General features: G+C 62.6%; 1 protein-coding gene across 1 annotated transcript; it reads left to right on the top strand.

Moving 5' to 3' along the window:
- Window positions 1-35,116: 35,116 nt before the first annotated feature.
- Window positions 35,117-68,455, top strand: Muc12 (mucin 12, cell surface associated). The gene is made up of 17 exons (XM_060368595.1): window positions 35,117-35,204; window positions 47,924-48,574; window positions 53,768-54,684; window positions 58,296-58,384; window positions 58,485-58,555; window positions 58,807-58,905; window positions 59,715-59,842; window positions 59,947-60,021; window positions 60,531-60,595; window positions 63,083-63,234; window positions 63,613-63,681; window positions 63,761-63,923; window positions 64,514-64,675; window positions 66,158-66,234; window positions 66,694-66,783; window positions 67,334-67,689; window positions 67,832-68,455. The coding sequence occupies exons 1-17, from the start codon at window positions 35,117-35,119 to the stop codon at window positions 68,453-68,455; spliced, it is 3,876 nt and encodes a 1,291-aa protein (XP_060224578.1).
- The last annotated feature ends 2,005 nt before the right edge of the window (window positions 68,456-70,460 follow it).

The raw sequence follows: 70,460 nt of genomic DNA, 5'->3' as shown, positions 1-70,460 counted from the left end.
GCGGGAGAACAGTAGCCATCTGCTGAAAGCTGGGACACCTCCGCTGCCTCTGCCTCCTGGGTGTCAGCCACCCCCCGGGATCTTCGGATGGTAAAGAGGCCCCTGGGCTTTCGCAGAAGCCTCAAGTTCGGAACCCGTGCGCGGTGGGGCCACTGGAGGGCGCTGGCGGGGCTTTGGCGGCTATGAGAGAAGGAGCCTCCAGAGGGCGCTTCAGAGCCGAGAGTGTAGGCCAGCCGTCCTCAACAGGAGTTCCCTCTGCGCTCTGCGTCCTTCCAGGGCAGGGTAGGAGGGGTGGGCTCCGTCCCTGTTGTTTGCTGGAGGCTGGTGGGGTCCGAAGCAGCCTCTGAGAGACTCCAGAGAATATCAGTGTGGCTGATGCAGTGGGCAGCCTGAGGCCCAACAAGGACATGCCCTTCTCTGTCCATTGTTTCCTGTGCCCCTTACTTCAGGTTCTGTTAAAATTCGAGGCTAGGGGCTCATATCAGGAGAGCCCTGTCTAGACTCCCCAGTGAGGGGTTGGGGTGTGGCTCAGTGGTGTAGCCCCTGCCTAGAATCCCCCAGTGAGGGCTGGGGTGTGGCTCAGTGGTAGAGCTCCTGTCTAGAGTCCCCCAGTGAGGGGCTGGGGTGTGGCTCAGTGGTGTAGCCCCTGCCTAGAATCCCCCAGTGAGGGCTGGGGTGTGGCTCAGTGGTAGAGCCCCTGCCTAGAGTCCCCCAGTGAGGGCTGGGGTGTGGCTCAGTGGTCACCTGCCTAGAGTCCCCCAGTGAGGGGCTGGGGTGTGGCTCAGTGGTAGAGCCCCTGCCTAGAATCCCCCAGTGAGGGCTGGGGTGTGGCTCAGTGGTAGATACCTGCCTAGAAACCCCCAGTGAGGGGCTGGGGTGTGGCTCAGTGGTAGAGCCCCTGCCTAGAGTCCCCCAGTGAGGGGTGGGGTGTGGCTCAGTGGTAGAGCCCCTGCCTAGAATCCCCCAGTGAGGGGCTGGGTGTGGCTCAGTGGTAGAGCCCCTGCCTAGAATCCTCCAGTGAGGGGCTGGGTGTGGCTCAGTGGTAGAGCCCCTGCCTAGAGTCCCCCAGTGAGGGGCTGGGGTGTGGCTCAGTGGTCACCTGCCTAGAACCCCCAGTGAGGGGCTGGGTGTGGCTCAGTGGTAGAGCCCCTGCCTAGAATTCTCCAGTGAGGGGCTGGGGTGTGGCTCAGTGGTAGAGCCCCTGCCTAGAATTCTCCAGTGAGGGGCTGGGGTGTGGCTCAGTGGTAGAGCCCCTGCCTAGAATTCTCCAGTGAGGGGCTGGGTGTGGCTCAGTGGTAGAGCCCCTGCCTAGAATTCTCCAGTGAGGGGCTGGGTGTGGCTCAGTGGTAGAGCCCCTGCCTAGAATCCCCCAGTGAGGGGCTGGGGTGTGGCTCAGTGGTCACCTGCCTAGAATCCCTCAGTGAGGGGCTGGGGTGTGGCTCAGTGGTCACCTGCCTAGAATCCCCCAGTGAGGGGTGGGGTGTGGCTCAGTGGTAAGAATGCTGGCTTTAGCCGACGATGTGGAAAGTCCTGGTTTTACCCTGCCCAGCCCTTGGGGCGAGGAAGAAGTCCTGCCCACTCCTCCAGGGGACCCTTACCCTCACATGTTGGAAGCCCGGGTGACTAAAAGGACTTTCTTTCATACATTTGTGAGAGTATCACGTTGGAATATCTTTTTATTTTATTTAAAATATTTTATCATGGCACGGCGGTGCAGGCCTTTAATCCCAGCACTGGAAAGGCAGAGGCAGGAGAATCTCTGAGTTCGAGGCCAGCCTGGTCTACAAAATGAGTCCAGGACAGCCAGGGCTACACAGAGAAACCCTGTATCAAACAACCAAAAAAATTTTTTTAACTTTGACATTTATTTTCTAATCACCCCTCCCCGCCTGTGTGTGTGTGTGTGTGTGTGTTCACAAGCACGCCGTGTCACACTTGTGGCGGTCAGATGCTAAGCTTTGGGGGTGCTCCTCTTTCTTCCGTTCGGGTTCAGGGGCTCTGCACGCTGGGCAGGTGCTTTCCTGTGAGCTCTAACTCCCGTGACCGTGAGCGTCTGTGGTGTGCCCAGGAAGGGCGCTGCCGCCCGCCCGGCAGCTGCCCCTGGTCCCCGACCCCCCTGGCCGCACCCTCCCCAGGCCCCGGCGCTGCCCCTGGTCCCTGACCCCCGGCCACACCCTCCCCTTCCCTGCGGGGCCTGTGTGAAATGCCCGGGGATCACGCTCACGGGATCACGCTCACGGGATCACGCTCACGGTCGCCCCGTGGGTGGGAAGGGGGTGGGCAGGCTGGGGTGTCGGAGAGGGGGTGCTGCTGGGCTCCTGCCCTCCCCGCCCGCCGCCTCCTCCAGGAAGGACGCCGAAGGAGGGCTTGCTGGGAGCCTCGGCCTTCGGGAGCTGCGGGGCGCCTTTTCTGCGGTGATAGGACAGCTGAGGAGAGACGCCCGGGACGGAGGCTCCAGACCGCAGCGGGGCTTCTTCCCCTGACCGGACACCGGCAGACACCCGCGGGCACGGCGTCCGGGTCCAGAGCTCGGCGGGGCTGCTCGGCGGGGCTGCCCACCCTCAGGGCTCGCGGGACTCCACCCTGGGGCGCTGCGGCCCGGAGGAGACGGCCGGAGCCCAAGGCAGCTCTGGGGCTGGGGTCCTGTCCCTGCGGACCCTGTGGCACCTGCCGGTGCTCAGCCCACACCTGACCTGCCGGCGCTCAGCCCACACCTGCCGGCGCTCAGCCCACACCTGCCGGCGCTCAGCCCACACCTGACCTGCCGGCGCTCAGCCCACACCTGCCACACCTGCCGGCGCTCAGCCCACACCTGCCACACCTGCAGCCCTGCGAGCGGCCGCGAGCACGGAGGAGAGACAGGGAGCGGAGAGCCAGGAGGAGCCCCACAGGGCTGTCAGCCTGACAGGAGCCCCGCAGCCCTGGGGCGGCCTGGCTGTAAGGAAGCAGGCCGAGGAAGCTGAGAGGAAGGCAGCCAGCACTCTTCCGCTTGTCCGTGCCTCAGTTTCCCCGCCGACGGTAACCTGGGAGCCAGCCTCCCTCACCGTGCGGTGTCAGGGTGTCAGGGTGTGTCTGGTGATCTTTGGGCGCCTGATCTTTAGTTGTTTCTCTCCTTCGATCCTCGGACCCGGCTTGCTGGAGCCCGCTCCTTCCGGGCCCTGCCACGCCCACTCGGCCTCGACGGGGTCTGAGGGCACAAGCCGGGGGCAGGCGGCAGCACCCTCCTCAGCTGCTGCTGGGGCCCGGGGGTCAGTGGGTCACGTTCCCCCAGTCAGGGGCGTTCACGGCGAGCTGGGCCCGGGCACCCGGCACGGTGTGGGGCGTTCACGGCGAGCTGGGCCCGGGCACGGTGTGGGCGTTCACGGCGAGCTGGGCCCGGGCACCCGGCACGGTGTGGGGCGTTCACGGCGAGCTGGGCCCGGGCACCCGGCACGGTGTGGGTGTTCACGGCGAGCTGGGCCCGGGCACGGTGTGGGTGCTCACGGCGAGCTGGGCCCGGCACCCGGGCACGGTGTGGGTGTTCACGGCGAGCTGGGCACGGTGTGGGCGTTCACGGCGAGCTGGGCCCGGGCACGGTGTGGGCGTTCACAGCGAGCTGGGCCCGGGCACGGTGTGGGTGTTCACGGCGAGCTGGGCCGGGCACGGTGTGGGCGTTCACGGCGAGCTGGGCCCGGGCACCCGGCACGGTGTGGGCGTTCACGGCGAGCTGGGCCCGGGCACCCGGCACGGTGTGGGCGTTCACGGCGAGCTGGGCCCGGGCACCCGGCACGGTGTGGGTGTTCACGGTGTGGGTGTTCACGGCGAGCTGGGCCCGGGCACCCGGCACGGTGTGGGTGTTCACGGCGAGCTGGGCCCGGGCACGGTGTGGGCGTTCACGGCGAGCTGGGCCCGGGCACGGTGTGGGGCGTTCACGGCAAGCTGGGCCCGGGCACCGACACGGGGGTGGACCGCCGCCCTCGGCTCTGCTGCCCCCCCCGCCCACGCTCGCGCTTGCTGGGCTCAGCCGCGCTCACGCCTGTCCTGCGGCCTCAGGTGACCTTGAGCACGAGCCGGGCCTGCGCCCGTGGGGGCGGACGCCTGTGTCAGCCCGCCGTCACCGCGCCGCCAGCTCGCGAGCCCCGTGCGCTCAGCCTTCGGCCAGCCGTCCACAGGGACGACCCTGCGCGGCCACGACCCGCCGGTTCCCTCCCTCCCCGCGCGCCCTCCCCACCAGCGGCTCCTCCTGACCCCCACTGCCCCCATCAGCGTGACGGGGACCCTTCCACGCCCTCCACACCGCGCCCTGGGCTGGGCCCGCGCCTTCCCGCAGTCCTCGGGACTCCGTGTTCTTCCCTTACCGGGGAGCCCGGCCTCAGGGCCACCGGGGCCGCCAGGGCCACCACCTCAGGCCACCACCGGGGCCACCAGCCGGGACTTCTCGGCCGAGAACCCTGGGCTCTGCTGCGCAGGGGCCTTCGGTGGCGGCGATCAGGCTGACTCGTGGGCCGGGCAGTGACTCGGGTCACACCAGCAATTACAAAGCTCTCCCCGTGTGTGTACGTGTGCGCGTGCGCGTGCGCGTGCGCGTGTGCGTGTGAGCACCACACCACACCAGCGCGTGAAGGGGGTCCCGGGATCCGCCCGGTCACCGGCCTGGCAGCGGGCTTCACCCCAGGCCTGCGCGATCCCGCCCCTTCAGCGGAGTCCGCCCCTCAGCCGAGCAGCGAGCCCCCGCCCCGTGTTATCGCTCTAAGTGCTGACCTTTGACCTGCTCAATCTCTTAATGCGTTTACAGCCGCTTAATTGGCTGTAATGCGGCTCTCGGGGTGAAAATTCCAGCGTAATCACCCTCTGGCCTCCGGGAACAACCCTGGGGCTGTGCCTGTGCTGTCAGGGTTTAATTACAAAGTTTCAGTTACTCATTCAATTAGCTCGGGGAGGGCACCTGTGTGCCCTAACCCCTGGCCCCGAGACCCCTGGCCCCTGAGACCCCTGACCCCTGAGACCCTGACCCCTGAGACCCCTGACCCCCGAGACCCGAGACCCCTGACCCCTGGACCCCTGACCCCCGAGACCCCTGACCCCGAGACCCATGACCCCTGAGACCCGAGACCTCTGACCCCCGAGACCCCTGACCCCGAGACCCCTGACCCCGAGACCCCGACCCCCGAGACCCCTGACCCCGATACCCCGACCCCTGAGACCCCTGACCCCTGAGACCCCTGACCCCTGAGACCCCTGACCCCCGAGACCCCTGGACCCCTGACCCCGAGACCCATGACCCCTGAGACCCGAGACCCCTGACCCCGAGACCCCTGACCCCCGAGACCCCGACCCCCGAGACCCCGACCCCCGAGACCCCTGACCCCGATACCCCGACCCCTGAGACCCCTGACCTCTGAGACCCCCGCTCAGTCTCTGCGACCCTGGCGCCCAGCCTAGGCCTTTGTGGCTGTGAACCCGCAGACGGCGTCACCCCTCGGCTTTCTTGCGCTGACAGCCCTGAGCCGAAGCTCAGGAGCTTGTTCATTAGCCGGCGAAGCTGGGCCTGGGCTAAAATGCTCGTTCCAGACCAAACACAAGCGACTGGTCTCTAAGATGTTCAAAAAGTATTAAAATTTAAGTGAGACATTTCTGTCTCTCCCGTAGATACATCTGAAAACACAGAATTCCCTGTGTGTGAATCCCGTGAACACGGTCACAAGTAGATACACAGCAGAGATGAGTCTGTCACAGAACGTCACCCGCCGGGGCCTTCAATTCCAGTTCTGCTGGAGTTTTTCCCTAGCTTTTCCTTTATAAATATCTATCTGCTCTGCTACACACACACACACACACACACACACACAGAGAGAGAGAGAGAGAGAGAAGAAAACCAACAAAAAATCAAAGCACGTAACTGGGCCGTGACGTACATCGTCACTGTCGCTTTGTTCCCTGGAGAGAGTCCCCCTGCGTGGCCCCGGCTGTCCTGGAACTCACAGAGACCCACCCACCCCGCCCTTCGAGTGCCGGGACTCAGGCGTGCGCCCCCACACCTGGCCTCTCGAGGCCACTTTAAAGCATCGTTTGCAGATGTTGGGAACGCCGTGCAGGATGGACACACCTTTGATTTCCATGTCAGGAGGCGGAGGCAAACACATGTCTGTGAGTTCGAGGCCAGCCTGGTCACTTAGGGAGTCCAGGACAGCAGGGCTGCGTGGAGACGCTGGTGGGACTGTGGGGAGGAGGGTGAGTATGAGGCCACGGGGGGAGGAGGGTGAGTGTGAGGCCACGGGGGGAGGAGGGTGAGTGTGAGGCCACCGGGAGGAGGGTGACTGGTCCTCCCGGCTCACCTCTGGCAGACGAACAACAAATCTGTGTCACTTCAGAGATGAGGAAAGCCGGGTACAGCGTGGACAGCCACTGTCCTCACACTCAGCACGTGGGCGGGGCAGGACACAGCACGCTCTGGGCCAGCCTGGGCTATAGGAGGCCGCTTCAAAGCTAGAGCCACAAGATGGCTGGCCATGCAGCCTGATGACACGCGTGTGATTCCCGGGACCAGAGTGATGGAGACATTGACTCTCACAAGTTGCCCTCCAGTCTCACACACGAGCTGTGGAAGCATCTACACACACACACACACACACACACAGATGTAAAGCAATCAAATAACAGATTGTGAACCGCATTGATGGCTTTGCTCTTCTGGTCCATCACTTCAGCCCAGTGACCAGGAAGAGGCGGAAGCTGCTCCATCTGTGTTTGCTCACGGCCTGCGCATCACGGGAGCTGTACCGACACACCAGGCCTCCCGTGACGCGCCCACAAGCGCTGTGACAGCCTGGAGTCCAGCGGGGATTGGCTGGCCGTGGGTGTGTCCGAGGACACTGGCGGGGGAGGGGCGGGGACCAGCCCCCTGGGCGCTGCGCCTTGGTGAAGCACAGAGCTGACAGCAGCAGGCACCCTCCTCCCCCCCCACATGAAGTCACATTCTAAAGGTCACAGAAGTTTAGAAACTAGAGTTGGGGGTGGTGCTCGCCTGTGATCCCAGTGCTGGGGAGGCAGAGGCAGGAGGATATCTGTGAGTTCGAGGCCAGCCCGGCCACAGAGCAAGTGCAAGGCCAGCCTGGGCTACACAGTGAGACCCTGTTTCTCAGAAACACAAGTAAGGGGCTGGAGAGGGCTCAGGTCGAGAGCACAGTCTGCTCTTGCATGGAGTCCAGCCGCCGTGCGGAGATCACATCTGGGCATCCTCCTCTGTGTGTAGAGAGCGAGGGTAGGGCCTTTGCGGTGGCTTCCTCAGTCATCACCTTCTTCATGGTCAGAGCATTTGTTCTTGACAAAAGCGGACACGCACGGTGCACGCTGGCACACACAGTGGGTCTCTGTGCGACTGAAACAGCTAACCGGCATGGCAAGGCTCGGGCCATCCAAGGCGACACAGTGGCCCCCTGACTCAAAACAAGACAGAACCCAACATTCTAAGCAGAGCAAATTAGTGAAGATGTATTATTCGTTGTAATTTAATGATGTGCGTGTGTGGACATGCAGACAAGGGACAGGCAGAGTCCCGGGCGGCAGTTACAGGTGGCTGTGAGCTGCCTAACGTGGGAGCTGGGGATTGAGCTTGGGTCCTCTGGAAAACATGGGCACACTCCTAACCACTGAGCCATCTCTCCAGATCCCAGCATGGTTTGAAATATCTTAATTTTCCTGCGTCCTGACGGATTATCTGCGTCACCCTTCCACGCCAGGTGACAGAGTCATGTGCGCTCTCTGAGGACTGAGGTAAACCACCTCTAGGATTCTTTGCCTTCTCCAAGGGGACAACTGGGGGTTGGAGGCCAATCCCTGTGAGGAAGCCGTCTCTCCTGCCTGTGATGAAAACACACCCGGATTAACTGATTCATTCTCTTTCTACTGAGCTGAGCACCGCCCCTCCCTGGGGAATTCTAGGCAGGGGCTCCACCACTGAGCCACACCCCAGCCCCTCACTGGGGATTCTAGGCAGGTGACCACTGAGCCACACCCCAGCCCCTCACTGGGGATTCTAGGCAGGGGCTCTACCACTGAGCAACACCCCAGCCCCTCACTGGGGGATTCTAGGCAGGTGACCACTGAGCCACACCCCAGCCCCTCCCTGGGGAATTCTAGGCAGGGGCTCCACCACTGAGCAACACCCCAGCCCCTCACTAGGGCATTCTAGGCAGGGGCTCTACCACTGAGCCACACCCAACCCCTCACTGGGGGACTCTAGGCAGGTGACCACTGAGCCACACCCCAGCCCCTCACTGGGAGACTCTAGGCAGGGGCTCTACCACTGAGCCACACCTAACCCCTCACTGGGGAACTCTAGGCAGGTGACCACTGAGCCACACCCCAGCCCCTCACTGGGGGATTCTAGGCAGGGGCTCCACCACTGAGCCACACCCAATCCCTCACTGGGGAACTCTAGGCAGGTGACCACTGAGCCACACCCCAGCCCCTCACTGGGGGATTCTAGGCAGGGGCTCTACCACTGAGCCACACCCCAGGCCCTCACTGGGGGATTCTAGGCAGATGCTCTACCACTGAGCCACAGCCCAGCCCCTCACTGGGGGATTCTAGGCAGGGGCTCTACCACTGAGCCACACCCCAGGCCCTCACTGGGGGATTCTAGGCAGATGCTCTACCACTGAGCCACAGCCCAGCCCCTCACTGGGGGAGTCTAGACAGGGGCTCTACCACTGAGCCACAGCCCAGCCCCTCACTGGGGGACTCTAGACAGGGGCTCCACCACTGAGCCACACCCAGCCCCTCACTGGGGGACTCTAGACAGGGGCTCTACCACTGAGCCACACCCCAGCCCCTCACTGGGGGATTCTAGGCAGGGGCTCTACCACTGAGCCACACCCCAGCCCCTCACTGGGGGACTCTAGGCAGGTGACCACTGAGCCACACCCCAGCCCCTCACTGGGGGATTCTAGGCAGGGGCTCTACCACTGAGCCACACCCCAGGCCCTCACTGGGGGATTCTAGGCAGATGCTCTACCACTGAGCCACACCCCAGCCCCTCACTGGGGGACTCTAGGCAGGTGACCACTGAGCCACACCCCAGCCCCTCACTGGGGGATTCTAGGCAGGGGCTCTACCACTGAGCCACACCCCAGCCCCTCACTGGGGGACTCTAGGCAGGTGACCACTGAGCCACACCCCAGCCCCTCACTGGGGGATTCTAGGCAGGGGCTCTACCACTGAGCCACACCCCAGGCCCTCACTGGGGGATTCTAGGCAGATGCTCTACCACTGAGCCACACCCCAGGCCCTCACTGGGGGATTCTAGGCAGGTGCTCTACCAGTGAGCCATACCCCAGCCCCTCACTGGGGGATTCTAGGCAGAGGCTCTACCACTGAGCCACATCCAGCCCCTCACTGGGGGATTCTAGGCAGGGGCTACACCACTGAGCCACACCCCACCCCCTCACTGGGGAACTCTAGGCAGGGGCTCTACCACTGAGCCACACCCCAGCCCCTCACTGGGGGATTCTAGGCAGGTGTTCTACCACTGAGCACAGCCCAGCCCCTCACTGAGCACCTCCAGGCAACGGCTCTACCAACCACTGAGCCCCCACACCAGATGTCAGCCCAGAAATTCTCCTTTCCCGTATGCTTTGGTTAAGTCTTCAGAAATGGTGAAGATGGAGGAGAAGCCCGTGGGTGACAGAGCTGTGGTAATGGCTGACAAGGGCAGAGCTCGGTTTCCGTGACAGCGACGCACGGACTGACGTGGGTGTGGAGGTGTCTGTGGACCAGGAATTCTCTGCAGACCTGGATGACGGTTCCTCCCAGGCCTCCAGAGGTTCCTGCCGGGCCTTCAGGGTCAGTGAGCAGGGAGCATCCGGGGTTCCCTCAGGCCTGAAGCTGCAGGCACACTCCCAGTGGCCGCTGGCATCCCAGACGCGGAAGATTTGCCAGGCTTCCGGGCGTGGAGGTGTGTCCGTCTGCTGGGGGTGCGGAGGGGGAGCGCCGAGGCACCCCCCCGAAATCGGCAGCTTCCAGGAGAGGGGGCAGAGGCGGTGGAGCTGGCCTGCGCCGGCTGTGCCCCTTCTGCTCACGGGAAGGACGGAGGGGGACAGGAGAGAGACGGGTGCATGTGCCTGTGTGCGGAGGTGCGCGCGTGTGTGTAAATGTATACTTATGTACATACACGGTTTTGTTTCACAGTAGTTTTTAAATATTTACTTTTTATTTTATGTGTCTGAGTGTTTGCTGGCATGTGTGTCTGTGAACCACATATGTGTCACAAGTCACAAGAGGGTGTCCCATCCCTGGAACTGGAGTTACAGACGGTTGCGGGAGCTGGGAACCCAGGCTGTCCTCGGCCAGCACCCCCAGCCCCGAGCTGTGTCTGGCGGTGTCTGGGTGAGCAGAGCAGAGCAGGCTACCTTCTCTCCTGGCCTCCCGGGCTGAGCATCCTCCTCCAGAGACGGTGTGGGAAATGCTCAGTCAGTCAGCCCTGCCCTGATGTGTGAAGACCCAGGTTCACACTCCCAGAAGCCATCTGGAAACCTCAGGCTGGGGGCTGGGGGCTGGGGGCTGGGGGCTGGGGACTGGGGAGTGGCTCAGCAGCTTAGAGTGTTTGCAGTGCAGCCTTGAAGACACGTGCTCACACGCCAGCTCTCATGCAGAGCGGGGCCTGGGCATGCATGCCCCTGGGATGGGGATGCTGCCACAGGAGGGTTGCTGGGGACCCATGGCTATTGTCCTCATTCTAGGACCAGATGATAGGCTTTGTCTCTCGGGGACACCACAGAGAGTGACAGTACACATCAGCGTCATCCTGGCCCATGGGCAAACACCCACATGCACACACACCAAAACACACACAGACGCATGATGATGAGATGATGATGGATGATGGCGATGATGATGGTGATAGATGATGATAGATGATGATGGTGTTGATGATGATGATGATGGACAATGATGATGCTGATGGACAATGATGATGGATGATGTTGATGATGGATGATGATGATGGATGATGATGGATGATGGTGATGATGATGGATGACGATGGTGATGGTGGATGATGGTTGTGATGATGGTGTTGATCGTGATGGTGGTGATGGTGATGATGGATGATGATGATGGATAGTGATGGAGATGGATGATGATGGTGGTGATGATGATGTTGATGGTGATGATGATGGAGGATGATGATAGTGTTGATGGTGGTGATGATGGTGACAACAGTGATGACAAGCAGATCCCCAGAGGCTCACAGGCCCTGTATAGACTATGTGGTGACATTCTAGGTCAATTAGAGACTCCTTCTCAAGCAAAGAAAGAAAGACAGTGGAAGGCACCCGAGGACCAAAGCTGGAGGTTGTCCCTGATCATATACATACAGTGTCTTATGTACCAGTGCTCACACATTCGTGTGCAGGACACACTCAAAGGGAATGTGACATTTCACGTCACCGCCTGAGTCCGCCTTTGCTTTCTGGACACTTGACCTCGTGCCCTCTGACCCGGGGACAGCCGGACTGAGCTGAGGCCCGCGGGAGGGGGCTCTCTCCCCAGCCCAGCCTGAGGGGCTCAGGCCACACTGAGGTTCTCACAGGCTCAGAGGACGCTCGGGAGGAGGGAGAGCGGCTCGGGAGTCTTGTTCACCCCTGAGGGGAGCCGTGCTCACACCAGCTCTCCGAGCGTCCTCCCCGGGACAGAGCTGGTCTGGCGCCTGCGCTCCTGGGGAAGGACAGACAGACTCCTGGCCTACGGTGCGACCCCCATTCCTCGGCTGCTGACAGTGACAGCTTCCGTGTCCCTTGGAGAGCGTGGACACCGGGTGGGCATGAGGCCTCTGTGGGGGGCGCTGGGCTCCCCCGACCGGGAACCCTCCGTCCCGGCGCCAGGGTCCCGGCGCCAGGCTGGCCGCGCGGTGAGCATCTTCTCCGGTGTCCCCTCTGCCGCAGGTCCGCACCGGAGGCCTGAAGCCGCCTCAGCATGGCCGAGAGCCCTTGTTCGGCCCCTGTGCGCCTGCCCTGCACAGGGCCTGGGGACTGTGTCTGCTGGGCAGGGCCGGGTGCCAGGCCCTGCACGCCCCAGACCAGACCTACCTGCGCTCCTCACTCCTGCGCGGCGGGCGAGGCTGTGTGGCCTCTGCCTCAGTGTGCTGACCCGAGCAGTGGGTGTGACACGCCCCCGCCTTTACCCTGAAACTCTGCACAATCAGTGCGAACTTCAGGGGCAGCCGACTCTTTGGTCCCTTCTCTGTCCTCCCCGTGTCTTCCAGGGTCTCCCCCGCGCAGCCTCGTCTCCTCCGTCTGGGGCTCAGTCTCCCCTGCTCTTCACGCAGTCTACCCCAGGCTGGCCTTGCCCTTGCCCTGGACTCCTCCCGCCCTTTCCCGGCTGCCGGCTTATGAGATGCTGGGGATTGAACCCCAGACTTCACGAGTGTCAGGCCAGCGCCACCCAGTGAGCCTCACCCCCAGCCTGGCCTTCACTCTTGCCTGTGAATTCTGTGGCCTCCTGAAGAGGCCTGTGCTTTGCCAAGTGCACCTTGGGGACAGTCCGGAACTGCTCGAGGGAAGCGGGGAGCAAGCCAGCTCCCGCCTGTCCTCCCTCAGCTCCCACCGTCCTCCCTCAGCAGCTGGCTCCTCCCTCGGCCTGTCCCGTGTTACCTTGGGCAGGTCGTGAAGCCCAGGCTGGCCTGGAACCAAGGAGCTGAGGGGCGTGGCTTTCTATCCTGCCCCTCCTCCGCCCCCACACCTGGCTGCGCTTGGTCCTCCCAGGGTCCCCGGTGCTCCCTGCTTCCCTCCCGCCTCTTCTTCCCACAGGGCGTGGCGTCCCCTCCCTAACCCCCCCCCGCCCTTCCCCTTTCTGTGCCCCCGCCCGCGCCCACGGTGCCCTGGCCTCTGCAGACAGAACTGGCGCCCGCGGGTGTCTGTTCCCCACTGAACTCAACAAGGTCCGCCGTGAGCGAGCGGCCGTGTCCTCGGCCTCCCCCCTCCCCGGGGAGGGGCTGGCGCGGCTTCTCTCCCGGGGGCCACAGCGTCTCCTGGGCCCGGGCAGGCCCTGCCCCTCGCTCCCTGGCTTTGGTGCTCCCTCTCGCCCTCTCCTGCTGGACCACAGGCGCGGGGCAGCTGGCAGTGGGAGCCCCGGGCGGTGAGGGAGCTAAAGAGCCCGTTTTGATGACTCCTGCCTGCACACGAGTGTGTGTGTGTGTGAGTGTGTGTGCGTGTGTGCGTGTGTGCGTGTGTGTGTGTGCGCGCGTGTGTGCGTGCGTGCGTGCGTGCGTGTGTGCGTGTGTGTGTGTGTTTGAGTGTGTGTGCGTGTGTGCGTGCGTGTGTGCGTGTGTGTGTTTGAGTGTGTGCGTGCGTGCGTGTGTGTGTGTGTGTTTGAGTGTGTGTGTGTGTGTGTGTGTGTGTGTGTGTGTGTTTGAGTGTGATAGCCTGGGCAGCGGATTCTCCTCTTCCACCCCGGGGGGCGGGCGGTGAGCTTGGTCCCGGGCTTGGCGGCCCCGCAGCGTCCACTGCGCCTGCCAGCCTGAGCTCCTGCCCCTTCGGCCGTGGCCAGCCTGAGCAACTCCTGCCTGGGATGGGGGAGGGGAGGCTAGCCTGAGCTCCTGCCCCTTTGGCGGTGGCCAGCCTGGGCTCCTGTCTGGGATGGGGGCTAGCCTGAGCTCCAGTCTGGGATGTGGGGGGTAGCCTCAGCTTCTGCTCAGGATGAGGTGGCTTAGTCCCGCAGCCCCTCGGCTGAGGGGTCAGGAGAGGTCACCCGGACTTTGATTCTGTGCAGGGAAGAGCCGTCTCTCACCTCCGGCTCTGGCCAGGGTGGAGGCCAGCCCATAAAACTTTGGGAAGACGTGATGGCACCCGCCCCGCAGGGAGAGGGCCCGAGGAAGGCCTCCGCCGGCCAGCCGGGCTCCCAGGCTTCTGTCTGGGGTCTGGCGCCCCCCGGGCCCACGCCCTGTGTTCCCGGCACCCACCTCTTGGCTGCACACACCTCAGCCGGCCTGTCCGGCCCGCCCCGCCCCGCCGGGATCCGCACTTCTGTTGATTGTTGCTTGGGGCAGCCAACACACCTGCAGTGAGAGGGAGGAGGGCTGCCAGCACCCTCGCCCATGCCACCCCACCCAGGGCCGGATGCCATCCTTCCCCAGGCAAAGGTCTCCGGGCCATTTATAAGTGCTCCTTCCTCAGCCCACACTCCAGGACCTCTGAGGAGCGCGCGGGTGGCCAGAGCCCTCTCCCTGGGAGATGCTGGGGACCTGGACCTTGCTGCTGGCCCTCCAGCTCTGGACGCCCACCTTTGCCTCCTCCTCAACAGCTCTAAGTGAGTGACACCAGCCTGGCTCTGTCTGAGCTCCCTTCCCAAGGGAGGGTGGCAGCAGGGCGAGACTTCGGAGTTGGGGCTCCTGACCTCTGTGTTGGGGCTCCTGACTTCTGAGTTGGGGCTCCTGACCTCTGTGTTGGGGCTCCTGACCTCTGTGTTGGGGCTCCTGACTTCTGTGTTGGGGCTCCTGACCTCTGTGTTGGGGCTCCTGACTTCTGAGTTGGGGCTCCTGACCTCTGTGTTGGGGCTCCTGACTTCTGTGTTGGGGCTCTTGACTTCTGAGTTGGAGCTCCTGACCTCTGTGTTGGGGCTCCTGACCTCTGTGTTGGGGCTCCTGACTTCTGAGTTGGGGCTCCTGACTTCGGAGTTGGGGCTCCTTTGGCTTGGGTGCTGCAGGCCACTGAGCTGCGGGGCCAAGGCCTGCAGTGGGGCTGAGGCCTGTGGTGAGGCCTGCGGTGGGGCCTGTGGTGGGGCCGAGGCCTGCGGTGAGGCCTGTGGTGAGGCCGAGGCCTGTGGTGGGGCCAAGGCCTGTGGTGGGGCCGAGGCCTGCAGTGTGTGACCGTGGCCCACAGCAGGGCCGACAGAATCCATCCCTCCTGCCCTGCAGCCTTTTCTTACAGGACAAAGGGTCCTTTGGCCACCGTCGCATGCGGCTCCCCTCGGGCCGTGCCCACTCGGAGGTCGGAGGTCGGCGGTCGGCCTTCCAGACACGGAAGCCCGGGCAGGCTCAGGAGCTGGTGCTCGGCAGCCAGAGGCCGGGCTGGCGCTGACAGCGGGGGGTGGTCGGGTCCTCCTGGCCTCTTGATTTTGTCTTGCATTTTTGTGACAAGGTCTCCCCATGTGGCCCAGGCTAGTCTCCAACTCCCAGCGACCCTCCTGCCCCAGCTCCTCAGCGCTGGGGTGACAGGTGCATGCCATCACTCCTCCTGGCTCGTTTCCTGACTGGCTGAGCGCCGGGAAAGGGCCTCCGTCCTAACGGCTGAGGAGTGGGGAGGCCTTGGCTGTGGGCGGGGTGCGGGGTGCGTTGTGGGGGCAGTGTGGGTGTGGGGGCAGTGTGGGTGCGGGTGCTCTTCTCTGGGGCCTTCCATAGCCGCACCTGGTGTGTGACTGGTTCGAGGTTCCCTGACCCCCGAGCGTGCGCTTGGCGGTTAAGGCTGCCGGGGAAGGAGGCGGCCCGAGATGAAGGCCGCGGCGGGGCACGAGTCCCTGGGGCTGGAGCCCTGTGGCCGGTTCTCAGGAGCCGACTCTGACTCCCGACTCTGATGACTTGGGGAGCGGAGGGGACGGGCCACCAGGGGTGAAATGCCCCTCGGGAGTGTGAGCGCGCTGTGGCGCCGTGTCAGGCACAGGGCACGTTAGGAGGGCCACCCTATCGGCTCCTGGCTGTGGCTGTCTGCGGGGAGGGCGGGGGCGGGGACAGGGACGGGGTTGGTGGCAGCGGCATGGCCGGGGAAGCCGTCAGCAGGCCTCGGTCCCCGAGTGCCCAGAACGCGCCTCGCTGGTCCACCCGCCCTCTGCCGCTCAGACCCGAGAGCCCGCGGTTAGACACCCACTCCTGCAAGTGTCAAGAGCAGCTGGGGAAGGCGTCCCAGGAGGTGGGGGCAGGAGATTGTGGGTTCAAGGCCAGCACAGGCCACAGCGAGACCCCGCCTCAGAAACCGACAGGGGCGGTCAGGGACGTGGTTGGCAGAGGGCTCGCCAGCGTTGGCCAGGCAGGCGGCACAGCCCTGCAATCCCAGCACCTGAGAGGGGGTTCGAGGTCAGCCTTGGCTGCCTACCGAGCTGGGGGCCAGCCAGCTCAGCGAGACCTGGCTCAGACGTGCAAGCGTATCTCAGAGCTATTAAAAGCGTCAGGACTGTGTGAGGCCAGAACGGGCCCACAGGGGGGTTGTGTGAGGAAGGCAGGAGGGCTGAGGAGCTGAAGTTAGGAGAGGGCACCGCGAGTAACGCAAGGCCCCCACACGTGGCCTCCCGCTGCCTGATGGTCGGGCCTCGGCCGGACCCTCCGGCCCGCAGCCACACAGGCCGGCTCCTTGGGAGAACTTTGCAGGTCAAGTTCAGGACTCCCTGGCTGTTCCGTGTCGCTGTCCGGTTTGGGATACATGGGCATGGAGGGGAACCAGGGCAGAGGAATGATCTAGAAGTGGAGTGAGGCCTTGGTAGGAAAAGCACAGCAATGCAGGCATGCGTGTGCGTGTGTGTGTGTGTGTGTGTGTGTGTGTGTGTGTGTGTGTGTGACGAAGCCCGGACTTGCACACCCCTCAGGCTGTGTGGGCTAAGCACCGCTGCAGACGGCCCTGCCAGGCACACGGGGCGGGAGGCCTGGGGGTCCAGCCGGGCACCCAGCCAGCTCAGAACCAAGGCTCAGCCCGCGGCCACAGGCCCACGCCACCCATGCTGGCTCGAGGCTGGCTCTGGTCTCTCATACTGTTATCATTTGTATCTGGTTTTTGGCAGGGGAGCTTTGGTTTCTCCAGACAGGGTTTCTCTGTGTAGCCTTGGCTCTGTAGACCAGGCTGGCCTGAACTCGCCAAGATCCACCCGCCTCTGCCTCACGGGCGCAGCTGTTACTTGTTCGTCTTTGTTTAGGGTGTCCACGGCTTTCAGTGTGCACCTGTCCTAAGCGCCCAGACTCCGAAGGGCCTTCAGGAACAGGCACAATCCAGAATTCTGTGCTCTCCATGATGCCGGGGACACGGGCCAGAAAAAATGTTGGAAGTCAATGCAGGTATGGACACGGTGATGCGCCCCCGGGGCCCCGGAACTTGAGAGGCAAGAGTTCAAAAGCATCTGGAGGCCAGCCTGGGCTACAAGAGACTCTCTCTCTCTCTCTCTCACACACACACACACACAGAACGAGCATGAGTGTTTAGGGTGTGTCCCTCCCTGCTGACCCGGGGCCGGGACGGTTTGTCCTGGGGGACAGAGGGCTCCAGCCCCAGGCAAGCCAGCGACGGCTCAGCCTGGCCTCCTAACCCAGAGGCCGGAGGCCACAGTGCGCTCGGAGCCTCCAACACACACAACCCGAGGCAAAGGCAAGCAAGCGAGCCCGGCCTAGAAAGACGCGGCAGCGAGAGAAAGGCCGTAGCTGGGGTCCCGAGTTCAAGCTCTGGAACCCGAACAAGGAGGGGAGGAGAGCAGTGACCAGAGTCACCCCGACCACCCACACCTACTCCATGGCACAAGCCCACCCCTCATTAAACACACGCGCACGCAGGCACACACGGTATAGCCATGAAAACAGTAACAAGATTTAACGCACAAAAGGGAGAAGCCAGTGGGAGAAAGAGAAGCCTGAGCCTGCGGGTGAGGAGGAGGATGCGGGTGAGGAGGAGGCGACCTTTGAGTCCTCGTCGGGATGGAGAGGAAGCAAATCAGTGTAAAGTGTGTCATAAACTCTCTCACAGCACATACACCGGCCAGGACCAGCTCCTCCCGGAGCTTCTTGGGACCAGGCAGGTTGAGTAAAAAGTTTATGGGGCATTTAATGCGATGGGAACGGTGCGGGGAGAGCCACGCCCCACCTGGAGCGCCGCTGCCGGCCGGCCGGGCCCCACAGGGTGCCCACCGCGGGCAGTGTGGTCTGCACAGGGGCGCCAGCTTCCCAGGGTCTGGGGCCCCAGCTGGAGAAGCTCTGCCCGAGACACACAGGCGTGTCAGCTGAGCTGTGGGGCACCGTGCTCCCGGGAGCCCTGACCCACCATCTTAGCGCCTTCTCCCTGTGCTGCGACACAGGGGGAGGCACCTTCAGAAAGGCCTGCGGCTTGGTGGGCACCGCCCATCATGGCGGCCGGAGTGCCAGGCCTGAGGTTTGGCGGGCACCGCCCATCATGGCGGCCGGAGTGCCAGGCCTGAGGTTTGGCGGGCACCGCCCATCATGGCGGCCGGAGTGCCAGGCCTGAGGTTTGGCGGGCACCGCCCATCATGGCGGCCGGAGTGCCAGGCCTGAGGTTTGGCGGGCACCGCCCATCATGGCGGCCGGAGTGCCAGGCCTGCGGCTTGGTGGGCACCGCCCATCATGGCGGCCGGAGTGCCAGGCCTGAGGTTTGGCGGGCACCGCCCATCATGGCGGCCGGAGTGCCAGGCCTGAGGTTTGGCGGGCACCGCCCATCATGGCGGCCGGAGTGCCAGGCCTGAGGTTTGGCGGGCACCGCCCATCATGGCGGCCGGAGTGCCAGGCCTGAGGTTTGGTGGGCACCGCCCATCATGGCGGCCGGAGTGCCAGGCCTGAGGTTTGGCGGGCACCGCCCATCATGGCGGCCGGAGTGCCAGGCCTGAGGTTTGGCGGGCACCGCCCATCATGGCGGCCGGAGTGCCAGGCCTGAGGTTTGGTGGGCACCGCCCATCATGGCGGCCGGAGTGCCAGGCCTGAGGTTTGGCGGGCACCGCCCATCATGGCGGCCGGAGTGCCAGGCCTGAGGTTTGGCGGGCACCGCCCATCATGGCGGCCGGAGTGCCAGGCCTGAGGTTTGGCGGGCACCGCCCATCATGGCGGCCGGAGTGCCAGGCCTGAGGTTTGGCGGGCACCGCCCATCATGGCGGCCGGAGTGCCAGGCCTGAGGTTTGGCGGGCACCGCCCATCATGGCGGCCGGAGTGCCAGGCCTGAGGTTTGGCGGGCACCGCCCATCATGGCGGCCGGAGTGCCAGGCCTGAGGTTTGGCGGGCACCGCCCATCATGGCGGCCGGAGTGCCAGGCCTGAGGTTTGGCGGGCACCGCCCATCATGGCGGCCGGAGTGCCAGGCCTGAGGTTTGGCGGGCACCGCCCATCATGGCGGCCGGAGTGCCAGGCCTGAGGTTTGGCGGGCACCGCCCATCATGGCGGCCGGAGTGCCAGGCCTGAGGTTTGGCGGGCACCGCCCATCATGGCGGCCGGAGTGCCAGGCCTGAGGTTTGGCGGGCACCGCCCATCATGGCGGCCGGAGTGCCAGGCCTGAGGTTTGGCGGGCACCGCCCATCATGGCGGCCGGAGTGCCAGGCCTGAGGTTTGGCGGGCACCGCCCATCATGGCGGCCGGAGTGCCAGGCCTGAGGTTTGGCGGGCACCGCCCATCATGGCGGCCGGAGTGCCAGGCCTGAGGTTTGGCGGGCACCGCCCATCATGGCGGCCGGAGTGCCAGGCCTGAGGTTTGGCGGGCACCGCCCATCATGGCGGCCGGAGTGCCAGGCCTGAGGTTTGGCGGGCACCGCCCATCATGGCGGCCGGAGTGCCAGGCCTGAGGTTTGGCGGGCACCGCCCATCATGGCGGCCGGAGTGCCAGGCCTGAGGTTTGGCGGGCACCGCCCATCATGGCGGCCGGAGTGCCAGGCCTGAGGTTTGGTGGGCACCGCCCATCATGGCGGCCGGAGTGCCAGGCCTGAGGTTTGGCGGGCACCGCCCATCATGGCGGCCGGAGTGCCAGGCCTGAGGTTTGGCGGGCACCGCCCATCATGGCGGCCGGAGTGCCAGGCCTGAGGTTTGGCGGGCACCGCCCATCATGGCGGCCGGAGTGCCAGGCCTGAGGTTTGGTGGGCACCGCCCATCATGGCGGCCGGAGTGCCAGGCCTGAGGTTTGGCGGGCACCGCCCATCATGGAGGCTGGGCCCGGGTGGCCACAGGCAGGAAGCAGAGAGAGGCTGGCGCTGGTGCTCAGAGCGCTTTCTCCTCTTCTTAAATTACTAAATTATGTGGCTGCGGGCGCGTAGGCCTCAGGCCCCAGGAAGTCTGTTCTCTCTGCCATGCGGGTCCTGGGACTGGATGTGGGTTGCCGGGCTTGGTGGAGCCAGGCTGGAGCCGTCTCCCTTGGGAGTGACCCTCGGGCCTCCTGTATCACTGAGCCACGTTTCTCTGTTTTGAGACAGGCTCTGGCTAAGTCGCTTAGGCTGGCCTTGAACTCACTCTGTAGCCCGGGCCTCAAACGTGGGACCCTCTCTTCTCAGCCTGGCAGGCAGTTGGCATGCCAAGCCGACCCCACCAAGTCCAGCTTTGTTTAACTGTCACGTTGATCCTAAGAAAGACCTTTCAGGAACTTCCTGTCATGGGGACACTGAGACCCAGGGGTTACGCGTGGCATCTTCAAGAGGAGAAGCCCTGGTTTGAACCTGAGTCTTTGTGCTCCAGAGCCCATAGTTTCGCCACTTGGTCCACCAGGAGCACTCTGGGTCATTTTCCTGCGACAAATGAGCCCCAGCTGGCCTTCCCAAACAGCAGACTTCTTTTAAGGCAGGGAGGGTGGAAACTAGAGAGGGAGGTCTGGGACCCTTCCCTCAGCTTCTTGGGGACGCTTCCCTGCTGCTTTCAGCTTTGGGGGTTCGAACCTCTGCCTTGCCTGCTCCGGCACGGGTCAAACGCCTCTGCCCGAGCAGGTGCCGGGGCGAGGCCCACCACATAAAAAGTTTACGAGGGATTTCACGAGGTGGGAACAGGCTCTCCCCGCGATCGCCACCGTTTGGATCCCAGCCCGAATCTGCCCCAGGCCCTGAGTCTGACCGCAGCTGCGGAAGTTCTGCTGCTTCGGGTCACGCTCCCAGGAGCCGGGTCAGGGCTGTCCACGCCCAGGACACGCTGCCTAGTTTCATGTCAGCGCGACACGGCTAAGGCGAGGGGAGGGCCTCAGCTGAGGAGACCCCCCAGGAGATCCGGCTTAGGGAGGCCTGGGGGGCCCCGCCCGGCGGGCGAGCGTCCCGGCCTGGGTCCTTGCCGGGAGCCAGGAGCAGCGCCCTCCAGGCCTCTGCCTCAGCTCCTGCGGGGTCCTGCCTGCCTGGCTCCGCCTGGGTGGAGTTCTGCCCTGGCTTCCTCAGTGAGGAACAGTGAAGAGCCAGAGAAAGCAAGGCCTCCCTCAATGGGTGTCGCTGCAGAAGGGGCGGGCGCCGGCTTGAAGAAGGCCCCGGGAATGACAGCCAGGAAAGAGAAACAGAAAGGAGAGACAGGGAGAGGGGGAGACAGAGAGAGAGACAGGGAGAGGGGGAGACAGGGAGAGGGGGAGAGACAGAGAGAGGGGGAGAGACAGAGAGAGGGAGACAGGGAGAGGGGGAGACAGGGAGAGGGAGACAGGGAGAGGGGGAGACAGAGAGAGAGACAGGGAGAGGGGGAGACAGGGAGAGGGGGAGAGACAGGGAGAGGGGGAGAGACAGAGAGAGGGAGACAGGGAGAGGGAGACAGGGAGAGGGGGAGAGACAGAGAGAGGGGGAGAGACAGAGAGAGAGACAGGGAGAGGGGGAGAGACAGAGAGAGGGAGACAGGGAGAGGGGGAGAGACAGAGAGAGGGGGAGACAGGGAGAGGGGGAGAGACAGAGAGGGGGAGACAGGGAGAGACAGAGAGGGGGAGACAGGGAGAGGGGGAGACAGGGAGAGGGAGAGACAGAGAGAGGGGGAGACAGGGAGAGGGGGAGACAGGGAGGGGGGAAACAGAGAGAGAGACAGGGAGAGGGGGAGACAGGGAGAAGGGGAGACAGGGAGAGAGAGACAGGGAGAGGGGGAGACAGGGAGAGGGGGAGACAGGGAGGGGGAGACGGAGAGGAGGAGAGACAGAGAGAGAGGGAGAGATAGAGGGAGAGAGAGACAGAGATATAGAGAGATAGAGAGTCAGAGAGACATAGAGACAGAGATAGAGAGACATAGAGAGACAGAGACAGAGAGACAGAGAGAGGGAGAGAGAGTGGCTCCGTCTCACTCTCCGTCATGACTACCACAGAGATGAAGGACCTTACAGCAGGGACCTGAGGGCTGGGGCGTGGCTCAGCTGGTGAGCGCCTGCATGTGTGGGGTTGTGGGTTCGAGGCGCAGCAGCAGGGGTGGTGGTGCGCCCTGCCCTCCCGGTGCGTGGGTGGGAGAGACGGGAAGCTCCGGAGCCCACGGCCTGGGCTGTGCAGCTCAGGGACAGTCTGAAGGGAAGAGGGAGGAAGGGAAGCGAGGCCGGACCACTGAGCGCACGCTGGGCAGGAAGCGTCCACGCTGGGCAGGAAGCGTCCATGGCCCCTCAGGGTGCAGGGTGCTCGCAGCCGTGTGCTAGCCCACCTCGGGGTCCCCGAGCTCCCCACACACCGCGGGACGCCTGCCTGAGGCGCGGGTGGACAGGGTCGGGCGCTCGGGACCTCTTCTCCCGGGGGCCTTCTAGTAGTGGTCAACGCTCGCTCCCTAAGTGTGTGCAGCTCGCGCACCTGTCCTCTCCACCTTGGTTTTGGGGACGGGGTTTCCCAACTGAGCCGCACTGGCGGCTCGGGCCGCAGTCTGGCCGTGTCCTTGTCTCCTGTGCCGGGTTACGGCGGACGCGGCCTCACCTGGCTTTGCGCACGCGCTGGGGGCCTGAACTCAGGTCTTCAGGCTGCACAAGCCTCTCATCACGGCGCCATCTCCCGGCCTGTTTTCTGCCTTCCCCCCTTTCCCTCCCCCTTCCTTCCCTCTTCCTTCCTCCTTCCTTCATTTTCCTCATCACTTTCTCTCTCTCTCTCTCTCTCTCTCTCTCTCTCTCTCTCTCTCTCTCTCTCTCTCTTTGAGGTCTCACTATGTAGCTCAGGTTGCCCTGGAATCCACCCGGAGCCCAGGCATCTTCATACTTGCAGCGCTGCAGGCGTGAGCTATGCCTCCGCCCTGGAATCCGTCCCCTCCGGCGAGAGGAAGAAATGAAAACTGTAAACTGAGCAGGGCTGCCCTCCATATGCTTCTGACAGTTACCGCTGCTAATAAAATGAGGCGGCTCAAGCCAGATTAGAGCATATAAAGGCAGGTTTATGGGAACTGCTCTCGGGTGGGTTCCCCAGTCCCAGGGAAGGGAGGAAAGCCACCAGGAGGGGGGACAAGAGATCGAGGGGGGCAGGAGAAAGCATGCACACACAGAGAGAGGAGAGAGGGGAGGGGAGAGAGAGGAGAGGAGAGGAGAGGGGAGAGGAGAGGAGAGAGGGAGAGAGAGGAGAGGAGAGGAGAGGAGAGGAGGAGAGAGGGGAGGGGAGGGGAGAGGAGAGGAGAGGAGAGGAGAGGAGAGGAGGGGAGAGGAGAGAGGGGAGGGGAGAGGAGAGGAGAGGGGAGGGGAGAGGAGAGGGGAGAGGAGAGGAGAGAGGGAGAGAGAGGAGAGGAGAGGAGAGGAGGAGAGAGGGGAGGGGAGAGGAGAGGAGAGGAGAGAGGGGAGGGGAGAGGAGAAGAGAGGGGAGAGGACAGGGGAGGGGAGAGGAGAGGGGAGGGGAGAGGGGAGAGGAGATGAGAGGGGAGAGGACAGGGGAGGGGAGAGGAGAGGGGAGGGGAGAGGAGAAGAGAGGGGAGAGGACAGGGGAGGGGAGAGGAGAGGGGAGGGGAGAGGGGAGAGGAGATGAGAGGGGAGAGGACAGGGGAGGGGAGAGGAGAGGGGAGGGGAGAGGGGAGAGGAGAAGAGAGGGGAGAGGACAGGGGAGGGGAGAGGAGAGGGGAGGGGAGGGGAGGGGAGAGGGTAGGAGAGGGGAGGGGAGGGGAGAGGGGAGGGGAGAGGGGAGGGGAGAGGACAGAGAACAGAGGAGAGATGGAGAGAGAGAGAAGAGAGAGGAGAGGGGGAGGGGAGAGAGAGGAGAGAGAGGAGAGGGGGAGAGGAGAGGAGAGGGGAGGGGAGAGGACAGAGAACAGAGGAGAGATGGAGAGAGAGAGAAGAGAGAGGAGAGGGGGAGGGGAGAGAGAGGAGAGAGAGGAGAGGGGGAGAGGAGAGGGGAGGGGAGAGGACAGAGAACAGAGGAGAGATGGAGAGAGAGAGAAGAGAGAAGAGAGAGGAGAGGGGGAGGGGAGAGAGAGGAGAGGAGAGGCAGCCAGACTGTCTACACAGGGAAGAGTCTGGGGCTGGCAAGTTCAGGGCAGAGGGCGGCCATGCCAGCCATGGCCTGTTACCTGGGGGACCGAGGCATGCTGGGAGGACCTGGAGGCCAGGGCAGCGGCTCCCTCTGGTCCGAGTCCCAACAGTTCCGTGAGAAACCATGCCAACATGCTGAACTGACTAAGAAAGGCCCAAATGAGCTAGGCCAAGCGTGAGGACACAGAGCTGTGATTCTAGTTGAAGGCCGAGGCAGGAGGACTGTGAGTTCAAGTCTGCTCAGAGCTACACAGCAAGGACCTCCGAAAAGATGAAAGCAAAGCACACGCTTCTGGCCTCACAGACGGGCGTGTGGTCCCCCGAGGACCCCGGGGTTCCGGCTGGGGCTCTGGCGTGCGGACCCTCCAGGCAGGGGCCTTCCACTCATGGCCTTTCTTCAACGTCTCACACGGTCACTGCGGCTTGACAGTCATGACAGGACACTTGTGCGGCACATTTGAGACCGTCTCCATCCTCAGCTCTGTGAGTGTGTCAGGGGCTGAGGCAGGAGGATCTCTGTGAGTTCAAGGTCAGCCTCATCTACACAGTGAGTTCCAGGCCAGCCTAGTCTAGAAAGCAAATTCCAGGACATTGGAGTCTACACAGAAAAACTATCTTGAAAACACACACACACACACACACACACACACACACACACACACACGATCATTGTATCTTCTTGTAGAGGACTTAGAACAAAAGGAAAGCCTCTCACTCGTATAAACTTTAATATTTTCCTGAACTTACATTTATTCCCCGCCCAGTCGACTGCTGTGTCACCTCGGGAGCCAGGAACTGGACTGAGGATTTGGTCCAGCTGAGGCAAACGTGCCAGCTCTGGGTCAGAACCAGGCCCGGCGGCCGCGGAGCCCAGCATGCGGGGCCCCGGCTGGCCTCGCTGGGACCGAGTGTGTGTCAGCGGCCACTTTCTGCTGCGTCCACGGCTCTGTGAGACGGCCTGTCCAGGGGTCCGGTACACGGGGAGGCGCCGGGATTTGGTTTTTCGAGACAGGGTCTCTCTGTGTAGCCTTGGCTCCGTAGCCCAGGATGGCCGGCCTCCCCTGGACGTGAGCCACTGGGTCCAACTGCGTCTTTTTTGGCCCCACCCCGCCCCGCCCACACAGCCCCGCCCACACAGCCCCGCCCACCGCCCCTGCCCCGCCCCGCCCACACCATTCCGCCCCCACCACACCGACCCGCCCACCGCCCCACCCCCTGCCCCGCCCACACAGCCCCACCCCGCCCCGCCCAAACAGCCCCGCCCCGCCCACACAGCCCCCGCAGCCCCGCCCCGCCGGCCCCGTCCGAGAAGGCCTCCAGAGCCTCCCCCGTCGCGCGGTGCTCGGCGGCCTCGCGCCAAGGCGGGACCAGGGGCAGCCGGCGTGGGCAGCGGCGCGGCGGGGGCCACCGAGGCCCGTCCTTCCCGGCGCCGTCCCCGCCGCTCCTGTCCTCACAGCCGCCCACAGCCCCCGGCTCTGGGCTCTGGGTGCGACGGGCGTCTTCCGGGGGGGATGCCCACGAGTGGCGCAGCTGGGCCCTGAGGCAGACTGGTGGGTCCTGACAGGGGTGAGGTGACGGGTGAGAGGTGACGGGTGAGGTGACGGGTGAGAGGTGACGGGTGAGGTGACGGGTGAGGTGACGGGTGAGGTGACGGGGGTGAGGTGACAGGTGAGAGGTGACGGGTGAGGTGACGGGTGAGGTGACGGGTGAGGTGACAGGGGTGAGGTGACAGGTGAGAGGTGACAGGGGTGAGGTGACGGGTGAGAGGTGACGGGTGAGGTGACAGGTGAGAGGTGACGGGTGAGGTGACGGGTGAGGTGACGGGTGAGGTGACGGGTGAGGTGACGGGTGAGGTGACGGGTGAGGTGACGGGTGTGAGGTGACGGGTGAGGTGACGGGTGTGAGGTGACAGGTGAGAGGTGACGGGTGAGAGGTGACGGGTGAGGTGACAGGTGAGAGGTGACAGGTGAGGTGACGGGTGAGGTGACGGGGGTGAGGTGACAGGTGAGAGGTGACGGGTGAGGTGACGGGGGTGAGGTGACAGGTGAGAGGTGACGGGTGAGGTGACAGGTGAGAGGTGACAGGTGAGGTGACGGGTGAGGTGACGGGGGTGAGGTGACAGGTGAGAGGTGACGGGTGAGGTGACGGGTGAGGTGACGGGTGAGGTGACAGGGGTGAGGTGACAGGTGAGAGGTGACAGGTGAGGTGACAGGGGTGAGGTGATGGGTGAGGTGACGGGTGAGGTGACAGGGGTGAGGTGACAGGTGAGAGGTGACAGGTGAGGTGACAGGGGTGAGGTGATGGGTGAGGTGACGGGTGAGGTGACAGGGGTGAGGTGACAGGTGAGGTGACAGGGGTGAGGTGACGGGTGAGGTGACGGGTGAGGTGACGGGTGAGGTGACAGGGGTGAGGTGACAGGGGTGAGGTGACAGGGGTGAGGTGACAGGTGAGAGGTGACAGGTGAGGTGACAGGGGTGAGGTGACGGGTGAGGTGACAGGGGTGAGGTGACGGGTGAGGTGACGGGTGAGGTGACAGGGGTGAGGTGACAGGTGAGAGGTGACAGGTGAGGTGACAGGTGAGGTGACAGGGGTGAGGTGACAGGGGTGAGGTGACAGGTGAGGTGACGGGTGAGGTGACAGGTGAGAGGTGACGGGTGAGGTGACAGGGGTGAGGTGACGGGTGAGGTGACAGGGGTGAGGTGACGGGTGAGGTGACAGGGGTGAGGTGACAGGTGAGGTGACAGGTGAGAGGTGACGGGTGAGGTGACAGGGGTGAGGTGACAGGGGTGAGGTGACGGGTGAGGTGACAGGGGTGAGGTGACAGGGGTGAGGTGACAGGTGAGAGGTGACGGGTGAGGTGACAGGGGTGAGGTGACGGGTGAGGTGACGGGTGAGGTGACGGGTGAGGTGACAGGGGTGAGGTGACGGGTGAGGTGACAGGGGTGAGGTGACGGGTGAGGTGACGGGTGAGGTGACAGGTGTGAGGTGACAGGTGTGAGGTGACAGGGGTGAGGTGACGGGTGAGGTGACAGGTGTGAGGTGACAGGGGTGAGGTGACAGGTGTGAGGTGACAGGGGTGAGGTGACAGGGGTGAGGTGACGGGTGAGGTGACAGGGGTGAGGTGACGGGTGTGAGGTGACGGGTGTGAGGTGACGGGTGAGGTGACAGGGGTGAGGTGACAGGGGTGAGGTGATGGGTGAGGTGACAGGGGTGAGGTGACGGGTGAGGTGACAGGGGTGAGGTGACGGGTGAGGTGACGGGTGAGGTGACGGGTGTGAGGTGACGGGTGTGAGGTGACGGGTGAGGTGACAGGGGTGAGGTGACAGGGGTGAGGTGACGGGTGAGGTGACGGGGGTGAGGTGACGGGGGTGAGGTGACGGGGGTGAGGTGACGGGTGAGGTGACGGGTGAGGTGACGGGTGAGGTGACAGGGGTGAGGTGACAGGGGTGAGGTGACGGGTGAGGTGACAGGGGTGAGGTGATGGGTGAGGTGACAGGGGTGAGGTGACAGGGGAGAGGTGACGGGTGTGAGGTGACGGGTGTGAGGTGACAGGGGTGAGGTGACAGGGGTGAGGTGACAGGGGTGAGGTGACGGGTGAGGTGACAGGCGTGAGGTGACAGGCGTGAGGTGACAGGCGTGAGGTGACAGGGGTGAGGTGACAGGTGTGAGGTGACAGGTGTGAGGTGACAGGGGTGAGGTGACAGGGGTGAGGTGACAGGGGTGAGGTGACAGGGGTGAGGTGACGGATGAGGTGACAGGGGTGAGGTGACAGGCCTGAGGTGACAGGCCTGAGGTGACAGGCGTGAAGTGACAGGTGAGGTGACAGGTGTGAGGTGACAGGTGTGAGGTGACAGGGGTGAGGTGACAGGTGAGGTGACAGGGGTGAGGTGACAGGGGTGAGGTGACAGGGGTGAGGTGACAGGTGAGGTGACAGGGGTGAGGTGACAGGGGTGAGGTGACGGGTGAGGTGACGGGTGTGAGGTGACGGGTGAGGTGACAGGGGTGAGGTGACAGGGGTGAGGTGACGGGTGTGAGGTGACAGGGGTGAGGTGACAGGGGTGAGGTGACGGGTGAGGTGACAGGCGTGAGGTGACGGGTGAGGTGACAGGCCTGAGGTGACAGGCCTGAGGTGACAGGCCTGAGGTGACAGGCCTGAGGTGACAGGCCTGAGGTGGAAGCTCAGCTGGGATTTCATCTCCCTGGCGGCTGCGGAGCCGAGCGTTTCTTTAGGGCTTCTCTGCCCTTGAGGCTCCTTGTTGAGCCTTCTGCGTCTGCGCGGGGCTGAAGTGGCGTTTGGCTGGGTGGGGCCTCCTGTTTTGGGTTCTTCATGGTTCTGGGTGTCAGCCTCCGGGCGGCTGTGGCGCTGGGGAAGGCCCTTTCCCAGCCTTCGGGCTGGCGGCGCCCTGGCCTTGCAGGGGCGGCTCAGTTTCCCCAGGCCCACTCCTTCCTGGTCTCAGGCCCGAGCTGCGCTGTGCAGGGCGACGTCTCCTGGGCCGAGGCATTCAGGCCGCTCCCGCGCGCTCTCCTGCCGGTTCCGGGCGCCTGGCTCTGGGCTGAGCTCGTGTGTGGGCTCGTGTGTGAGCTCGTGTGTGGGCTCGTGTGTGGGCTCGTGTGTGGGCTCGTGTGTGAGCTCGTGTGTGGGCTCGTGTGTGAGCTCGTGTGTGGGCTCGTGTGTGGGCTCGTGTGTGGGCTCGTGTGTGGGCTCGTGTGTGGGCTCGTGTGTGGGCTCGTGTGTGGGCTCGTGTGTGGGCTCGTGTGTGGGCTCGTGTGTGAGCTAGTGTGTGGGCTCGTGTGTGGGCTCGTGTGTGGGCTCGTGTGTGAGCTAGTGTGTGAGCTCGTGTGTGAGCTCGTGTGTGAGCTCGTGTGTGAGCTAGTGTGTGAGCTCGTGTGTGGGCTCGTGTGTGGGCTCGTGTGTGGGCTCGTGTGTGGGCTCGTGTGTGGGCTCGTGTGTGGGCTCGTGTGTGAGCTCGTGTGTGGGCTCGTGTGTGAGCTAGTGTGTGGGCTCGTGTGTGGGCTCGTGTGTGGGCTCGTGTGTGAGCTAGTGTGTGAGCTCGTGTGTGGGCTCGTGTGTGAGCTCGTGTGTGAGCTCGTGTGTGGGCTCGTGTGTGAGCTCGTGTGTGAGCTCGTGTGTGGGCTCGTGTGTGGGCTCGTGTGTGAGCTAGTGTGTGAGCTCGTGTGTGGGCTCGTGTGTGAGCTCGTGTGTGAGCTCGTGTGTGGGCTCGTGTGTGGGCTCGTGTGTGAGCTAGTGTGTGAGCTCGTGTGTGAGCTCGTGTGTGGGCTCGTGTGTGGGCTCGTGTGTGGGCTCGTGTGTGGGCTCGTGTGTGAGCTCGTGTGTGGGCTCGTGTGTGGGCTCGTGTGTGAGCTAGTGTGTGAGCTCGTGTGTGGGCTCGTGTGTGAGCTCGTGTGTGAGCTCGTGTGTGGGCTCGTGTGTGGGCTCGTGTGTGAGCTAGTGTGTGAGCTCGTGTGTGAGCTCGTGTGTGGGCTCGTGTGTGGGCTCGTGTGTGGGCTCGTGTGTGGGCTCGTGTGTGAGCTCGTGTGTGGGCTCGTGTGTGGGCTCGTGTGTGAGGTGCCCTCAGAGGCAAGAACAGGACACTGGCACCTGGGCTGGAGCTCAGGCAGCTGTGAGCCGCCCGTGGGCGCCGGGACCGCCCCGGTCCTGGAGGGCCACACCCTCTGCTGGCACGCGGCCTCCCGAGGTGGGGTCTGCGGCCTCCCGAGGTGGGGTCTGCGGCCTCCCGAGGTGGGGTCTGCGGCCAGCGCGGGCTCCCTGACTGCGGGCTCCCTGACTGCGGGCTCCCTGACTGACTGCGGGCTCCCTGACTGACTGCGGGCTCCCTGACTGACTGCGGGCTCCCTGACTGACTGCGGGCTCCCTGACTGCGGGCTCCCTGACTGACTGCGGGCTCCCTGACTGCGGGCTCCCTGACTGACTGCGGGCTCCCTGACTGACTGCGGGCTCCCTGACTGCGGGCTCCCTGACTGCGGGCTCCCTGACTGCGGGCTCCCTGACTGACTGCGGGCTCCCTGACTGACTGCGGGCTCCCTGACTGACTGCGGGCTCCCTGACTGACTGCGGGCTCCCTGACTGCGGGCTCCCTGACTGCGGGCTCCCTGACTGCGGGCCCCCTGACTGACTGCGGGCTCCCTGACTGCGGGCTCCCTGACTGACTGCGGGCTCCCTGACTGCGGGCTCCCTGACTGACTGCGGGCTCCCTGACTGACTGCGGGCTCCCTGACTGACTGCGGGCTCCCTGACTGACTGCGGGCTCCCTGACTGACTGCGGGCCCCCTGACTGACTGCGGGCTCCCTGACTGACTGCGGGCTCCCTGACTGACTGCGGGCTCCCTGACTGACTGCGGGCTCCCTGACTGCGGGCTCCCTGACTGACTGCGGGCCCCCTGACTGACTGCGGGCTCCCTGACTGACTGCGGGCTCCCTGACTGACTGCGGGCTCCCTGACTGACTGCGGGCTCCCTGACTGCGGGCTCCCTGACTGACTGCGGGCTCCCTGACTGACTGCGGGCTCCCTGACTGCGGGCTCCCTGACTGACTGCGGGCTCCCTGACTGACTGCGGGCTCCCTGACTGACTGCGGGCCCCCTGACGGCGCTGCGGGCTCCCTGACTGACTGCGGGCTCCCTGACTGACTGCGGGCTCCCTGACTGACTGCGGGCTCCCTGACTGCGGGCTCCCTGACTGACTGCGGGCTCCCTGACTGCGGGCTCCCTGACTGACTGCGGGCTCCCTGACGGCGCTGGCGGGCTGGCGGGGGCCTCAAGCCGGCTCCCCTTCCCGGAGCTGGGTGAGTCACCTCCCCGCTCTTATTTGCATGATGAGGGCCCTGGGCTTCACTTTACGCAAGCGCTCTGTGGGGCGCCTCCCCGACCCCTTTTCTTGTTCTGAGGCAGGGTCTCCGGAAACCCTGCTGGCCTCGGGCCGCTGGCCAGTGAGGAGAACCCCGCCGCGAGGCTGGCGAGGCCGGCGAGGCTGGCGAGGCTGGCGCGAGGCTGGCGAGGCTGGCGAGGCTGGCGCGAGGCTGGCGAGGCTGGCGAGGCTGGCGAGGCTGGCGAGGCTGGCGAGGCTGGCGCGAGGCTGGCGAGGCTGGCGCGAGGCTGGCGAGGCTGGCGAGGCTGGCGAGGCTGGCGCGAGGCTGGCGAGGCTGGCGCGAGGCTGGCGAGGCTGGCGAGGCTGGCGCGAGGCCGGCGAGGCTGGCGAGGCCGGCGAGGCTGGCGCGAGGCTGGCGAGGCTGGCGAGGCTGGCGAGGCTGGCGCGAGGCTGGCGAGGCTGGCGAGGCTGGCGAGGCTGGCGCGAGGCTGGCGAGGCTGGCGCGAGGCTGGCGAGGCCGGCGAGGCTGGCGAGGCTGGCGCGAGGCTGGCGAGGCTGGCGCGAGGCTGGCGAGGCTGGCGAGGCTGGCGCGAGGCCGGCGAGGCCGGCGAGGCCGGCGAGGCTGGCGAGGCCGGCGAGGCTGGCGAGGCTGGCGAGGCTGGCGAGGCTGGCGCGAGGCTGGCGAGGCTGGCGAGGCTGGCGAGGCTGGCGCGAGGCTGGCGAGGCTGGCGAGGCTGGCGAGGCTGGCGCGAGGCTGGCGAGGCTGGCGAGGCTGGCGAGGCTGGCGCGAGGCTGGCGAGGCTGGCGAGGCTGGCGCGAGGCTGGCGAGGCTGGCGAGGCTGGCGAGGCTCTGCGGCTTTGTTTCCTCGCGGGGTTATTTACTTTCCTGCTGCTCACAGCGCCCTGCCGGCCGCGCCGGGGCTGGGATGCGCTTTTGCAGCCCGGCCTGCCTGGATTTGTGCAGTTGCTGTTAGCAGTCCCCGGGAGGGAAGGTGGGGCAGTCGCCGTCTGGTCAACACAGAAGCAGAGAGAGCTTAGGGCGTCGTGGGTGCTGGCAATAGGAGACATCAAGAACAAAGCAAGTGTCACTGGACAGCTGTGCCCTAACCCAGCGGTCACCATGTCCCCCATCCCAAAAGAGAAGGCAGGAAGCAGGAAGTGTTAAAGAAAACGGAATTTACTCCTCGTTTGGCCACATAAGACCGAGGGGGAGCCTGACTTTCCTCTGCTCGCCTGTGGTAGTCCTGTCAGGAATCTGTGAAGCTGAGACGCGGCTGCTAGCAGACAGGGCTGTGTGGACACGAGCCTGCACTCCCAGCGCTGGGGACACTGAGGCAGGACGATCTTGACTGTCCCCCACCCCAGGCAGGGTCTCTCTGTGTAGCCTCGGCCGCCCTGGAACTCGCTCTGCCGACCAGGCTGGCCTCGAGCTCACAGTGAGGTATGTGCTGGGCAAGACCTCTCCCAGCCCATCCCTCCCTCCTCCACCTTCCTGCCTCAGCCTCCCGCACGCCTGAGCTGCTGCCCACCCCCTTCCGCGTGCTGACGAGGGGCCCAGAGCTTCGCAGCCACTGGGTGCTATGAGGAATTACACGATGCCACAGATCTGGGGGGGAGGGGCCTGGGGAGGGTAGAGGCAGTGAGTGTGCCATGAGGGCAAGGGTGGGGGGGGGCGAAGCTGGGACAGAGAGACCGGCAGGGCTGGGGTGGCAGAGGTCCTTTTCTCCCCCATCCCCACCTCCCGCACACCTGGCGCCCTGGGTGGAGGTGATGACAGAAGACGTTGCCAGGTTCGAGGGCCCCTAACGAGCTGTACCCGCCCACCCAGCCTCAAGCTGGCGATCCTCCTGACCCAGCCACCTGCCCACCCCTCTCATGTCCCACTGGGTTGGGGAGGATCTGGTTGATTTGTCCTTGATGTGGGGGTCCTGGGGTTGGCCCCAAGCAACAGAGAGCAGTTTCCCCTGGGAGCGGGCACAGAGCTGAGAAGCAGTCTGTGACACTGCGGCTCCAGAAGGCGCTGCCTCTGGGAGGGGAGGGGAGCAAATGGGGGGCGCAGGAGGAGGCAGCCGGGCAGTGTCCTTTGACCAAGAGGGCGAAGAAGAAGAGGCATTTGGTGGGAGGATTCCTCCATCAGGCAAGACAAGTTATTTTACTAAGACTCTCTCTCTTAAATTTTTTTAAAAAATTTTTATTCTTTACCAACATTTCACCTCGACCACAGTTTTCCCTATGTCCGTTCCTCCTCTGTCCCCCTTAAAAGACAAAACAAAGAGCAGGCCTCCAAGGAACAGAGCTGAACACGGGGGAACAAATCACAGGACTAGACACAGGCTGGAGGAGGCAGCGCGGCAGGAAAGGGCTCACGAGCGGGGTGGGGGCAGAGACACCCGCTCCCACGGTTAGGGTCACACAAGGCCAGCTCGGCACCACCCGCGTCTGCAGAGACAGCTGCAGTCTGCCGGCCCAGCGCACCCAGCCGAGCTGGTCCCTGAACTTCCTCTCTGTCTGCCCTCCAGCCCTGGCCCTCTCTCTCTCTCTCTCTCTCTCTCTGCCCTCCAGCCCTCGGCCCTCTCTCTCTCTCTCTCTCTGCCCTCCAGCCCCCCGGCTGCCTTCCTGCACACACACACACACACACACACCCCAAGGGAGGCCCAACACCGTCCTGGCAGCTGGCCGCTCCCCCCTCTCACCCCGGTTAGGCTGAACAAGACACACCTTAGCTCAGGGAGGAAAGATGGAGAAAATCAAACACTTACTAACTTTTTCTTTCTTTAAGGTCGAGACAGGTGTCTCAGTGGTGAAACATTTGCCTAACAGGAAACCAAACCAAACATAAAAACAAACACCAACCAACCAACCAAAAAACGCAAACGAAAAGCAAACCAGGCGTGGCAGCACAGCCTGTCACCCCAGCCACGTGGGCGGCTAAAGCAGGTGGACTGAAAGTCCAGGGCCAGCCTGGGGTTCACAGCAAGTTTCAGGCCAGTCAAGGTAACCAGGGGAAAAGGGTGTGGCCGACACAGACACCGCCCGCCTTCCTTTTCCCAGCACTAGGATTGACCCATGTCGCCACACGGGATGTCTCTCGGTCACTGTTAGGCCCTGACAGAGCTGTGGGACAGAGCTGTTCTCCGTCACCACAGGCAGCCCCGTTTCCGGGGCCCCTAGGACAGTCACACAGAGGTGAATGTCCATCCGTGCCCTGTAGGCGCTGCGTGCCAGCCCCGGCTTCTGGATCTTGTGCTTTGCAGAACAGTGAAGGATGCAAACCCAACAGCCATTCAGAGTGATTCAGGCAGAGTGTAAAAATGCCCAAGGCTGTAGGAATTATAAACCGTGAATTACAAATGCATGTAAAAGGCTGACACATGGCATACAGTTTCCTTTCCCTTTGAGGTTTGGTTTTGTTTTGTTTAGAGTACTAAGAAGTGAACACAGGACAAGAGCTCCACCACTGAGCCACACCCAGCCCCTCACTGAGGGATTCTAGGCAGGGGCTACACCACTGAGCCACACCCAGCCCCTCACTGAGGGATTCTAGGCAGGGGCTACACCACTGAGCCACACTCAGCCCCTCACTGAGGGATTCTAGGCAGGGGGCCTACCACTGAGCCACACTCAGCCCCTCACTGGGGGTTTCTAGGCAGGGGCTCTACCACTGAGCCACACCCCAGCCCCTCATTGGGGGATTCTAGGCAGGGGCTCTACCACTGAGCCACACCCCAGCCCCTCACTGGGGGATTCTAGGCAGAGGCTACACCACTGAGCCACACCCCAGCCCCTCACTGGGGAATTCTAAGCAGGGGCTATACCACTGAGCCACACCCCAGCCCCTCACTGGGGGACTCTAGGCAGGGGCTCTACCACTGAGCCACACCCCAGCCCCTCACTGGGATATTCTTTTCAGGTACCCTCCCTCCGAGCTGGCTGTCTCCTAGCCAGTGAGTCTCTTTTCCGTGGCCTTTCCTTCTCTCTGGCCATCAGCCCAGAGGCACCAGTGTGAATAGCTGTGTTCCATGGGAGAAGGTGCTGCAAGTCCCGAGCCACAGGGCCACGGCAGGCGGGGCTGCACGGCCACGGGGGCATGGCAGGCAGAGCTGTCATCTGCCCTGGCTGTGGGGCAAAGGACAGAGGGGAGGACCACCGGACTCCTGCAGCAGCCACAGTCTTCCAGCAAGGGCGTGTAAGCATCTAGCGAGGAAAAACACAGGGAGACTGGGCCATGGAGTCGAGGGGTTCCCGAGGCTCTTCGGGGGATTCTAGGGCTAAATTCAACATAAAGAATGAGGAAGACGGGCTGAGGACACACGGTGGGTGTGAGCCATGAGGTGAACAAAAGTGTGAATCCAGGGACTGTGCCTGACACTCACAGACTATGATGAGAGACAGTACATGAAATTCACTATGAGGAAGGAGCGGGGACCGCTGGGCTAGGGCAGTGAACAGAGCTCATCTATCTTTGCCACCTGTCACGCCACACTCCCAACTACCCAAGTGGTGAAAGATATCATATCACGGACATAGCTGACCAAACACAACAGAAGCTCCAGGAGAGGAAGGGGATCAGGGCGTTAGCTGGTAAACATGACCCGGTATCCTAAACGGGAAAGAAAGCCCAGTGCTTTAATCTGGAGGCAAAGCAAGAATATTACTTCCTCAAGAAGAAAAAACACAGGCATGACGACAGATTAATGAATCACCCTCCTCTCTGGTTTCTTCATCATTGCAGGTAGGACGACTCCTCCTGAGACAACTCCAACCTCCCCCGGAGGCCCGAGTACGACCCAGGGAACTCAATCCGCTCAGACCACGCAAACGACAGGCTTCACACTGGAGTCTACACTCACCCCAGGCGGCTCGGTTTCCACAGGAACCACTGCACCCCAGGACACCTCCTTACCCACAGCCCTCACCGACGAACCTACAACCTCTCCAGCCAGCCACGTTTCCACAGGTGTAACCCAACCATCTGAGAGTTCTCACACAACAGGCTTCACTCAGGAGACTACAGTCATCCCCACAGGCTCCCTTCCCACAGAAACACATGGAACTCCGGAGACCTTGACCTCCACGGCCCTGACTGACCAATCTACCACCTCACCCGTCCTCCCAAAATCAACACCAGAAAGTCCAGCGACTCAGACCTGGCCAACAGTGTTCTCTCCGGGGTCGACGACCTCGCCAACAGGCTCAGGGTCCACGCACACTGCTGTGACTCCTGAGAACACTCACACCACATCTCGGCAGGAGGCAGCAACAACCTCCCCAGGAGGCCCGATTTCCACTCCTGGAAGTCAGCCCACTGACACGGCCCACACAACAACCTCCTCTGGTGAAACAGGCACTTCACAAAGCACAGCAGGTTCCCCTTCAACCGCCGTCTCCCCCGACGCCACCCTCAGCTCAGCCTTCACCCAGACACCCACACAGTCTCCAAGCAGCCTGTTCCCAACAGCAGCAACTCAAACAACGGAGACCTCCCAAACAGTCGTCACCCAGGACACTACACCCTTCCAAACCAGCTCAGGGTCCACAGGAACAGCGGCGCCTCCTGAGACCTCCTACACCTCAGCTGCGCCTGAGCCATCTTCCACCGCCCCAAGAGTCTCCATTTCAACACAAGCAACTGAAGGAGCCGACACGTCACCAACAGTCGCCACTCACGGATCCACAGCCTCCCCTACAGGCTCAGGGTCCACCGAGAGAACTGCGTCTCCTGAGAACACCCACACCCCATCTCAACCTGAGGCAACTCCAACCTCCCCCGGAGGCCCGAGTACGACCCAGGGAACTCAATCCGCTCAGACCACGCAAACGACAGGCTTCACACTGGAGTCTACACTCACCCCAGGCGGCTCGGTTTCCACAGGAACCACTGCACCCCAGGACACTTCCTTACCCACAGCCCTCACCGACGAACCTACAGCCTCTCCAGCCAGCCACGTTTCCACAGGTGTAACCCAACCATCTGAGAGTTCTCACACAACAGGCTTCACTCAGGAGACTACAGTCATCCCCACAGGCTCCCTTCCCACAGAAACACACGGAACTCCTGAGACCTTGACCTCCACGGCCCTGACTGACCAATCTACCACCTCACCCGTCCTCCCAAAATCAACACCAGAAAGTCCAGGGACTCAGACCTGGCCAACAGTGTTCTCTCCGGGGTCGACGACCTCGCCAACAGGCTCAGGGTCCACGCACACTGCTGTGACTCCTGAGAACACTCACACCACATCTCGGCAGGAGGCAGCAACAACCTCCCCAGGAGGCCCGATTTCCACTCCTGGAAGTCAGCCCACTGACACGGCCCACACAACAACCTCCTCTGGTGAAACAGGCACTTCACAAAGCACAGCAGGTTCCCCTTCAACCGCCGTCTCCCCCGACGCCACCCTCAGCTCAGCCTTCACCCAGACACCCACACAGTCTCCAAGCAGCCTGTTCCCAACAGCAGCAACTCAAACAACGGAGACCTCCCAAACAGTCGTCACCCAGGACACTACACCCTTCCAAACCAGCTCAGGGTCCACAGGAACAGCGGCGCCTCCTGAGACCTCCTACACCTCAGCTGCGCCTGAGCCATCTTCCACCGCCCCAAGAGTCTCCATTTCAACACAAGCAACTGAAGGAGCCGACACGTCACCAACAGTCGCCACTCACGGATCCAAAGCCTCCCCTACAGGCTCAGGGTCCACCGAGAGAACTGCGTCTCCTGAGAACACCCACACCCCATCTCAACCTGAGGCAACTCCAACCTCCCCCGGAGGCCCGAGTACGACCCAGGGAACTCAATCCGCTCAGACCACGCAAACGACAGGCTTCACACTGGAGTCTACACTCACCCCAGGCGGCTCGGTTTCCACAGGAACCACTGCACCCCAGGACACCTCCTTACCCACAGCCCTCACCGACGAACCTACAGCCTCTCCAGCCAGCCACGTTTCCACAGGTGTAACCCAACCATCTGAGAGTTCTCACACAACAGGCTTCACTCAGGAGACTACAGTCATCCCCACAGGCTCCCTTCCCACAGAAACACACGGAACTCCTGAGACCTTGACCTCCACGGCCCTGACTGACCAATCTACCACCTCACCCGTCCTCCCAAAATCAACACCAGAAAGTCCAGGGACTCAGACCTGGCCAACAGTGTTCTCTCCGGGGTCGACGACCTCGCCAACAGGCTCAGGGTCCACGCACACTGCTGTGACTCCTGAGAACACTCACACCACATCTCGGCAGGAGGCAGCAACAACCTCCCCAGGAGGCCCGATTTCCACTCCTGGAAGTCAGCCCACTGACACGGCCCACACAACAACCTCCTCTGGTGAAACAGGCACTTCACAAAGCACAGCAGGTTCCCCTTCAACCGCCGTCTCCCCCGACGCCACCCTCAGCTCAGCCTTCACCCAGACACCCACACAGTCTCCAAGCAGCCTGTTCCCAACAGCAGCAACTCAAACAACGGAGACCTCCCAAACAGTCGTCACCCAGGACACTACACCCTTCCAAACCAGCTCAGGGTCCACAGGAACAGCGGCGCCTCCTGAGACCTCCTACACCTCAGCTGCGCCTGAGCCATCTTCCACCGCCCCAAGAGTCTCCATTTCAACACAAGCAACTGAAGGAGCCGACACGTCACCAACAGTCGCCACTCACGGATCCACAGCCTCCCCTACAGGCTCAGGGTCCACCGAGAGAACTGCGTCTCCTGAGAACACCCACACCCCATCTCAACCTGAGGCAACTCCAACCTCCCCCGGAGGCCCGAGTACGACCCAGGGAACTCAATCCGCTCAGACCACGCAAACGACAGGCTTCACACTGGAGTCTACACTCACCGGAGGCGGCTCGGTTTCCATAGGAACCACTGCACCCCAGGACACCTCCTTACCTACAGCCTCACCAGCCAGCCACGTTTCCACAGGCGTAACCCAACCATCTGAGAGTTCTCACACAACACGCTTCACTCAGGAGACTACAGTCATCCCCACAGGCTCCCTTCCCACAGAAACACACGGAACTCCTGAGACCTTGACCTCCACGGCCCTGACTGACCAATCTACCACCTCACCCGTCCTCCCAAAATCAACACCAGAAAGTCCAGCGACTCAGACCTGGCCAACAGTGTTCTCTCCGGGGTCGACGACCTCGCCAACAGGCTCAGGGTCCACGCACACTGCTGTGACTCCTGAGAACACTCACACCACATCTCGGCAGGAGGCAGCAACAACCTCCCCAGGAGGCCCGATTTCCACTCCTGGAAGTCAGCCCACTGACACGGCCCACACAACAACCTCCTCTGGTGAAACAGGCACTTCACAAAGCACAGCAGGTTCCCCTTCAACCGCCGTCTCCCCCGACGCCACCCTCAGCTCAGCCTTCACCCAGACACCCACACAGTCTCCAAGCAGCCTGTTCCCAACAGCAGCAACTCAAACAACGGAGACCTCCCAAACAGTCGTCACCCAGGACACTACACCCTTCCAAACCAGCTCAGGGTCCACAGGAACAGCGGCGCCTCCTGAGACCTCCTACACCTCAGCTGCGCCTGAGCCATCTTCCACCGCCCCAAGAGTCTCCATTTCAACACAAGCAACTGAAGGAGCCGACACGTCACCAACAGTCGCCACTCACGGATCCACAGCCTCCCCTACAGGCTCAGGGTCCACCGAGAGAACTGCGTCTCCTGAGAACACCCACACCCCATCTCAACCTGAGGCAACTCCAACCTCCCCCGGAGGCCCGAGTACGACCCAGGGAACTCAATCCGCTCAGACCACGCAAACGACAGGCTTCACACTGGAGTCTACACTCACCCCAGGCGGCTCGGTTTCCACAGGAACCACTGCACCCCAGGACACCTCCTTACCCACAGCCCTCACCGACGAACCTACAGCCTCTCCAGCCAGCCACGTTTCCACAGGTGTAACCCAACCATCTGAGAGTTCTCACACAACAGGCTTCACTCAGGAGACTACAGTCATCCCCACAGGCTCCCTTCCCACAGAAACACACGGAACTCTTGAGACCTTGACCTCCACGGCCCTGACTGACCAATCTACCACCTCACCCGTCCTCCCAAAATCAACACCAGAAAGTCCAGGGACTCAGACCTGGCCAACAGTGTTCTCTCCGGGGTCGACGACCTCGCCAACAGGCTCAGGGTCCACGCACACTGCTGTGACTCCTGAGAACACTCACACCACATCTCGGCAGGAGGCAGCAACAACCTCCCCAGGAGGCCCGATTTCCACTCCTGGAAGTCAGCCCACTGACACGGCCCACACAACAACCTCCTCTGGTGAAACAGGCACTTCACAAAGCACAGCAGGTTCCCCTTCAACCGCCGTCTCCCCCGACGCCACCCTCAGCTCAGCCTTCACCCAGACACCCACACAGTCTCCAAGCAGCCTGTTCCCAACAGCAGCAACTCAAACAACGGAGACCTCCCAAACAGTCGTCACCCAGGACACTACACCCTTCCAAACCAGCTCAGGGTCCACAGGAACAGCGGCGCCTCCTGAGACCTCCTACACCTCAGCTGCGCCTGAGCCATCTTCCACCGCCCCAAGAGTCTCCATTTCAACACAAGCAACTGAAGGAGCCGACACATCACCAACAGTCGCCACTCACGGATCCACAGCCTCCCCTACAGGCTCAGGGTCCACCGAGAGAACTGCGTCTCCTGAGAACACCCACACCCCATCTCAACCTGAGGCAACTCCAACCTCCCCCGGAGGCCCGAGTACGACCCAGGGAACTCAATCCGCTCAGACCACGCAAACGACAGGCTTCACACTGGAGTCTACACTCACCCCAGGCGGCTCGGTTTCCACAGGAACCACTGCACCCCAGGACACCTCCTTACCCACAGCCCTCACCGACGAACCTACAGCCTCTCCAGCCAGCCACGTTTCCACAGGTGTAACCCAACCATCTGAGAGTTCTCACACAACAGGCTTCACTCAGGAGACTACAGTCATCCCCACAGGCTCCCTTCCCACAGAAACACATGGAACTCCTGAGACCTTGACCTCCACGGCCCTGACTGACCAATCTACCACCTCACCCGTCCTCCCAAAATCAACACCAGAAAGTCCAGCGACTCAGACCTGGCCAACAGTGTTCTCTCCGGGGTCGACGACCTCGCCAACAGGCTCAGGGTCCACGCACACTGCTGTGACTCCTGAGAACACTCACACCACATCTCGGCAGGAGGCAGCAACAACCTCCCCAGGAGGCCCGATTTCCACTCCTGGAAGTCAGCCCACTGACACGGCCCACACAACAACCTCCTCTGGTGAAACAGGCACTTCACAAAGCACAGCAGGTTCCCCTTCAACCGCCGTCTCCCCCGACGCCACCCTCAGCTCAGCCTTCACCCAGACACCCACACAGTCTCCAAGCAGCCTGTTCCCAACAGCAGCAACTCAAACAACGGAGACCTCCCAAACAGTCGTCACCCAGGACACTACACCCTTCCAAACCAGCTCAGGGTCCACAGGAACAGCGGCGCCTCCTGAGACCTCCTACACCTCAGCTGCGCCTGAGCCATCTTCCACCACCCCAAGAGTCTCCATTTCAACACAAGCAACTGAAGGAGCCGACACATCACCAACAGTCGCCACTCACGGATCCACAGCCTCCCCTACAGGCTCAGGGTCCACCGAGAGAACTGCGTCTCCTGAGAACACCCACACCCCATCTCAACCTGAGGCAACTCCAACCTCCCCCGGAGGCCCGAGTACGACCCAGGGAACTCAATCCGCTCAGACCACGCAAACGACAGGCTTCACACTGGAGTCTACACTCACCCCAGGCGGCTCGGTTTCCATAGGAACCACTGCACCCCAGGACACCTCCTTACCTACAGCCTCACCAGCCAGCCACGTTTCCACAGGCGTAACCCAACCATCTGAGAGTTCTCACACAACACGCTTCACTCAGGAGACTACAGTCATCCCCACAGGCTCCCTTCCCACAGAAACACACGGAACTCCTGAGACCTTGACCTCCACGGCCCTGACTGACCAATCTACCACCTCACCCGTCCTCCCAAAATCAACACCAGAAAGTCCAGCGACTCAGACCTGGCCAACAGTGTTCTCTCCGGGGTCGACGACCTCGCCAACAGGCTCAGGGTCCACGCACACTGCTGTGACTCCTGAGAACACTCACACCACATCTCGGCAGGAGGCAGCAACAACCTCCCCAGGAGGCCCGATTTCCACTCCTGGAAGTCAGCCCACTGACACGGCCCACACAACAACCTCCTCTGGTGAAACAGGCACTTCACAAAGCACAGCAGGTTCCCCTTCAACCGCCGTCTCCCCCGACGCCACCCTCAGCTCAGCCTTCACCCAGACACCCACACAGTCTCCAAGCAGCCTGTTCCCAACAGCAGCAACTCAAACAACGGAGACCTCCCAAACAGTCGTCACCCAGGACACTACACCCTTCCAAACCAGCTCAGGGTCCACAGGAACAGCGGCGCCTCCTGAGACCTCCTACACCTCAGCTGCGCCTGAGCCATCTTCCACCGCCCCAAGAGTCTCCATTTCAACACAAGCAACTGAAGGAGCCGACACGTCACCAACAGTCGCCACTCACGGATCCACAGCCTCCCCTACAGGCTCAGGGTCCACCGAGAGAACTGCGTCTCCTGAGAACACCCACACCCCATCTCAACCTGAGGCAACTCCAACCTCCCCCGGAGGCCCGAGTACGACCCAGGGAACTCAATCCGCTCAGACCACGCAAACGACAGGCTTCACACTGGAGTCTACACTCACCGGAGGCGGCTCGGTTTCCATAGGAACCACTGCACCCCAGGACACCTCCTTGCCTACAGCCTCACCAGCCAGCCACGTTTCCACAGGCGTAACCCAACCATCTGAGAGTTCTCACACAACACGCTTCACTCAGGAGACTACAGTCATCCCCACAGGCTCCCTTCCCACAGAAACACACGGAACTCCTGAGACCTTGACCTCCACGGCCCTGACTGACCAATCTACCACCTCACCCGTCCTCCCAAAATCAACACCAGAAAGTCCAGCGACTCAGACCTGGCCAACAGTGTTCTCTCCGGGGTCGACGACCTCGCCAACAGGCTCAGGGTCCACGCACACTGCTGTGACTCCTGAGAACACTCACACCACATCTCGGCAGGAGGCAGCAACAACCTCCCCAGGAGGCCCGATTTCCACTCCTGGAAGTCAGCCCACTGACACGGCCCACACAACAACCTCCTCTGGTGAAACAGGCACTTCACAAAGCACAGCAGGTTCCCCTTCAACCGCCGTCTCCCCCGACGCCACCCTCAGCTCAGCCTTCACCCAGACACCCACACAGTCTCCAAGCAGCCTGTTCCCAACAGCAGCAACTCAAACAACGGAGACCTCCCAAACAGTCGTCACCCAGGACACTACACCCTTCCAAACCAGCTCAGGGTCCACAGGAACAGCGGCGCCTCCTGAGACCTCCTACACCTCAGCTGCGCCTGAGCCATCTTCCACCGCCCCAAGAGTCTCCATTTCAACACAAGCAACTGAAGGAGCCGACACGTCACCAACAGTCGCCACTCACGGATCCACAGCCTCCCCTACAGGCTCAGGGTCCACCGAGAGAACTGCGTCTCCTGAGAACACCCACACCCCATCTCAACCTGAGGCAACTCCAACCTCCCCCGGAGGCCCGAGTACGACCCAGGGAACTCAATCCGCTCAGACCACGCAAACGACAGGCTTCACACTGGAGTCTACACTCACCCCAGGCGGCTCGGTTTCCACAGGAACCACTGCACCCCAGGACACCTCCTTACCCACAGCCCTCACCGACGAACCTACAGCCTCTCCAGCCAGCCACGTTTCCACAGGTGTAACCCAACCATCTGAGAGTTCTCACACAACAGGCTTCACTCAGGAGACTACAGTCATCCCCACAGGCTCCCTTCCCACAGAAACACATGGAACTCCTGAGACCTTGACCTCCACGGCCCTGACTGACCAATCTACCACCTCACCCGTCCTCCCAAAATCAACACCAGAAAGTCCAGGGACTCAGACCTGGCCAACAGTGTTCTCTCCGGGGTCGACGACCTCGCCAACAGGCTCAGGGTCCACGCACACTGCTGTGACTCCTGAGAACACTCACACCACATCTCGGCAGGAGGCAGCAACAACCTCCCCAGGAGGCCCGATTTCCACTCCTGGAAGTCAGCCCACTGACACGGCCCACACAACAACCTCCTCTGGTGAAACAGGCACTTCACAAAGCACAGCAGGTTCCCCTTCAACCGCCGTCTCCCCCGACGCCACCCTCAGCTCAGCCTTCACCCAGACACCCACACAGTCTCCAAGCAGCCTGTTCCCAACAGCAGCAACTCAAACAACGGAGACCTCCCAAACAGTCGTCACCCAGGACACTACACCCTTCCAAACCAGCTCAGGGTCCACAGGAACAGCGGCGCCTCCTGAGACCTCCTACACCTCAGCTGCGCCTGAGCCATCTTCCACCGCCCCAAGAGTCTCCATTTCAACACAAGCAACTGAAGGAGCCGACACATCACCAACAGTCGCCACTCACGGATCCACAGCCTCCCCTACAGGCTCAGGGTCCACCGAGAGAACTGCGTCTCCTGAGAACACCCACACCCCATCTCAACCTGAGGCAACTCCAACCTCCCCCGGAGGCCCGAGTACGACCCAGGGAACTCAATCCGCTCAGACCACGCAAACGACAGGCTTCACACTGGAGTCTACACTCACCCCAGGCGGCTCGGTTTCCACAGGAACCACTGCACCCCAGGACACCTCCTTACCCACAGCCCTCACCGACGAACCTACAGCCTCTCCAGCCAGCCACGTTTCCACAGGTGTAACCCAACGATCTGAGAGTTCTCACACAACAGGCTTCACTCAGGAGACTACAGTCATCCCCACAGGCTCCCTTCCCACAGAAACACACGGAACTCCTGAGACCTTGACCTCCACGGCCCTGACTGACCAATCTACCACCTCACCCGTCCTCCCAAAATCAACACCAGAAAGTCCAGCGACTCAGACCTGGCCAACAGTGTTCTCTCCGGGGTCGACGACCTCGCCAACAGGCTCAGGGTCCACGCACACTGCTGTGACTCCTGAGAACACTCACACCACATCTCGGCAGGAGGCAGCAACAACCTCCCCAGGAGGCCCGATTTCCACTCCTGGAAGTCAGCCCACTGACACGGCCCACACAACAACCTCCTCTGGTGAAACAGGCACTTCACAAAGCACAGCAGGTTCCCCTTCAACCGCCGTCTCTCCCGACGCCACCCTCAGCTCAGCCTTCACCCAGACACCCACACAGTCTCCAAGCAGCCTGTTCCCAACAGCAGCAACTCAAACAACGGAGACCTCCCAAACAGTCGTCACCCAGGACACTACACCCTTCCAAACCAGCTCAGGGTCCACAGGAACAGCGGCGCCTCCTGAGACCTCCTACACCTCAGCTGCGCCTGAGCCATCTTCCACCACCCCAAGAGTCTCCATTTCAACACAAGCAACTGAAGGAGCCGACACATCACCAACAGTCGCCACTCACGGATCCACAGCCTCCCCTACAGGCTCAGGGTCCACCGAGAGAACTGCGTCTCCTGAGAACACCCACACCCCATCTCAACCTGAGGCAACTCCAACCTCCCCCGGAGGCCCGAGTACGACCCAGGGAACTCAATCCGCTCAGACCACGCAAACGACAGGCTTCACACTGGAGTCTACACTCACCGGAGGCGGCTCGGTTTCCATAGGAACCACTGCACCCCAGGACACCTCCTTACCTACAGCCTCACCAGCCAGCCACGTTTCCACAGGTGTAACCCAACCGTCTGAGAGTTCTCACACAACAGGCTTCACTCAGGAGACTACAGTCATCCCCACAGGCTCCCTTCCCACAGAAACACACGGAACTCCTGAGACCTTGACCTCCACGGCCCTGACTGACCAATCTACCACCTCACCCGTCCTCCCAAAATCAACACCAGAAAGTCCAGGGACTCAGACCTGGCCAACAGTGTTCTCTCCAGGGTCGACGACCTCGCCAACAGACTCAGGGTCCACGCACACTGCTGTGACTCCTGAGAACACTCACACCACATCTCGGCAGGAGGCAGCAACAACCTCCCCAGGAGGCCCGATTTCCACTCCTGGAAGTCAGCCCACTGACACGGCCCACACAACAACCTCCTCTGGTGAAACAGGCACTTCACAAAGCACAGCAGGTTCCCCTTCAACCGCCGTCTCCCCCGACGCCACCCTCAGCTCAGCCTTCACCCAGACACCCACACAGTCTCCAAGCAGCCTGTTCCCAACAGCAGCAACTCAAACAACGGAGACCTCCCAAACAGTCGTCACCCAGGACACTACACCCTTCCAAACCAGCTCAGGGTCCACAGGAACAGCGGCGCCTCCTGAGACCTCCTACACCTCAGCTGCGCCTGAGCCATCTTCCACCGCCCCAAGAGTCTCCATTTCAACACAAGCAACTGAAGGAGCCGACACATCACCAACAGTCGCCACTCACGGATCCACAGCCTCCCCTACAGGCTCAGGGTCCACCGAGAGAACTGCGTCTCCTGAGAACACCCACACCCCATCTCAACCTGAGGCAACTCCAACCTTCCCCGGAGCCCCGAGTACGACCCAGGGAACTCAATCCGCTCAGACCACGCAAACGACAGGCTTCACACTGGAGTCTACACTCACCCCAGGCGGCTCGGTTTCCACAGGAACCACTGCACCCCAGGACACCTCCTTACCCACAGCCCTCACCGACGAACCTACAGCCTCTCCAGCCAGCCACGTTTCCACAGGTGTAACCCAACCATCTGAGAGTTCTCACACAACAGGCTTCACTCAGGAGACTACAGTCATCCCCACAGGCTCCCTTCCCACAGAAACACATGGAACTCCTGAGACCTTGACCTCCACGGCCCTGACTGACCAATCTACCACCTCACCCGTCCTCCCAAAATCAACACCAGAAAGTCCAGCGACTCAGACCTGGCCAACAGTGTTCTCTCCGGGGTCGACGACCTCGCCAACAGGCTCAGGGTCCACACACACTGCTGTGACTCCTGAGAACACTCACACCACATCTCGGCAGGAGGCAGCAACAACCTCCCCAGGAGGCCCGATTTCCACTCCTGGAAGTCAGCCCACTGACACGGCCCACACAACAACCTCCTCTGGTGAAACAGGCACTTCACAAAGCACAGCAGGTTCCCCTTCAACCGCCGTCTCTCCCGACGCCACCCTCAGCTCAGCCTTCACCCAGACACCCACACAGTCTCCAAGCAGCCTGTTCCCAACAGCAGCAACTCAAACAACGGAGACCTCCCAAACAGTCGTCACCCAGGACACTACACCCTTCCAAACCAGCTCAGGGTCCACAGGAACAGCGGCGCCTCCTGAGACCTCCTACACCTCAGCTGCGCCTGAGCCATCTTCCACCGCCCCAAGAGTCTCCATTTCAACACAAGCAACTGAAGGAGCCGACACATCACCAACAGTCGCCACTCACGGATCCACAGCCTCCCCTACAGGCTCAGGGTCCACCGAGAGAACTGCGTCTCCTGAGAACACCCACACCCCATCTCAACCTGAGGCAACTCCAACCTCCCCCGGAGGCCCGAGTACGACCCAGGGAACTCAATCCGCTCAGACCACGCAAACGACAGGCTTCACACTGGAGTCTACACTCACCCCAGGCGGCTCGGTTTCCACAGGAACCACTGCACCCCAGGACACCTCCTTACCCACAGCCCTCACCGACGAACCTACAGCCTCTCCAGCCAGCCACGTTTCCACAGGTGTAACCCAACCATCTGAGAGTTCTCACACAACAGGCTTCACTCAGGAGACTACAGTCATCCCCACAGGCTCCCTTCCCACAGAAACACATGGAACTCCTGAGACCTTGAACTCCACGGCCCTGACTGACCAATCTACCACCTCACCCGTCCTCCCAAAATCAACACCAGAAAGTCCAGGGACTCAGACCTGGCCAACAGTGTTCTCTCCGGGGTCGACGACCTCGCCAACAGGCTCAGGGTCCACGCACACTGCTGTGACTCCTGAGAACACTCACACCACATCTCGGCAGGAGGCAGCAACAACCTCCCCAGGAGGCCCGATTTCCACTCCTGGAAGTCAGCCCACTGACACGGCCCACACAACAACCTCCTCTGGTGAAACAGGCACTTCACAAAGCACAGCAGGTTCCCCTTCAACCGCCGTCTCCCCCGACGCCACCCTCAGCTCAGCCTTCACCCAGACACCCACACAGTCTCCAAGCAGCCTGTTCCCAACAGCAGCAACTCAAACAACGGAGACCTCCCAAACAGTCGTCACCCAGGACACTACACCCTTCCAAACCAGCTCAGGGTCCACAGGAACAGCGGCGCCTCCTGAGACCTCCTACACCTCAGCTGCGCCTGAGCCATCTTCCACCGCCCCAAGAGTCTCCATTTCAACACAAGCAACTGAAGGAGCCGACACATCACCAACAGTCGCCACTCACGGATCCACAGCCTCCCCTACAGGCTCAGGGTCCACCGAGAGAACTGCATCTCCTGAGAACACCCACACCCCATCTCAACCTGAGGCAACTCCAACTTCCCCCGGAGGCCCGAGTACGACCCAGGGAACTCAATCCGCTCAGACCACGCAAACGACAGGCTTCACACTGGAGTCTACACTCACCCCAGGCGGCTCGGTTTCCACAGGAACCACTGCACCCCAGGACACCTCCTTACCCACAGCCCTCACCGACGAACCTACAGCCTCTCCAGCCAGCCACGTTTCCACAGGTGTAACCCAACCATCTGAGAGTTCTCACACAACAGGCTTCACTCAGGAGACTACAGTCACCCCCACAGGCTCCCTTCCCACAGAAACACACGGAACTCCTGAGACCTTGACCTCCACGGCCCTGACTGACCAATCTACCACCTCACCCGTCCTCCCAAAATCAACACCAGAAAGTCCAGCGACTCAGACCTGGCCAACAGTGTTCTCTCCGGGGTCGACGACCTCGCCAACAGGCTCAGGGTCCACGCACACTGCTGTGACTCCTGAGAACACTCACACCACATCTCGGCAGGAGGCAGCAACAACCTCCCCAGGAGGCCCGATTTCCACTCCTGGAAGTCAGCCCACTGACACGGCCCACACAACAACCTCCTCTGGTGAAACAGGCACTTCACAAAGCACAGCAGGTTCCCCTTCAACCGCCGTCTCCCCCGACGCCACCCTCAGCTCAGCCTTCACCCAGACACCCACACAGTCTCCAAGCAGCCTGTTCCCAACAGCAGCAACTCAAACAACGGAGACCTCCCAAACAGTCGTCACCCAGGACACTACACCCTTCCAAACCAGCTCAGGGTCCACAGGAACAGCGGCGCCTCCTGAGACCTCCTACACCTCAGCTGCGCCTGAGCCATCTTCCACCGCCCCAAGAGTCTCCATTTCAACACAAGCAACTGAAGGAGCCGACACATCACCAACAGTCGCCACTCACGGATCCACAGCCTCCCCTACAGGCTCAGGGTCCACCGAGAGAACTGCGTCTCCTGAGAACACCCACACCCCATCTCAACCTGAGGCAACTCCAACCTCCCCCGGAGGCCCGAGTACGACCCAGGGAACTCAATCCGCTCAGACCACGCAAACGACAGGCTTCACACTGGAGTCTACACTCACCCCAGGCGGCTCGGTTTCCACAGGAACCACTGCACCCCAGGACACCTCCTTACCCACAGCCCTCACCGACGAACCTACAGCCTCTCCAGCCAGCCACGTTTCCACAGGTGTAACCCAACCATCTGAGAGTTCTCACACAACAGGCTTCACTCAGGAGACTACAGTCATCCCCACAGGCTCCCTTCCCACAGAAACACATGGAACTCCTGAGACCTTGACCTCCACGGCCCTGACTGACCAATCTACCACCTCACCCGTCCTCCCAAAATCAACACCAGAAAGTCCAGCGACTCAGACCTGGCCAACAGTGTTCTCTCCGGGGTCGACGACCTCGCCAACAGGCTCAGGGTCCACGCACACTGCTGTGACTCCTGAGAACACTCACACCACATCTCGGCAGGAGGCAGCAACAACCTCCCCAGGAGGCCCGATTTCCACTCCTGGAAGTCAGCCCACTGACACGGCCCACACAACAACCTCCTCAGGTGAAACAGGCACTTCACAAAGCACAGCAGGTTCCCCTTCAACCGCCGTCTCCCCCGACGCCACCCTCAGCTCAGCCTTCACCCAGACACCCACACAGTCTCCAAGCAGCCTGTTCCCAACAGCAGCAACTCAAACAACGGAGACCTCCCAAACAGTCGTCACCCAGGACACTACACCCTTCCAAACCAGCTCAGGGTCCACAGGAACAGCGGCGTCTCCTGAGACCTCCTACACCTCAGCTGCGCCTGAGCCATCTTCCACCACCCCAAGAGTCTCCATTTCAACACAAGCAACTGAAGGAGCCGACACATCACCAACAGTCGCCACTCACGGATCCACAGCCTCCCCTACAGGCTCAGGGTCCACCGAGAGAACTGCGTCTCCTGAGAACACCCACACCCCATCTCAACCTGAGGCAACTCCAACCTCCCCCGGAGGCCCGAGTACGACCCAGGGAACTCAATCCGCTCAGACCACGCAAACGACAGGCTTCACACTGCAGTCTACACTCACCCCAGGCGGCTCGGTTTCCATAGGAACCACTGCACCCCAGGACACCTCCTTACCTACAGCCTCACCAGCCAGCCACGTTTCCACAGGTGTAACCCAACCATCTGAGAGTTCTCACACAACACGCTTCACTCAGGAGACTACAGTCATCCCCACAGGCTCCCTTCCCACAGAAACACACGGAACTCCTGAGACCTTGACCTCCACGGCCCTGACTGACCAATCTACCACCTCACCCGTCCTCCCAAAATCAACACCAGAAAGTCCAGGGACTCAGACCTGGCCAACAGTGTTCTCTCCGGGGTCGACGACCTCGCCAACAGGCTCAGGGTCCACGCACAGTGCTGTGACTCCTGAGAACACTCACACCACATCTCGGCAGGAGGCAGCAACAACCTCCCCAGGAGGCCCGATTTCCACTCCTGGAAGTCAGCCCACTGACACGGCCCACACAACAACCTCCTCTGGTGAAACAGGCACTTCACAAAGCACAGCAGGTTCCCCTTCAACCGCCGTCTCCCCCGACGCCACCCTCAGCTCAGCCTTCACCCAGACACCCACACAGTCTCCAAGCAGCCTGTTCCCAACAGCAGCAACTCAAACAACGGAGACCTCCCAAACAGTCGTCACCCAGGACACTACACCCTTCCAAACCAGCTCAGGGTCCACAGGAACAGCGGCGCCTCCTGAGACCTCCTACACCTCAGCTGCGCCTGAGCCATCTTCCACCGCCCCAAGAGTCTCCATTTCAACACAAGCAACTGAAGGAGCCGACACATCACCAACAGTCGCCACTCACGGATCCACAGCCTCCCCTACAGGCTCAGGGTCCACCGAGAGAACTGCGTCTCCTGAGAACACCCACACCCCATCTCAACCTGAGGCAACTCCAACCTCCCCCGGAGGCCCGAGTACGACCCAGGGAACTCAATCCGCTCAGACCACGCAAACGACAGGCTTCACACTGGAGTCTACACTCACCCCAGGCGGCTCGGTTTCCACAGGAACCACTGCACCCCAGGACACCTCCTTACCCACAGCCCTCACCGACGAACCTACAGCCTCTCCAGCCAGCCACGTTTCCACAGGTGTAAACCAACCATCTGAGAGTTCTCACACAACAGGCTTCACTCAGGAGACTACAGTCATCCCCACAGGCTCCCTTCCCACAGAAACACATGGAACTCCTGAGACCTTGACCTCCACGGCCCTGACTGACCAATCTACCACCTCACCCGTCCTCCCAAAATCAACACCAGAAAGTCCAGCGACTCAGACCTGGCCAACAGTGTTCTCTCCGGGGTCGACGACCTCGCCAACAGGCTCAGGGTCCACGCACACTGCTGTGACTCCTGAGAACACTCACACCACATCTCGGCAGGAGGCAGCAACAACCTCCCCAGGAGGCCCGATTTCCACTCCTGGAAGTCAGCCCACTGACACGGCCCACACAACAACCTCCTCAGGTGAAACAGGCACTTCACAAAGCACAGCAGGTTCCCCTTCAACCGCCGTCTCCCCCGACGCCACCCTCAGCTCAGCCTTCACCCAGACACCCACACAGTCTCCAAGCAGCCTGTTCCCAACAGCAGCAACTCAAACAACGGAGACCTCCCAAACAGTCGTCACCCAGGACACTACACCCTTCCAAACCAGCTCAGGGTCCACAGGAACAGCGGCGTCTCCTGAGACCTCCTACACCTCAGCTGCGCCTGAGCCATCTTCCACCACCCCAAGAGTCTCCATTTCAACACAAGCAACTGAAGGAGCCGACACATCACCAACAGTCGCCACTCACAGATCCACAGCCTCCCCTACAGGCTCAGGGTCCACCGAGAGAACTGCGTCTCCTGAGAACACCCACACCCCATCTCAACCTGAGGCAACTCCAACCTCCCCCGGAGGCCCGAGTACGACCCAGGGAACTCAATCCGCTCAGACCACGCAAACGACAGGCTTCACACTGGAGTCTACACTCACCGGAGGCGGCTCGGTTTCCATAGGAACCACTGCACCCCAGGACACCTCCTTACCTACAGCCTCACCAGCCAGCCACGTTTCCACAGGTGTAACCCAACCATCTGAGAGTTCTCACACAACACGCTTCACTCAGGAGACTACAGTCATCCCCACAGGCTCCCTTCCCACAGAAACACACGGAACTCCTGAGACCTTGACCTCCACGGCCCTGACTGACCAATCTACCACCTCACCCGTCCTCCCAAAATCAACACCAGAAAGTCCAGGGACTCAGACCTGGCCAACAGTGTTCTCTCCGGGGTCGACGACCTCGCCAACAGGCTCAGGGTCCACGCACACTGCTGTGACTCCTGAGAACACTCACACCACATCTCGGCAGGAGGCAGCAACAACCTCCCCAGGAGGCCCGATTTCCACTCCTGGAAGTCAGCCCACTGACACGGCCCACACAACAACCTCCTCTGGTGAAACAGGCACTTCACAAAGCACAGCAGGTTCCCCTTCAACCGCCGTCTCCCCCGACGCCACCCTCAGCTCAGCCTTCACCCAGACACCCACACAGTCTCCAAGCAGCCTGTTCCCAACAGCAGCAACTCAAACAACGGAGACCTCCCAAACAGTCGTCACCCAGGACACTACACCCTTCCAAACCAGCTCAGGGTCCACAGGAACAGCGGCGCCTCCTGAGACCTCCTACACCTCAGCTGCGCCTGAGCCATCTTCCACCGCCCCAAGAGTCTCCATTTCAACACAAGCAACTGAAGGAGCCGACACATCACCAACAGTCGCCACTCACGGATCCACAGCCTCCCCTACAGGCTCAGGGTCCACCGAGAGAACTGCGTCTCCTGAGAACACCCACACCCCATCTCAACCTGAGGCAACTCCAACCTCCCCCGGAGGCCCGAGTACGACCCAGGGAACTCAATCCGCTCAGACCACGCAAACGACAGGCTTCACACTGGAGTCTACACTCACCGGAGGCGGCTCGGTTTCCATAGGAACCACTGCACCCCAGGACACCTCCTTACCTACAGCCTCACCAGCCAGCCACGTTTCCACAGGTGTAACCCAACCATCTGAGAGTTCTCACACAACACGCTTCACTCAGGAGACTACAGTCATCCCCACAGGCTCCCTTCCCACAGAAACACACGGAACTCCTGAGACCTTGACCTCCACGGCCCTGACTGACCAATCTACCACCTCACCCGTCCTCCCAAAATCAACACCAGAAAGTCCAGCGACTCAGACCTGGCCAACAGTGTTCTCTCCGGGGTCGACGACCTCGCCAACAGGCTCAGGGTCCACGCACACTGCTGTGACTCCTGAGAACACTCACACCACATCTCGGCAGGAGGCAGCAACAACCTCCCCAGGAGGCCCGATTTCCACTCCTGGAAGTCAGCCCACTGACACGGCCCACACAACAACCTCCTCTGGTGAAACAGGCACTTCACAAAGCACAGCAGGTTCCCCTTCAACCGCCGTCTCCCCCGACGCCACCCTCAGCTCAGCCTTCACCCAGACACCCACACAGTCTCCAAGCAGCCTGTTCCCAACAGCAGCAACTCAAACAACGGAGACCTCCCAAACAGTCGTCACCCAGGACACTACACCCTTCCAAACCAGCTCAGGGTCCACAGGAACAGCGGCGCCTCCTGAGACCTCCTACACCTCAGCTGCGCCTGAGCCATCTTCCACCGCCCCAAGAGTCTCCATTTCAACACAAGCAACTGAAGGAGCCGACACGTCACCAACAGTCGCCACTCACGGATCCACAGCCTCCCCTACAGGCTCAGGGTCCACCGAGAGAACTGCGTCTCCTGAGAACACCCACACCCCATCTCAACCTGAGGCAACTCCAACCTCCCCCGGAGGCCCGAGTACGACCCAGGGAACTCAATCCGCTCAGACCACGCAAACGACAGGCTTCACACTGGAGTCTACACTCACCGGAGGCGGCTCGGTTTCCACAGGAACCACTGCACCCCAGGACACCTCCTTACCCACAGCCCTCACCGCCGAACCTACAGCCTCTCCAGCCAGCCACGTTTCCACAGGTGTAACCCAACCATCTGAGAGTTCTCACACAACACGCTTCACTCAGGAGACTACAGTCATCCCCACAGGCTCCCTTCCCACAGAAACACACGGAACTCCTGAGACCTTGACCTCCACGGCCCTGACTGACCAATCTACCACCTCACCCGTCCTCCCAAAATCAACACCAGAAAGTCCAGGGACTCAGACCTGGCCAACAGTGTTCTCTCCGGGGTCGACGACCTCGCCAACAAGCTCAGGGTCCACGCACACTGCTGTGACTCCTGAGAACACTCACACCACATCTCGGCAGGAGGCAGCAACAACCTCCCCAGGAGGCCCGATTTCCACTCCTGGAAGTCAGCCCACTGACACGGCCCACACAACAACCTCCTCTGGTGAAACAGGCACTTCACAAAGCACAGCAGGTTCCCCTTCAACCGCCGTCTCCCCCGACGCCACCCTCAGCTCAGCCTTCACCCAGACACCCACACAGTCTCCAAGCAGCCTGTTCCCAACAGCAGCAACTCAAACAACGGAGACCTCCCAAACAGTCGTCACCCAGGACACTACACCCTTCCAAACCAGCTCAGGGTCCACAGGAACAGCGGCGCCTCCTGAGACCTCCTACACCTCAGCTGCGCCTGAGCCATCTTCCACCGCCCCAAGAGTCTCCATTTCAACACAAGCAACTGAAGGAGCCGACACGTCACCAACAGTCGCCACTCACGGATCCACAGCCTCCCCTACAGGCTCAGGGTCCACCGAGAGAACTGCGTCTCCTGAGAACACCCACACCCCATCTCAACCTGAGGCAACTCCAACCTCCCCCGGAGGCCCGAGTACGACCCAGGGAACTCAATCCGCTCAGACCACGCAAACGACAGGCTTCACACTGGAGTCTACACTCACCCCAGGCGGCTCGGTTTCCACAGGAACCACTGCACCCCAGGACACCTCCTTACCCACAGCCCTCACCGACGAACCTACAGCCTCTCCAGCCAGCCACGTTTCCACAGGTGTAACCCAACCATCTGAGAGTTCTCACACAACACGCTTCACTCAGGAGACTACAGTCATCCCCACAGGCTCCCTTCCCACAGAAACACACGGAACTCCTGAGACCTTGACCTCCACGGCCCTGACTGACCAATCTACCACCTCACCCGTCCTCCCAAAATCAACACCAGAAAGTCCAGCGACTCAGACCTGGCCAACAGTGTTCTCTCCGGGGTCGACGACCTCGCCAACAGGCTCAGGGTCCACGCACACTGCTGTGACTCCTGAGAACACTCACACCACATCTCGGCAGGAGGCAGCAACAACCTCCCCAGGAGGCCCGATTTCCACTCCTGGAAGTCAGCCCACTGACACGGCCCACACAACAACCTCCTCTGGTGAAACAGGCACTTCACAAAGCACAGCAGGTTCCCCTTCAACCGCCGTCTCCCCCGACGCCACCCTCAGCTCAGCCTTCACCCAGACACCCACACAGTCTCCAAGCAGCCTGTTCCCAACAGCAGCAACTCAAACAACGGAGACCTCCCAAACAGTCGTCACCCAGGACACTACACCCTTCCAAACCAGCTCAGGGTCCACAGGAACAGCGGCGCCTCCTGAGACCTCCTACACCTCAGCTGCGCCTGAGCCATCTTCCACCGCCCCAAGAGTCTCCATTTCAACACAAGCAACTGAAGGAGCCGACACATCACCAACAGTCGCCACTCACGGATCCACAGCCTCCCCTACAGGCTCAGGGTCCACCGAGAGAACTGCGTCTCCTGAGAACACCCACACCCCATCTCAACCTGAGGCAACTCCAACCTCCCCCGGAGGCCCGAGTACGACCCAGGGAACTCAATCCGCTCAGACCACGCAAACGACAGGCTTCACACTGGAGTCTACACTCACCGGAGGCGGCTCGGTTTCCATAGGAACCACTGCACCCCAGGACACCTCCTTACCTACAGCCTCACCAGCCAGCCACGTTTCCACAGGTGTAACCCAACCATCTGAGAGTTCTCACACAACACGCTTCACTCAGGAGACTACAGTCATCCCCACAGGCTCCCTTCCCACAGAAACACACGGAACTCCTGAGACCTTGACCTCCACGGCCCTGACTGACCAATCTACCACCTCACCCGTCCTCCCAAAATCAACACCAGAAAGTCCAGGGACTCAGACCTGGCCAACAGTGTTCTCTCCGGGGTCGACGACCTCGCCAACAGGCTCAGGGTCCACGCACACTGCTGTGACTCCTGAGAACACTCACACCACATCTCGGCAGGAGGCAGCAACAACCTCCCCAGGAGGCCCGATTTCCGCTCCTGGAAGTCAGCCCACTGACACGGCCCACACAACAACCTCCTCTGGTGAAACAGGCACTTCACAAAGCACAGCAGGTTCCCCTTCAACCGCCGTCTCCCCCGACGCCACCCTCAGCTCAGCCTTCACCCAGACACCCACACAGTCTCCAAGCAGCCTGTTCCCAACAGCAGCAACTCAAACAACGGAGACCTCCCAAACAGTCGTCACCCAGGACACTACACCCTTCCAAACCAGCTCAGGGTCCACAGGAACAGCGGCGCCTCCTGAGACCTCCTACACCTCAGCTGCGCCTGAGCCATCTTCCACCGCCCCAAGAGTCTCCATTTCAACACAAGCAACTGAAGGAGCCGACACATCACCAACAGTCGCCACTCACGGATCCACAGCCTCCCCTACAGGCTCAGGGTCCACCGAGAGAACTGCGTCTCCTGAGAACACCCACACCCCATCTCAACCTGAGGCAACTCCAACCTCCCCCGGAGGCCCGAGTACGACCCAGGGAACTCAATCCGCTCAGACCACGCAAACGACAGGCTTCACACTGGAGTCTACACTCACCCCAGGCGGCTCGGTTTCCACAGGAACCACTGCACCCCAGGACACCTCCTTACCCACAGCCCTCACCGACGAACCTACAGCCTCTCCAGCCAGCCACGTTTCCACAGGTGTAACCCAACCATCTGAGAGTTCTCACACAACAGGCTTCACTCAGGAGACTACAGTCATCCCCACAGGCTCCCTTCCCACAGAAACACACGGAACTCCTGAGACCTTGACCTCCACGGCCCTGACTGACCAATCTACCACCTCACCCGTCCTCCCAAAATCAACACCAGAAAGTCCAGCGACTCAGACCTGGCCAACAGTGTTCTCTCCGGGGTCGACGACCTCGCCAACAGGCTCAGGGTCCACGCACACTGCTGTGACTCCTGAGAACACTCACACCACATCTCGGCAGGAGGCAGCAACAACCTCCCCAGGAGGCTTGATTTCAGTATCGTGGGGTACAGCGACTGTGACAGTGCCACCAACACCCACCAGCCCTGAAGATGCCACCTCCCCGGTGACCTTAATGTCCCCAGACTCTGCCAGTCCTCCTTTAGTCCCCCACACCTCAACCTTGCCCTCTGTGGCTCCAGTGTCCTTGGTCAGCCCAGCTCACAGCTCGCAGGCCAGCACTGACACCCCAGCTCTCACTGCTCACACTCTCCCTCCCTCCCGTGCTCCCTTCTCCTCCCTTCCCGTCCCTGCATCCTCCTCTCCACACAGCCGCCCTTCCAGCTCCTTTGCCCCCTCCTCCAGCTCTCGGGCCCCTGCTCACAGCTCGGGCCCCGTGTTCACCAGCAGTCTCGCTGCTCCCACGAGGACGCCACATGTGTCTCTGCCACCAAGTAAGTCCCCGTGAGCGGCTGTGCTGCCCTCTGCCCGTGTGCGCCCGTGTCCATGTCTCTGACTCAGGCTGGGTGTTTCTGTGTCATCTCTGGCGTGCAGGGTGCAGCGTGTCATCGTGCTCAGAGCTCAGTGGTGTGTCCGTGCTTGGCGAGCTGTGCTTTCCCGTGCAGGTCCCGCCCAGCTCCCTCCTGGTTCCTTTTCTTACTGTCTCTATGTCCTTCTCTCTCTCTCCGTCTCTCCCTCTCTTCTTTTTCTCGTCTCCTCCACCCTATCTACTCCCTGCTTTCTCTGGTTCTGTGGAATGAGGTGGAAATGTCTCTCCTGAACGTTGTCTGTCTCAGGGTGTCACCCCGTGTCAGGCGAGGCCCGGGGCCACCCAGGGACAGGCGCTGTGGTCCTGAGGCCTCTTCTGTCCCCCCAGAGGACTGTGGGAACGGGGAGTGGACCGGAAGGCAGTGCGAGTGCCACTCGGGGTACACGGGCCAGGCGTGCGACTCCGTCCTCTACTTCTTCCCCGTGGGTAAGGGCTGCACTCGGACCCCAGCTGACACACAGCAGACAAGCCCTCCCCCCCCCGGGCCCTGACACACAGCAGACACACACACCCCGGGCCCTACACACGGCACACACCCCCGGTCTCTGACAGGCACTGTGAGAAGCATGTGTGACCATGCAGGTCAGGAGGGGTCCCTGCTGCCCGGGTCCTCCTGCCCCGGGTCCTCCTGCCCCGGGTCCTCCTGCCCTGGGTCCTCCTGCCCCGGGTCCCTCCTGCCCCAGATCCGCTCAGCTCACACTCCGGCGTTAGCGTGAGGAGCTCACACTCAGCCCCAGGCCTGAGCCGCGCGCCCTGACCTCAGCCCGAGCTGGCGCGCACAGCCGTGGGCTTGAGGCCGGCAGCCTGGCCAAAGGCCTGAGCGTCCCGGGCAGCGGAGAAGCACGTCTCCAACAGTGAGAGACACGGAGGACGACACTCATGAACACACAGGAACATGCACACATGAACATGTGAACATGCACATGTATGAACACACAGGAACATGCACACATGAACACAGGAACATACACATGTATGAACACACAGGAACATGCACACATGAACACACGAACACACGAACATGCACACGTATGAACACACACAGGACCATGCACACGTATGAACACACACAGGACCATGCACACGTATGAACACACACAGGACCATGCACACGTGTGAACACACACATGCGTGCGCGTGCGCCCCACCACCCTGGCCTACTCGAGTTTCTCTCCTGCTTCCTGCTCACTTCCGTCACCTCCATGACGGCCTCACGCGCCCTTGTCCGTCCGCAGACATCCCGGACGTGATCAACGCCACGCTGGCCGTGACCGTGAAGGTGCTGCACCGGAACTTCACGCCCGAGCTGCGGGACCCCGCGTCCGCCGCCTACAGGAACTTCTCCCAGCTCTTCCGCAGCCAGGTAGACGCCCCGGGCACGCCCCGCCCGCCTCGCGGACCATCACTGCCCGCTCACACTCAACTCAGGGGCCCCAGACACGCCCACCCAGGCCAGCTCCTCCCTAGACACGCCCCTCCCCAGACACGCCCACCCAGGCCAGCTCCTCCCCAGACACGCCCCTCCCAGACACGCCCACCCAGGCCAGCTCCTCCCCAGACACGCCCCTCCAGACACGCCCACCCAGGCCAGCTCCTCCCCAGACACGCCCCTCCCCTCAGACACGCCCACCCAGGCCAGCTCCTCCCCAGACACGCCCCTCCAGACACGCCCCTCTCAGACACGCCCACCCAGGCCAGCTCCTCCCCAGACACGCCCCTCCCCAGACACGCCTCTCCCCAGACACGCCTCTCCCCAGACACGCCCACCCAGGCCAGCTTCTCCCCAGACACGCCCCTCCCCAGACACGCCCACCCAGGCCAGCTCCTCCCCAGACACGCCCCTCCCCAGACACGCCCCTCCCAGACACGCCCACCCAGGCCAGCTCCTCCACTCAGGCACACTCCTCCACTCAGGCCCGCCCCTCCCCTCAGGCCCGCCCCTCCCCTCGACCATCCCTGCCCACTCAGTTCGTGTCCTCCCCGCCCACTCAGACCCACTACGCTCAGACCCAGGCAGGCGCCCACGCGGCTCCGTGTCCCGTGTTTTTCAGATGGATAAAGTTTTCTCAGGAGACGACCTTCCCGAGTACAGAAGTGTGATCATTAGACAGCTGCTGTGAGTGCTGGGGCGCCCGCTCTCTGCTGCTTCCCACCGGAGCTAGGCTGGGCCCGGACTGCAGCCCTGCACCTGAGCTCACCTGTGCTCACCTGTGCTCACCTGAGCTCACCTGACCCTCACCTGAGCTCACCTGTGCTCACCTGACCCTCACCTGTGCTCACCTGAGCTCACCTGTGCTCACCTGAGCTCACCTGACCCTCACCTGTGCTCACCTGAGCTCACCTGACCCTCACCTGAGCTCACCTGTGCTCACCTGACCCTCACCTGAGCTCACCTGAGCTCACCTGTGCTCACCTGACCCTCACCTGAGCTCACCTGAGCTCACCTGTGCTCACCTGTGCTCACCTGAGCTCACCTGACCCTCACCTGAGCTCACCTGTGCTCACCTGACCCTCACCTGAGCTCACCTGTGCTCACCTGAGCTCACCTGTGCTCACCTGATCCTTACCTGACCCTCACCTGTTCTCACCTGATCCTTACCTGACCCTCACCTGTGCTCACCTGATCCTTACCTGATCCTCACCTGATTTCACCTGACCCTCACCTGAGCTCACCTGATCCTCACCTGTGCTCACCTGACCCTCGCCTGTGCTCACCTGACCCTTGCCTGAGCTTACCTGTGCTCACCTGAGCTCACCTGAGCTCACCTGACCCTCACCTGTGCTCACCTGAGCTCACCTGACCCTCACCTGAGCTCACCTGTGCTCACCTGATCCTTACCTGAGCCTCACCTGTTCTCACCTGATCCTTACCTGACCCTCACCTGTGCTCACCTGATCCTTACCTGATCCTCACCTGACCCTCACCTGATTTCACCTGACCCTCACCTGATCCTCACCTGTGCTCACCTGACCCTCGCCTGTGCTCACCTGACCCTCGCCTGTGCTCACCTGACCCTCGCCTGAGCTCACCTGACCCTCACCTGATTTCACCTGACCCTCACCTGAGCTCACCTGATCCTCACCTGTGCTCACCTGAACCTCGCCTGTGCTCACCTGACCCTCGCCTGTGCTCACCTGACCCTTGCCTGAGCTCACCTGATCCTTACCTGACCCTCACCTGTGCTCACCTGATCTTTACCTGACCCTTACCTGTGCTCACCTGACCCTCACCTGACCCTTATCTGACCCTCACCTGTGCTCACCTGATCCTTACCTGACACTCACCTGTGCTCACCTGATCCTTACCTGATCCTCACCTGTGCTCACCTGATCCTTACGTGATCCTTACCCATCCCTCACCTGTGCTCACCTGATATTTACCTGACCCTCACCTGATCCTTACCTGATCCTCACCTGTGCTCACCTGACCTCGCCTTAGCTCACCTGATCCTCACCTGTGCTCACCTAATCTTTACCTGACCCTCACCTGTGCTCACCTGACCCTCACCTGTGCTCACCTGACCCTCACCTGTGCTCACCTGATCCTCACCTGTGCTCACCTGACCCTCACCTGTGCTCCCGATATTTACCTGATCCTCACCTGTGCTCACCTGATATGTACCTGATCCTCACCTGTGCTCACCTGACCTCGCCTTAGCTCACCTGATCCTCACCTGTGCTCACCTGATCTTTACCTGACCCTTACCTGTGCTCACCTGACCCTCACCTGACCCTTATCTGACCCTCACCTGTGCTCACCTGACCCTCACCTGACTCTCACCTGTGCTCACCTGATCCTCACCTGTGCTCACCTGACCCTCACCTGACCCTCACCTGACCCTCACCTGACCCTCACCTGTGCTCACCTGAGCTCACCTGATCCTCACTTGATCCTCACCTGAGCTCACCACCTGACCCTCATCTGTACTCACCTGACCCTCACCTGATCCTCACTTGATCCTCACCTGAGCTCACCTGTGCTCACCTGAGGACCCTGACTCACACTTCATCTGTTCACATGACCTGTTCACTCCCTCACGCACTCAAATTCAGCCTCGATTCATTTTTATCCTCCGGTTACACACTAATTCATCCATCATTTGTGGATCCATCATTCATTCCTGGTTATCTCACACATTTATTCCCCGTGGACAGCCTGGGCTGCGCACTGGTCTGGGGGCGGCCTGGGCTATACAGCGGGTCCCGGGACAGCCTGGGCTCTGCAGCGGGTCCCGGGACGGCCTGGTGGCGCACTGGTCCGGGACGGCCTGGTGGCGCACTGGTCCCGGGGCGGCCTGGTGGCGCACTGGTCCGGGGGCGGCCTGGTGGCGCACTGGTCCCGGGGCGGCCTGGTGGCGCACTGGTCCGGGGGCGGCCTGGTGGCGCACTGGTCCCGGGGGCGGCCTGGGCTGCGCACTGGTCCGGGACGGCCTGGTGGCGCACTGGTCCCGGGACGGCCTGGTGGCGCACTGGTCCCGGGACGGCCTGGGCTGCGCACTGGTCCGGGGCGGCCTGGGCTGCGCACTGGTCCGGGGGCGGCCTGGTGGCGCACTGGTCCGGGGGCGGCCTGGTGGCGCGGGCGCTGACGCTGGCGCCCTGGCAGCAACGGCAGCATCGTGGTGCGGAGCGACGTGGTCCTGCAGGCCAGCTACACGGCGGAGTACGAGGCGCTGTTCGCGAACCTCTCGCGGGTCGTGGAGGCCAAGATCAGGGCCGAGACCGCCGGGACGGAGCGCGACCTCTCCCTGTGCCAGAGTGAGCGCCCGAGCCCGGCCGCGCCCTCTCCCCGCGGCCCTCCGAGGAAGCTGCGGCAGGGGGATTGCGGCCACTGAAGCCAGCCTGGGCTCCGCGGGCGGCTCTAGGCGGGAGGAGGGCGGGGCCCGGAGGGGGAGGGCGGGGCCCGGGGGAGGGCGGAGCCCGGAGGGGGAGGGCGGGGCCCGGAGGGAGAGGGAGGAATCCTGAGTGAGAGGGCGGGGCCCGGAGGGAAAGGGCGGGGCCCGGAGGGAGTGGGGAGGAGTCTGATGGAGAAGGGCGGAGCCTGGAGGGAGCGGGGAGGAGTCTGATGGAGAAGGGCGGAGCCTGGAGGGGGAGGGCGGAGTCTGATGGAGGGTTTGCGTCTTTCCGCCCTGGCAGCCTCCTTGCTGTGCTACAACGGAAACTTCACCAGCGTGGGGACCCGAACCCTCAGCTTCGACGCTGCCGGTGAGCTGCCCGGGCCGGGGTGGGGGCCCGGCAGGGGGCGCGGAGGCTGCGGGGTGCTAGCTGCCGCCCTCGCCCGCAGAGTTCTGCTTCCGGAAGGCCGCCCGGGGCTTCGGCCAGTTCTTCCGGCCCGAGACGCTGGACGGGAGGCTGACGTGCGCGAGCCCCTGCACGCCGGACTCCAAGTCGCGGCTCGACTGCCACGGGGGCCAGTGCCAGCTGCAGCGCTCGGGCGCGCGCTGCGTGTGAGTGTCCGCGCGGCGAGGCCACAGGACGGCACCGGGGAGGGCGCGCACGGGGAGGGCGGGCACCGGGGAGGGCGCGCACGGGGAGGGCGGGCACCGGGGAGGGCGCGCACGGGGAGGGCGGGCACGGGGAGGGCGCGCATGGGGAGCGCGTGCACGGGGAGGGCGGGCACCAAGGAGGGCGGGGACGGGGAGGGCGGGCACCAGGGGGAGCGCGTGCACGGGGAGGGCGCGCACACCAAGGAGAGCGCGCACGGGGAGGGCGGGCACCAGGGAGGGCGCACACCAAGGAGGGCGCGCACAGGGAGGGCGCACACCGGGGAGCACGCACACCAAGGAGGACCGGCATGGGGAGCGCGCACACCGGGGAGCGCGCACACCAAGGAGGACCGGCATGGGGAGCGCGCACACCGGGGAGGGCGCACACCGGGGAGCGCGCACACCAAGGACGGGCACGGGAAGGGCGGGCACCGGGGAGGGCGCGCACCGGGGAGGGCGCGCCCCGGGAATACCGGGGGTGGACTCCCACCAGGGAGACCCCTTGGGCTTGGGTGCCGCCCCTTCGGGTGACCTGCCTCGTGTGCCCGCAGGTGCCCGAACACGGACACGCACTGGTACTGGGGAGACACCTGCGAGTCCAGGACGAGCAAGAGGCTAGTATTCGGGCTGGTGGGCGCCGCGCTGGCCGCGCTGCTCCTGCTCTCCGTCGTCCTGGCCGTGCTCCTCGGACGCTCGCGCCGGAAGATGCGCAGGTGACGGATCACGCGCGTGAGGGGTCACCGTGGCTTGAGTTGATTTACTATCCACTGTACATCCGGATCGCAGTCCTCCTCCCTCTTTTCTCTTCCCTCCTCCCCGCTCTCCCTCCTCCCTCGTTCTTTAGTTCCTCCTCCCTCCCCCTCCCACCCAGCCCCTCAGCTAAGCGAGTCCCACTCCCACCCCCGCGTCTTGGGGAGGTGACAGCGTCAGCGTCCCCGTGGGTCGGCCCCCGAACTGGGGACCCACAGGAGGACCAAGCAGCGGGTCCTGGTCCTACGACCCCTGCCCCTGCCCCGTGGCCTCCTGCTGTCCCCTCTGTCCCTGCTCCATCTTTATCCCCATGCCCCGCAGCAGGGGGACCCGGGAGGACATGTTCCCCGGTGCCCCCCACTGTCTGGTTAAGGTGTGAGCGGAGGGCGAGTGTGACAGGGGGGCCCGGGGACCCTCTCAGGAGTCACTGTCGCCTTCTGCAGTTCCGCTCTTTCCAGCGGACCGTGACCGCTGAGGCCAAGCAGGGTGTCTGGGCACACCCGTCCCGGCACGCCCTGAGCACACCCTTCCCGGCACATTTGTCCTCGGGTGTCACCCAGGTGCCTGATAGGGCTGGTTGGGGTGAGAAATGGAAACAGAAACTTCAGCCTGAAAATCATTAGACAGGGAAGGTTTCCAGCCGTAGAGGACCAGGAAGCTGGCACTGGGAATGCCAGGAAGGATGGCAGGAAACGGGGGTGGGGGGGGCAGGAGGACAGGGGACAGGAGGTGGACAGAAGGAGAGGGGGTCTTTTGGAGAACCTGGTTTCTCACCCATGGGATGGAGGAACCTCTGGCCTCACTCCCCAATGTCCCCTCCTGTCCTCCTGTCCCTTCAGTCCCTCCTGTCACCCCTCTCCTCCTGTCCCTCCTGTCCCTTCAGTCCCTCCTGTCACCCCTCTCCTCCTGTCCCTCCTGTCCCCCCTTCCTGTCCCTCCTGTCCTCCTGTCCCCCTGTCTCCTCTCTTCTCCTGTCCCCACTGTCACCCTGTCCTCCTGTCCCCACTGTCCCCCTGTCCTCCTGTTCCCCTGTCCTCCTGTCCCCACTGTCCTCCTGTCCCCCATCCTCCTGTCCCCACTGTCCCCCTGTCCTCCTGTTCCCCTGTCCTCCTGTCCCCACTGTCCTCCTGTCCCCCTGTCCTCCTGTCCTCCTGTTCCCCTGTCCTCCTGTCCCCACTGTCCTCCTGTCCCCCTGTCCTCCTGTCCTCCTGTTCCCCTGTCCTCCTGTTCCCCTGTCCTCCTGTCCCCACTGTCCTCCTGTCCCCCTGTCCTCCTGTCCTCCTGTTCCCCTGTCCCCCTGTCCCCTGTTCCCCTGTCCCCCTGTCCCCTGTTCCCCTGTCCCCCTGTCCCCTGTCCTCCTGTCCCCACTGTCCTCCTGTCCTCCTGTCCCCCTGTTCCCCTCCTCCTCCCACGCGCAGTTGCTCACTCCTGGCACTGTGTGTGCAGGTCACAATATGACCCCTGTCAAGCGTGGCAGAGAGAGTCTGTTCCTGGGACGTTCCAGAGCTCGGGCGTGTGGGAAGGTGAGTGTGTCCGGTGAACGCCTGGCGACAGTGTGCCCCCTGCACCCTCAGGTCCTCCCGGTCTCAGCTCTCCGGGCAGAGGTCAGGTGACGCTCTCCAGGCCTCCCTCGACCTCTGACCTGACCCTCTGTTAGCTTCTCCCGGCAAAGCCCCCAGCCCTCCCCTGTGTGTCACCAAGGCCTTGGGGACTTTTACACGGAGGGCGAGAGGCCAGGCGTGCCAGAGCGGGGGGGGGGTGACCCCGTGTGCTCACACCGTGGCCGAGCGCCCCACGGGTGTGACTGTGACACACGGGGCCCAGCGCGAGGCGGGCTCGGACCGGTGTCACCCCGGAACTGCTTCCTGCCCGCGCCAGGTCACCAAGGTCCCGTGGGGAGCCCGGAAGCCCCGCATGTCCCCTGCGGGGGTGGGGAGGGTGCGCGGGCGAGCGGGGCCCCTCAGCCGCCCTCTCCCCCGCAGCCGAGCAGCTGAGAGACGACAGGTTCGGCCTCCAGCGAGGGTACAGCCGCTTCCGCCCCCAACCTGCAGGACGTGGACCCCAGCGCGCAGGTGACGCCTGCTCACGCCCGCCCCCTGCCCCCCCAACGCCCCCTACCCACATCCCCCACCCACGCCCCCACCCACGCCCCCCAACGCTCCCTACCCACATCCCCCACCCACGCCCCCACCCACGCCCCCACCCACGCCCCCCAACGCTCCCTACCCACATCCCCCACCCACGCCCCCACCCACATCCCCCACCCACGCCCCCACCCACATCCCCCACCCACATCCCCCACCCACGCCCCCACCCACATCCCCCACCCACATCCCCCACCCACGCCCCCACCCACACCCCCCACCCACGCCCCCACCCACGCCCCCCAACGCTCCCTACCCACATCCCCCACCCACGCCCCCACCCACATCCCCCACCCACGCCCCCACCCACATCCCCCACCCACGCCCCCACCCACGCCCCCACCCACGCCCCCACCCACGCCCCCATCCACGCCCCCACCCACGCCCCCTCATGCCCCCATCCACATACCCCACCCACGCCCCCTACCCACGCCCCCCAACGCCCTCCCCCGGGTAACCGAGTCTTCTCCCCCCGCAGCTCAGCTTCCAGAGGCCCACGGTGGTGACGCCAGCCACGCCAGCCCCGTGAGCACGAGCGTGTGCCCCTCACCCCCTTTACACGAGAGACGGCCGGAGCCCACCGCAGCGCCCACCGCGTCGTCCCCCAGAGCACGGCTGTTGTTCGCTGCTGGGACTGGCGTGGGGGTCACCCCGGGGACCAGTGCAGGCAGACGGGACGGAGGGAGGGCGGAGAGGGCCGCTCCCCCCCCCCCGCTCCCCTCGTTCCCCCCCCCTCCCCGCTCCCCTCTGCTTGCTCGTGGGTGCCGCCCGCTCTGGGGTTTTTCTATCAATAAAGCAATTCTTGAGAGAACACTCGGCTTTTCACCTCCTTCTGTGTGTGTGTGTGTGTGTGTGTGTGTGTGTGTGTGTGTCCGGTGTTGGGGAAGTGGCCTCAGGGCTTTGCCTGCTTGTGCCCGAGCCGGCGTGTGAGGCCTGGGTCGCCCAGGGCACAGGCCCCGGCGCTCTCACTCTCCAGGGTGGGCGCGGGGCGGGGCCTTGCTCACCCCTGAGCTCTCGCCCTGGGGTCCCCCGTGTCACTGGGCCCGGGGACCCGGAGGGCACGCTCCTGCCGGGTGCCCGCTCTGGGTGTGTCCGCGGACACCCGGGGACAGGACCTCGCCCCTGCGGTGCCAACCTCCTGACCCGGGCGCACCTGCGTGCGTGCCGGGAAGGCAGCCGCTCCCTGTGCCCTTCGGCCCGGGCGGCCAGCGCCCCCTCCCACCATGCGGAAGCGCCTGTGCCCCCCCCGCACCCCGGGGTCAAAGGTCCCCGGCGGCTGTTATTTCTGGGGCCCCCGGCTCGCCCGCGCAGAGAAGAGCGCAGCGCGGCTGGCTTCTGCACGATGGCGGCGGGCGCGGCCCTCTGCGCGCTCTGCCTGCTGGCCCTCGCCCTCGCGCCCCGGCACACGGCCGCGGACGGTGAGTCGCCCCCTCGGGCCGGGCTGCGGGCACAGCGCCTGCTCTGTCAGCTCCCACTCGGGGCTCAGCCCTGGCCGGGGAGCCGCCCGGGGTCACAGCCGCTGGGGGACGGGCCGGGCCTCCCTCAGACGCGGGGAGGGCGCACGGCCTCCTCCTCTCCGCCCAGTCCCCCGAGGGTGTAAGACAAAGTCCCGACACAGGCGACGCTGGCCTAAAGCCCACAGTGTGGCCCGCGCCGCACCCCTGCTCAGCCCCCAGCCTGCTCGCTGGCTCCGACTTCTGTCCCTGCTTCTTCTCTTTTCTTTTCTCCCGTCTGTGTGTTTGTGTGTGTCTGTGTCTGTGTATCTCTGTGTCTGCGTGTCTCTGAGTCTGTGTGTGTCTCTGTGTCTGTGTCTCTGAGTCTGTGTGTGTCTCTGTGTCTGTGTGTCTCTGTGTCTGTGTGTCTCTGAGTCTGTGTGTGTCTGTGTGTGTCTCTGTGTCTGTGTATCTCTGTGTCTGCGTGTCTCTGAGTCTGTGTGTGTCTGTGTGTGTCTGTGTCTGTGTATCTCTGTCTGCGTGTCTCTGAGTCTGTGTGTGTCTCTGTCTTGTGTCTGTGTGTCTGTGTCTCTGTGTGTCTCTGTGTCTGTGTGTCTCTGTGTGTCTCTGTGTCTGTGTGTGTCTCTGTGTCTGTATGTCTGTGTGTCTGTATGTCTGTGTGTCTGTATGTCTGTGTGTGTCTGTGTGTCTGTGTGTCTCTGTGTCTGTGTGTCTGTCTGTGTCTGTGTGTCTGTGGGGGGCGGACCTCAGCCCCGAGAGGTGACCGGAGCCCCGGTTCCTGTCCGGGTGTGCCCGCTTCTCTGGTGTGCGTTTCCTCCTCACAAGGTCGGTCCACGCTGGGTGTGGAAAGCCTGTCATTCCCGCTGCTCGGGACACTGAGTTCACGGACAGCGGCTCGGCGGGGCCCTGTCTCACATTCAGCCGGGTGGGTGGGGCACGCCTTTAGCACTGGGACCAGAGGCAGGGGGATGTCTGTGAGTTAGAGGCCAGCCTGGGCTACAGCAGTGAGACCTTGTGTCTAAAACATTCACACACTCACACAGACACACACAGAGACACACAGACACACACTCACAGAAACACACACAGACACAGAGACACACAGACACACACACAGTCACAGAAACACACACACACACAAAGAGGACCAGCGACGTGGCTGGGGGCAGAGCCCTTGCTGGCCCCAGGTGTGTCGGGCTGGTGTGACATGGGAGAGCGAGCTTAGTACGGAGTACGGGTGAGCTGAGGTCGGGGTTTCTCTCTCTCTTAAATAGAATTTAAAGGTTTCTTTTCTTTTCTTTCTTTCTTATTATTTACAGTTTACTCACTTGTATCCCAGCTGTGGCCCCCTCCCTCGTCTCCTCCCATGCCCCTCCCCCAGTCCACTGACTGTCCTCCTCCCTTCCCTCTGACCCGAGCCTATCAGGTCCCATGAGGACTGGCTGCCTTGTCCTCCTCTGTGGCCTGGTCAGGCTGCCCCCTCAGGGGGAGGTGATCACAGAGCAGCCACTGAGTTCATGTCAGACACAGGCCCTGCTCCCCTTACTAGGGAGCCCACTTGGACACTGAGCTGCCACAGGCTCCATCTGAGCAGGGGTCTAGGTCCCCTCCGTGCATGGTCCTTGCTTGGAGTCGGCCTCTCAGAGCCCCCTGGGCCCAGGTTCCTTGGTCCTGTTGCTGTCGCGTGCAGCTCCTGCCCCCCAGGCCTTTCAGCTCCCCTTCTTTCCTAAGATCCCTGCACTCCGCCCTAAGTCTGGCTGGGTCTCACCGTCTGATGATACGCTGCGGTAGAGTCTTCCAGAGTCTGTGTCGCTCCTGTCCTGTCCCCGTCCTCCCCACCCCGAGATTTCACCTCACACCCATCAGAATGGCCGAGATCAAAATCTCAGGCGACAACACGTGCCGGAGAGGTTGTGGAGGACGGGGACGCCCCCTCCTCTGGTGGGAGTGGGAGCCGGTACAGCCACTCTGGAGATCACCTGGCGCTTCCCCAGGCAGCTCGGAGCAGCTGTGCCCTCCTGGGCGTGTACCCAACCGAGGGAACCATGAACTTGGCAGGCGAATGGGGGGCTAGAAAGGACCACCTGAGGGAGCCGTCCCAGGAGCGGACCGGCTCGCGGCCCGCACTCACTCAGAAGGGACGTCAGGACT

Source organism: Meriones unguiculatus, chromosome 15, assembly GCF_030254825.1.
Source record: "Meriones unguiculatus strain TT.TT164.6M chromosome 15, Bangor_MerUng_6.1, whole genome shotgun sequence".
NCBI lineage: Eukaryota > Metazoa > Chordata > Mammalia > Rodentia > Muridae > Meriones > Meriones unguiculatus.
This window is presented reverse-complemented; position numbering and strand designations above follow the sequence as displayed.

What these genes read in the sequence shown, in the direction of transcription:
- Muc12 (XM_060368595.1), top strand. Translation starts at nt 35,117, where the DNA reads ATGGAGTCGAGGGGTTCCCGAGGCTCTTCGGGGGATTCTAGGGCTAAA. An exon ending in CGACCTCTCCCTGTGCCAGA is followed by an intron (nt 63,235 to 63,612) that starts GTGAGCGCCCGA and finishes CCGCCCTGGCAG; the next exon opens with CCTCCTTGCTGTGCTACAAC. An exon ending in TCGCGCCGGAAGATGCGCAG is followed by an intron (nt 64,676 to 66,157) that starts GTGACGGATCAC and finishes CTGTGTGTGCAG; the next exon opens with GTCACAATATGACCCCTGTC.